Source organism: Coffea eugenioides, chromosome 10, assembly GCF_003713205.1.
Source record: "Coffea eugenioides isolate CCC68of chromosome 10, Ceug_1.0, whole genome shotgun sequence".
In the NCBI taxonomy this organism is placed as follows: domain Eukaryota; kingdom Viridiplantae; phylum Streptophyta; class Magnoliopsida; order Gentianales; family Rubiaceae; genus Coffea; species Coffea eugenioides.
In genome coordinates, this window is record NC_040044.1 from 18,664,604 (window position 1) to 18,736,692 (window position 72,089).

General features: G+C 35.5%; 3 protein-coding genes across 5 annotated transcripts; 2 read left to right on the forward strand and 1 right to left on the reverse strand.

Moving 5' to 3' along the window:
• Nucleotides 1–23,014: 23,014 nt before the first annotated feature.
• On the reverse strand, nucleotides 23,015–33,569 carry LOC113750541. Its single transcript, XM_027294503.1, has 4 exons — nucleotides 33,464–33,569; nucleotides 32,652–33,311; nucleotides 31,957–32,051; nucleotides 23,015–23,140 (listed from the first exon to the last, which is right to left on the reverse strand). Exons 1-4 carry the CDS (start codon nucleotides 33,567–33,569, stop codon nucleotides 23,015–23,017), a joined length of 987 nt encoding a protein of 328 aa, XP_027150304.1.
• Nucleotides 33,570–34,379: 810 nt separating this feature from the next.
• LOC113750081 (uncharacterized membrane protein At4g09580-like) lies at nucleotides 34,380–39,710 on the forward strand. 3 transcript variants are annotated; one of them, XM_027294008.1, is made up of 5 exons: nucleotides 34,381–34,793; nucleotides 34,958–35,318; nucleotides 37,564–37,834; nucleotides 37,925–38,095; nucleotides 39,024–39,710. In XM_027294008.1, exons 2-5 carry the CDS (start codon nucleotides 35,008–35,010, stop codon nucleotides 39,153–39,155), a joined length of 885 nt encoding a protein of 294 aa, XP_027149809.1. In that variant the 5' UTR covers nucleotides 34,381–34,793; nucleotides 34,958–35,007; the 3' UTR covers nucleotides 39,156–39,710. The 3 variants fall into 3 exon arrangements, with proteins under 3 accessions (XP_027149807.1, XP_027149809.1, XP_027149808.1); XM_027294007.1 differs by having other exon boundaries at nucleotides 34,382–34,793; nucleotides 34,944–35,318; XM_027294006.1 differs by having other exon boundaries at nucleotides 34,380–35,318.
• Nucleotides 39,711–40,857: 1,147 nt separating this feature from the next.
• Nucleotides 40,858–42,396, forward strand: LOC113749943 (anthocyanidin 3-O-glucosyltransferase 2-like). The gene has a single exon (XM_027293827.1). The coding sequence runs from the start codon at nucleotides 40,923–40,925 to the stop codon at nucleotides 42,330–42,332; it is 1,410 nt and encodes a 469-aa protein (XP_027149628.1). The 5' UTR covers nucleotides 40,858–40,922; the 3' UTR covers nucleotides 42,333–42,396.
• Nucleotides 42,397–72,089: the final 29,693 nt, after the last annotated feature.

The window sequence follows — 72,089 nt, forward strand, 5'->3', positions numbered from 1 at the left end:
AATTCGTGTTTGGAGATAATAATTGATTCGAGAGTACAATGAGTTTTGAAATTGAAGACTTATTCATGAGTTTTAAAATATGTATTTTTATGTTTAAATACTCAAGTAATGGTTAGTTGTACTATCGTTATAAGAATTCCTTAGAAATTTCGCCGTATCGCACGCGAATCGAACGTTCGCGTATATCGAACCGGAGTGGTTAATTGGATATTTAAGGAATTTATTCTAAACTATTAAGAGTGAATAATTATAATGTTTAAGAAAGTGCATTGGAGGTTTAGTGCACAAGTGAAACAAATCCAAGAAGAAACGAGCCCGAAACGCGCACGAACGCGCACTATTTTTAGTTGACTTTTGAAGTAATTTGGGCCACCAACTTTTAAGCTTCTCAAGGAAGCCTCAACCATCAGCCAACAACCCTCCATTTTCTCTCTAAGCAGCCGTGCAACACCAAGGGAAGAAGACCAAAGAATTTCTTCATCTCATCATCACCCAAACTTGCACCAAATCACTTCAAATTCCTACCACACTTTGCAAATAACTTGGAGATCATCTTGGGCTAGGAGAAGAGCTTCATTCTCACGGTTTTCTTGAGTTCAAAGGGACCAAAAATTTCTGGTCTAAGATCATCTAGGAGGTAATGATGATCTAACCCTTAGATCTTAGCTTTTGTAAGTTGATTTGCACTTGTAAGCTTATAGATTCATGTGAGTATCTCTATATTGTTGGAAATCATGTGAGTGGGTTCTATGAAATCCCACAATGGACTTGATGAACTGATGTGATGATATTGGGTGTTGTTTATGTTGAATTAGTGGTTAAACTAGTGATTATAAGTTGAAAAGTGGAAAGAAAACTCAAAGGAAACAAAAGTAAGAAAAGTGCCGGTTCTGCCCCTGCTTTGCCACACCTGTTGGTGCAAATTTTTGTGGTCCAATTGACTTGATTTTTATGTAGATATGTTGTATAGGTTGTGTGGAAATTTTCCACCAAAAATCACTTGATTTGGTTGGCCAAAAGTTGAGATTTCGAAATACTTTCGTGGCTGGAAAACTGTCCAGAGTTGCTCTGGCAGCAATTTTAAATCGATCATAACTCTTTGCTCCGATGTCAAAATTGAGTTCCATTTACAGCATTAGAAACTAGACACTTCCAGTTTTCTAACGGTATAAAATGTATCCCCTGATTCCACTTGAGTGAACCGTACCAGCCTTTCAAAGTCACCTACCCTGTTTCTCGGCTGTGTTAGAGAGCCTGTTAAGTGCTGCGAATTGTTGCTTGAATTTGAGCTAGTTATAGACAGAATTTCAAAATGATTCCTTCTAAGAAATTGTACCCTTATGAATTTAGTTTCCAACACCACCAACCATGCTCAATTCCAAGTTGAATTGAGTGAATTATGGCCAAATTTCAGACCTGCATCATTGCTTGAAAACCCTCATTTTTGGACTGATCAATGGCCAATCTTGATTGGGACTTGGTATTTTGAAATTCTTCGTGTGAACCACTTACTAAAGCATCTTGGATGTTTATTAGACCTTGTCTTCATAAATGAACCATGTTTGAGATGATTTCATTGACCCAAAAGTTAGAAAAAAGAAAATTGAAGTACAAGGCAGATTTGCCTTGGAAATTCTTGGAACTTTAGTGGCTTTGTTAACTGACCTTCTGTACAAATTTTTGTATGAAATTTGACAGAAGAATAGCTCTTATATGGTATGGTAATACTACCAAATTTGGTACCATTCCAAATCCATTTCGATGCCCAACCAAAGTCTCAAAGTTCATGTTTCAAATATGGAAAACCCTTGTTCAGTGAGAAATTTTCAGCAACTTTGAGCTGCTATATCTTGGCGCTCAAAACTCCGATTCTTGTTCCGTTTGTTGTGTTTTAAACTTTATTGTAACTCTAATTGAGTTCCAAATTTCAGAGACTAGTTCGCATTCTGTGAAGTTTGCCGAATTTCCAAAATTGACCAAAAACCAACCTCAAAACTGTCCTGGTATTCCAAAACAGTAACTTGAAGCCGAAATTTGAATATCTTTCATTTAAAATCATGGAAAAGTGTCTTCTAGAAACTTTTAGTACTCTGGAAGTAGTTTTTAACGGTACCAAGTTTTCCAATTTTGGACCTACAGAGAGTGGGATACGATTTTTCAAAGATTACTTGTCAAATTTAAAATTTTTGAACTTAAAGGAAATTGAGTCCTTAGCACTCTCTATTTTCCTTCGAGATTGCTTGACCGTTTTACACTTGATTTCAAGATGAAAATCAAATTTTTTCTTGTATTATTAAACCCCACTTTTGAGTCTCGACTTACGAATAATTAAGGCTCATTTGCATGATATTTTTCTAGATTGTACAAGTGTGCAATCTTCCGTGATAATTGGGGTTTCTAAGTGGTAATTCATTATTAATTGCTCAGGCACTCAAGAGGATTTTCGAGAGGATCCCACGGTGGACGCCTGAACCCTCAAGTGTGCTTTACTTTTTGAATTATTTGGTGAGTGTCAAGTGTATGTGAACTTGATACGTGCTTAATTGCTAGTAGTGATTGGAGATTTTGAAAATGCTGAGTCGAGCGTGTACTTTATCGCATTCGTTCTCATTTAAGTGAAGTGTACTTGAATTACTTGACATGAAATATTTGAATTGCTTGAAGTGACTTGTTAAGTGAATTAAATAAAGTGTTTACGTGACTATTTATGCTATGGCTGCATAAGTCGATTGGAGTGAATCTCCTCGACTCTTAAGTGTAAGCGTGAAGGACGCCCAATTTTCACTGGTCAACCTTGGACTCGAGCCAGCATGGGCTTGGTCGGTCTCCTTGGTGAATCATGAGAAAATATAAGTTGACCTATTGAGAGGTCTTGCTTGGCATACTCGAGTAGTATCGCCTCAAATAAATGAAAGGCGGGCCTGGTACAGGGGTATGTAACGGTGAACGGGGACAGGCTAAGTGAAGTTCTACGGACTATAACCTACCCAATTGACGGAGTGTCAATTCGTAGAGGTTCTTGATCGTGCAAGTGAAAAATAGCTCCTGAGAGCTCCTATGTCCTTAAATTGTTTCTGTTTACTTTTCTCGCTCGAATTGTAATATTACTTGAATATTATTGTTCTACTTGAAAATTGAGATTGTTATTTGGACAACGTGCTTGCATGTGTGTTCTTGGCCTCACGAGCAATTGCTCACCCCGTAGATTTATTTTCCTTAACAGGAATGGACTGGGAGTGAAACTCGAAGAAACCCTTGGAAAGTACTTTTGTGTTAGGGTTCCAAATGTAATCGACTAGACTTTGGCACTTATATATTTTGGGAATTGATGTATTTTGAACTTGTAGTGTATGATCGGATTTTATTTATAGAAGTTTCCGCACTTCCTTACTTTGTCTTATCTTATTGGTTATTATTGTATTAAGTTTGAACGAAAATTGTACCGAATCCTGGTGAGAGATGGGCAGGCGTCCCGCGGATACCCTTTGGTTCGCCTTAGGGAGAAGTGGGGGCATCACACAATGGCTCAGAATTTCATTTTTGTGGCTTTCCAGAATTTTGTGATAACAATGGAATTACACATGAATTTTCTATTGCTAGAGTTCCTCAACAAAATGGTGTTGTTGAAAAAAAGAACAGAATACTTCAAGAGGCTGCTAGAACCATGTTGAGTGAATGCAACTTGTCAAAATATTTTTGGGCAGAAGTCATAAATACAGCTTGCTATACTATGAATAGAGTTCTTTTAAGATCAATCTTGAACAAAACCTCTTATGAGTTGATGTTTGATAAAAGGCCTATTGTTGGTTAGTTCAAAGTTTTTGGTTGCAAATGCTTCGTTTTAAACATCAAGGAACATCTTGAAAAGTTTGACAAAAAATCTAATGAAGGAATTTTCTTGGGGTACTGTGAAAATAAAAGAGGTTTTAGAGTCTATAATCGAAGGACTCTGGTTATAGAGGAAGCTATACATATTACTTTTGATGAATCTAATGGTGATATTTCCAAAAGTTGTGGTGAAAATAATGATGCATGTGTTCAAGAAGAACTAAAGAAGCTCACAATCAATGACCAAGACATTACTTCACCAGAAAATGATTCAAAGGAAGATGATTCTCAAGTTAGTCCTGTGACAGCCCCACTTTCCCCTAAGGCGAACCAAAGGGGTTAGCGGACTGCCTGCCCAGCTCTCGCCAGGACTACGGATCAGATTAGAGCTATCCGCTTCAATCCGGAACTTACAAACTCGCGTAAACAAATCAAAATAGCATACAAAAGCTTTCAAAAGATATTACATATACACGGTTTGCCAAATCAAAAGAGAAACGCCCCAAAAGTACACTTAGGGTTTTAATACATGAGCTATACAAAAGATATGTTCAACTAGCTCAAGTCGGCAACCGATTATCAAATCCAGTCCAAAAGTATTTATTTTTCCTGTAAGGAAAACAAAAGGAACAGAACGGGGTGAGCTTGCGCTCAATGAGGTACCAAACAGATAGCATTAAAATCATGGCATTTCACGTTTAGCAAATCAAATCAAGTACACATGCCAGATGTAAAGCAAAAGGAACCAATGATTCAAATCAGAAGGATACGGGTGGCTCTCAGGAGCCAAATTTCCAGCGCAATACTTGATCCAAACCGGTTGACTCTCCGTCAACGTATATAGAACCAATGCGTCCGTAGACCCCTCTTATCACCGAATTCCGTCCACCAAACACCCCTTTACCGGGCCCGCTCACCTCAAACGAACAAAATGGTAATACTCGAGTATACCCAGAATCAAGGGTCTCAATACCCAAAATCCCCGAACAGACTACCGTGGTTCGTTATCTAATCGTCCAGGCCCTTGCCGGCCCGACTCGAATAACTTAGCCACAGGATTGAGCTCATAGGTCATAGAAATCCGAACAGATGCAGACACAGATACAGATTCAAATTTTGCATAGTAAATTGGCATATGAACAGACTAGAGAACGAGTGTGATAAAGTACACCCTCGTCTCGAACAAATAAACAGATTGCAGAGCAGAAATCAAGTTAAACAGCAATGGAGGGGAGTGGTACACTCACCGGCTCAACTTCAAAAGTTTTCACTTCAGATTGGCCTTAATCGCCAAGAAACCCTAAAATAACCAAAATAAACCAATTGAAGGTTTCATATCCAAAATCGAGTAAACGGAATGCACAAGTGAGGCTCGACTACACGTCGTACGCCTTGCCCAAAAATACTAATGCAAGGGTGCAAAAACATGATTTTCTTGGAAACAAAAGATAACATGAAAACCTAGGGTCAACAACTCAAAAGCCCTTCATTTCCATCAAAAGGCAAATCCAACTTAAAGAACCAAACGGCCTAGAAAATCGGACAGCATTTCCCCTAAATTTCTTACTTTTCCAGCCATTAAGGCTTCATTATTTCCTCAAATCAGCCCCAACATTTCACACCAAAGGTCATCTCATTTCCCAAAAGCCGTACAGGGCTCAAAGTGGTACAAGTACAAAAGTTAGCTAGGAAACAACCAAAATGAAAGCAAGCCCTAAGAGAGACTCGACGACGAGTCATAAAACAATGCTGAACACAACCCCAATAGGGTCTCATATGCATAAATAAGCATAATAGCAAACCAGAAAATCAGAAAATATAACTCATTTGATCAATCAACAAAAACAGGTTTGGCCTCCGTATGCGGTAATGGCACAAAATGCGCTACGCTTATCGGATGAGGGCGTAAGACCCACCATCTCGAAGCTAAAAGACAGGGCTACAACAATGTAGAAGGCCTCTCAGTCCAAATCCTAGCACAACTAGGTCAAATATGCAAAATACTATACCAGAATTCCCAAAACAGGTTTGCAAATCACACAAAACTGTAATTACTATAACTCAGTCTATACAAGTCCAAATGCCGAAATTTCAAAGGCATATGATACCTAAGACATCCAGTAACATTTCATCAGAAGACACCAACTTCAAAATCCAAACCAAATCCAGTCAAAATAGGCAATTACTATCGCAGTTCCGCACATTCTGTTCACCAAAAACAGCAACAGTAAAAACGGCATAACTCTCTCTATACTACTCCAAATGCCCTGAAATTTTGCAGGCACTTCATACTCACCAATACCTACAACTTTCATGTTTTGAGAAAAGTCCAATTCGGCCGCTAGCTATGACCTAAAATTTCGGACAGAATAGGGGTTCATGAACCCTAACTTTTCACAATTCACTTCAAATCCAAAATTGGTTGCATTTATCAACAATTCACACCCACTAGAGTCAAAGCCCCTTATTACCAACCATCAAAAACAACCATACCATCAAAATCATATGAAACCAGAAAATTCATCATAAAATGGAAAACTTCACTAAATCAAGCCAAACCAAGAAATAAATCATATATTCCAACACTCAAGCCACTTCTAAGCATACTATAACCAGCATTAGGTGTAGTAGAGGTTCAAGCATCACTTACCAAGTATCAAGAGATGTAGAGAGGTGTTGGCCACCTTAGAGCTTCAAACAAACTTCACTAATACCCTTACTATCACTAGAAGGAAAGATTGTATGGAGTAAAAACTAAGTTAAACACTTGATTTGGTGGATTTGGACAAGTTGGAAGCTTGAAATGTTGAAGAATTTTCTTCCTTCTTGCAAGTGAGAGGTTCGGCCACAATGAGAAGAAAAATGGTGAATTTTGTGATTTTTTTGAGATATATAATCCTTTGGTCAAAAAAGTCAAAAATGTGAATAGTATTTCTTAAGTCAACTCCAATGATCTTGTGACACTTGTCACTATCATAAATGCATTCCTATCCTTTCTTTTCTCTCTCTCATCAATCAAATCTCACTCTCTACTTATCTCTTAACACCCGATAAATTTTTCACAGTATCCGAAACTTAACCTTATTGGCCGAATTTTTCCGAACTTTTCGCACTAGTGGGTCCCACATCCAATAGATAATCTTAATTTTCTAAAAATTCACCAATGCTAGAAAAAACATCTAAAAACTATAATTGCTCATAAAATCCACCAAGAAAATAATCCTAGGCCAGAAAATGCAGAAAACATGAAATTTAAGGGGAAAAACCCTAAGAAAATATTAGGGCAAATCTGGGTTCTCACAAGTCCAGCACTGGAAGACAATGACAGGGATGTTAGTACACCCAACGATCTTCCAAGAGTTTGGAAATTTATTCAAAACCATCCTAAGGAACTCATCATTTGTGATCCATCCGAGAAGGTCAGAACTCGTTCCTCCACCAAACAATTGATGGATAACTTGTCCTTAGTCTCACTTTTTGAACCCAAAAATGTCATTAATGCCTTGAAAGATGAAAACTGGATTGTAGCTATGGAAGAGGAATTAAATCAGTTTGAAAGAAATAAGGTCTAGACATTAGTTGATAGACCTCAAGATCATCCTGTCATTGACACAAAATGGGTGTTTAGAAACAAATTGAATGACAAAGGTGAAGTAATAAGAAACAAGGCCAGACTTGTAGCTAAGGGATATACTCAAGAAGAAGGAATAGATTTTGATGAAATATTTGCACCTGTAACTAGGTTAGAATCAATTAGGATGTTTTTTACTTTTGCATGTTTCAAGAATTTTAACTATTTCAAATGGATATTAAAAGTACTTTCTTAAATGGCTTTATTGATCAACCTCCTGACTTTGAAAATGAGACTTATCCAAATCATGCGTTTAAACTCTCAAAAGTTTTGTATGGATTAAAATAAGTTCCAAGAGCGTGGTATAAGCGCTTAAGTGGTTTTTTGGTTGAAAATAGTTTTAAAAGAGGCATTGTTGATACTACTCTTTTCACTAAACATAGTTCAAGTGATCTTTTAATTGTGCAAATATATGTGGATGATATTATATTTGGTGCTAGTAATGAGAACTTGTGCAAGGATTTTTTCACAATTATACAAAAAGAGTTTGAGATGAGTATGATAGGAGAATTAAATTTCTTTTTTGGGCTCCAAGTGGTTCAAACCCGAGAAGAAACGTTCATTAATCAAGTCAAATACACCAAGGAGCTGATCAAAAAGATTTGGAATAAAAGATTCAAAACAAGTTGGAACACCTATTTGCACATCTACCAAACTTGACAAGGATGAAGAAGGTACAAAAGTTGATGAAAAGAAATATAGAGGTATGATTGGTAGTTTGCTTTACTTAACTTCTAGTAGACCTGATATCATGTTTGCTGTGTGTTTGTGTGCTCATTTTCAGTCTTGTCCAAAGGAATCTCACTTGAATGCGGTAAAAAAAATTCTTAGATACTTAAAGGAACTTTGAATTTTGGCCTATGGTATCCTAAGTGTCATGAATTTTCTTTATGTGGATTCTCGAATGCTGATTTTGGTGGTTGTAGAATAGATAGAAAGAGTACAATGGGTATATGAAACTTTCTTGGAAATTGCTTAATATCTTGGTTTAGCAAGAAACAAAATGCTACTTCCTTGTCTACAACCGAAGCGGAATATGTTGCCGCCGGAGCTTGTTGTGCTCAATTATTGTGGATGAAAAACACATTGAATGATTTTGGATTAATGTATGATTATGTGCCTATGTATTGTGATAACACTAGTGCCATAAATTTGATAAAAAATCCCATTCAACATTCTAGGACAAAGCACATAGACATAAAATATCATTTCATTCGCGATCTTGTCCATAAGGATGAAATTTGTGTTCAATATGTATGTTCAAAAGATCAAATTGCTGATATTCTCACAAAAGTCTTACCATTGGATCAATTTGTGTCTTTGAGAACAAAATTGGGTGTTTCAAAAAAAATATTCTAAAAATTCTCTGGTTACTCTTTATCGAACATCCGACAGTGTTCTTCATCATTTTTTCAAAAAGTTCTGGTTCGGACGATTGTGTCGAATGCCCCATTTCGTTCGGCCGTCCGACACTCGAAAGAAAATTATTATAAAGTAGTTTTCTTCCTCATTTATTTCACTCTCAACCGCTATATCGGACACAACTCTTCATATTCTCCTACATTCAAAATTCAAAATTCATCTCATTTGTAATCAAGTTCCAAGAAATCGAGTTGCCAAACACCATTACATTCCTATTGTCCGTTCATTACCCCTCATAACTTCTTTTAACTACCAACTACCCCATAAATCCCAATTCTCACCCGAAACCCTAACCACTTAAAGTTCACTCTCTGTGGACGATTCAAGCAGTCGTTATAGTTCATCTGTACTCATAGTTCATTTCATTACACACTCATCATACTCTGCAACAGCATCATCTTGTATTGCATCATGGTAAGAATTAGAGAAGGGTCTATCAGTGCCGGACGCCCCACAAGATTCAGGTTAAGAGATGAAGACATTGACATTGTTGAGCCATCCACCACTAAATCTCCAAAAAGAGGAACAAAGAAACATGGTGAAAAAGGAAAAGGTTCGGCCCAAAAGAAACATTCAGAGGAGCGGCAAACTACTTCCGCTGAGCAAATCGAGGAACAGCTCACTGCATTGCCCCTAGTCAATGATAGTGAAGAGGAACTGGAGCAGCCCACTAAAGCTGATGCATCAGTCACGAAATCACCCAGAAAAGTGACTGAATCTCATAGTAAAAAGAGCAAACGGTCTGCTAAAAGGAAGGGGACTGCTCAAACTAAGCAAAGACAAACTGCTGATCCTTCTGCTGAGCAAAATGTTGAAAATCAGCAAGCCCCTGAGACTTCCACCAGAATGTCACCAAGAACAAGATCTGGTGGACAGACTGATGAACATGTTGCTCAACGAAGTGCAAAGAAGAAACGAGTTTCCAGGGAGCAACCTGAGACTCAAACTGCAGAGGAACCTACCCCCTTACCCAAGTTCATTGATGATGATGCCAGGGAGAGATTCGAATGGATTTCACAGAAAGGGTTCATCACTCAGAGAACCATTCTTCTGTCTGAATTTCGTAAGATGGATCTTGAACCTGTTCTTGAACCTTTTGCTTTCCAAAAATGGACTTATATTCTGACCATTCCCAATACCTATTACCCAGACATGCTTTACCAATTCTTTGCCAACCTTAGGAAGGGTAGATCACAAACTGATCTAGTCTCACGTGTCAATTCTGTTGATATAGAGTTGAACCCTGACATTGTCAACACTATTCTGAAAATCAAATTGAAGATGGTTTTAAAGGAAAAATTGTAATTTTTTTTCATATGAAGAATTTCATTCTGCTATCATCATTTTCATGTTGCTAAACTGATGGCTTATTTTCAAACTCATTTTAATACTCATGCTGAGGCAAGATTGGAGGATCTCAGTCCACAAAATTTGATCATCTTTTCTATAATTTCGAATTTGTTGGTTCCTACTGATGGTCATAGGACTGATGCCAACAAAATGGAGCTTTACCTATTCTATTGCTTTCTTGAAAAAATTAGAATTGATTTTGGCTTTGTTATGTGCAAATTCTTGCTCAAAATCAGCACTGATAGCCGTAGGAAACTTTCCTATGAAAAATTTCTGACTCCAATCTTTGCTTATCTTGAAATTCCCTTCACTGGAAAATCACCAAAAGATAGTGTATCAACTGTTTTCTCCAAGGCTTATTTTGAAAGAAAAAATCTGAAGTTTTTTTATGGTAAATGGTGCTACAAGAAAACTGTTTCGGAGTCTAGAAGGAAGAATTATCATGAAACTCCTGTCAGTCCTAGAACTCCTTGAGATCAGTCCATGTTTATTTCACCTTTTACTATCCATCCTAGAAGGTCAGCCACTAATCCCTCTTCATCCAACTCTGAGGTCATTTTTTTGCTAGAGGATCTCAAATAACACATCCTACTTCTAGAAGATGGTCTGATGATGCCCATGTCACCCGACCAACAAGCTAGTTTCATTGACAAAAGGAACTTGCTTGTGCCTCCTATTTCTCAAGACAATGAGAATGTTCATCAGAAAGAGCCAAGAACTGAGCCAACTGAGCAAACTCCTCGTACTGAAACTACTCTAGAGGCTCGTGCTTCCAGTTCTCAGCCACAAGACAAAGGAAATGCTCCAATAACTGAAGAGGAAACTGAAGAAGATGGTGAGGAAACTGAAGAGGAAGAAGTGGATCCTGCTCAGTACCGCCTAGCAAGGAGAAGGCCCGGTTCATCCAAGATCACCATTTAGGCACTTCTAGACATATTGCACCTCATTATTTAGTTCATCATTTGCATCTTTTGTTTGCTTTGTATTAATGATTCTATTTCTTTTCTTTTCTTCTGCTGGCTTGTAAAACTATTTGGTTATCTTTTATGTTTTGAATGAATGTTGCTTTTGTGGATTATCCTTTGCTTTACTCTTAATTCAGTTTGGCCTCTGATTTCTGATATTGACTGTCAATATTGATGGTGTGTTGTTTTGATTTCTGGTTTTGTTGGTAATAGTATTGCTGATAATATTGATGATGTGAATTGTTGGATTCTGGTTTCTGATTGATTCAATGATGACAAAAAGAGGAAGAAATGGATATGCAATCTGGGATAAGTGTAATCTATACATGAGGGGAAGTCACTCTAAGGGGGAGTGTCCAGTAATCTCTATGTGAGAGGATATTATTCTGAGAGGGAGTATCCACTCCTTGGATGCATTAAGTAAGTGGGAGTTGTGCCTCAATTATTTTTCTCCATCCATTGTTTTGTCATCATCAAAAAGGGGGAGATTGTTAATCTCAGTTTGAAACTTTTGATGATTACAAAATAAATAGATGTTACTAATATTCTATCAATAGATCTTTTCAGAAATGGAGCAAAATAGGTTCAAAGATTAAGCACAAAGGATGCTGAAACTACTGTCGGACGCACAAAAAGACTGGATCGGACGTCTGACAACCATTGCACAACTTCGGATGCGTGAAGAACTCCACCCTTGGACGTCCGAAGATGTTAAGTCATTTCTTCTAAGTTCACTGACTTCGATTGAACGCGCAACATCAGAGCACCGGACATCCGAAAAGAATTGAAGAAGAATTCTCAGTTTCATTTCCTACCCTCGGCCGCATACATTGAAGGTACTAGATGTCCGAAATAATTCAAGAAAATTTCTTGAACTCACTACCTACGTTCGGACGCAAGAAATTGGTCTACCGGACGTCCGACACTGCCAACGGCTAGTTGACTCTTCAGCTGCCTTCTATCCGTTGGAAGCATTAATTGAGGAACTTTTTGGTCTCATATAAATAGAACAAGGTCAACCACTTCAAAGTACTTTTACACATTGAGACTACATCAGATCAAGAGTGATTTTAGTAGGAAAATACTCTTCAAAGAAGATTTGTAATCTTAGTTGTGTAAATTTCGATAAACTTTTCTAGTGTGATTCAATTACTTCAATAGTATAGATTTGTAAGGGTTATCCGAGTGATAGTAAAACTTTCATATTTGACCAACTGTGGCTTAGGACAAGGAGGAAGTGATCCTTCCTTTGAACACAAAGATTGGTTGTAAGTTGATCAACTTGAAAAAACTTGCTCACTAAAGTGATATTCAAACTCAAGAGGAGTTTGGTATTTGGTTTGATATTCTTTCTCTTTTACTTACTATCTTGCTATATAAATTGTTCATCTCTTCTACTCACAAGTACTTGTGCTTTCTCATTAATTGTTCCATTGTGTGATCTTTTAGAAAAAGAGGGCAAATATTCAAAAAGTGACTCACAACTTGACCAGTTTTTAAAACTACCTAATTCACCCTCTCCTCTTAGGTTGTCTTTGATCCTTACAATAATTAAGAAACTATAAAGATTAGAGACCTAATTACAAAAATTAAAATGTTTTTCGGGTCAAATTATAATTTTTAAAAAAGGGGTCAAATCAAAAGAAAAATAAAGCTTATGGACCGAAATGCAATTAAATTAAGGACCTAATTGAAAGAAATTCAAACTTTTTGAAGCCATGGTGAAATTACCCAAAAGACTAGGGACCTAATTGCAGAATCCGTTTCTGATTACTCAAGAAAAACAACACTTGGGCCATTTATATATATATATATATATATATATATATACTTTAGGCCATGAACTTTTCGGCCCAAGACAAAAACTCGGGTTATTTGGTTGAAAATGAATGGACTAGCCCAACTTATTTTACCAACTAAACTTAAAAAACGTATTGGCTTTGAACAGCAAAACCCATGCACATACCTAAACAAAAAAAAATTCTTTGCCCAACTTCTAGCCCAGAAATACAAAATGACATAGCCCAAATGACTTTAAAAGATCAAAACAAAACAAACAAATCACAGAAAATGGGCAATATAATTAGAGGAAAAGGCTGATGAAGATTCTAGTGGGTTGATCCGCCGAAATCTGGAAAAATTCCGACCAACATGGCCGGAACTTCACCGGAATCCTTTTTTAAAGGCATTTAAGGCTAGATCTTGATATAAATATACTCCCCATAATCTCTTGAGTAAATTTAAACATCAAACAAAACCATTAAATATCAAAATTATAAGAAAGTAGGATCTAAGATGCAAAACCCATATAAACTCATGTAATGACTTAAAATCTCATGAAAAACATCAAATTAACTAAGAAAAAGGGTTATCATTACCTTCGGTTGCTTGGGAGTTCGAATCAATGTGGGAAAACCCAAGAAAAATGTTCCCAATTGCTGAAAACGAAGCAAACAAGCTGCAGTTACTGAGGTTGAAGTGCTGATAAACTTGAAACTTTGGACCCGACTTTTAAAGCTTTGGAGTTGTTTTTTGTAAAAATTTTCAAGATAAAAGTTACTCTACTTCTATCCTGAAACAAAGAACTCGCCACAAAAACCTCAATTGAAGCGGGAAATCAATGATGAATAGGGCTACTGGTCTAGCCTGTTTAGTGTTTTTGCAGAAAATTTTTTCAGGAGGGCAGATTTGGGCTCCAAGTTGAGGGGCTTCTGGATATTTTTCTAGAAAACTTTCTAAATGAAACTTCCTCTACTCAGCTCGTAGATTGTGCAAAAATCGAAAGTTCCTCAAACAAAGCTGAATCAAAGAAGAAAATTTGGTCGCAATAGGACTAATTAGTCAGCCTCTTTTTAAAAAAAAAATTGCATAAATTTTCTTTCTTTCTCTCGGGTTTTTCCCTTTTCTCTTCCTCTTTTCTGCCATTTTCTCTCCCTTTTTCCCCTCCCTTTTTTCTCCCTAAAAGCGGCATGTTTTAACTATTTAAATGGAACAAAAACTAAAACCTAAGAGGAATGGTTGAGATTCAAAGGAGAGGGGTTATGTGGCTACTCTTGGAATTCTTTGATTATTTATGACAGCTGTTCTTGATAAGAATTTGATGATGAGGTGTCTTGTACTGATCAGGCTTGAAAAGCAAGAAATTGGAAGCAAAACTGGATTTCAATTGCATCAAAAAAAACCAGCTGTGTTTTTGTTGCTCGTTTGTTGCTGGAAATAATGAAGAAAGAAACTGCAAAAAAAAAAAATTTTAAGGAAAAACATAGGAATAGGAATAGGCTGATAGGCCTTTTTCTTTCTTTCTTGTTCCAGATTTTTATTGGGTTTGGCTTGGGTTTCTGGGAAGTTTTTGACTTGGGTTTTAGGGGAATTTTTTTTTGGGTTTAGGGGAAATTTTGTTGGGTTAAAGACAAAAGGAAATTTCTACTATTATATTTCTTTCTAATTTTGAAAATCCCATTTTCTTTACTTTTCTTTTTCCCTACAATAATAAAATAAAATAATTATTTAAACAATGATATAAATAAAGACACAATAAAAATTACCAAATTTTTTGAAAAAAATTTGGTGTCTACACTCATTACTCATCAGTCATCAATTAACCTTCCTTTATTTTCCTTTTTTTCAATTTTTGTTGGTTCCTCTTCTTTTTTTTCTTTTTTTTTTTTTTTGGGAAAAGTCACCTGCGGTTCCTCTTCGCCTTCTATGTTTAGAGGAGCTAGTGTAGCCTCTCTTTGGAAAGCAACTAGTAGCAGATCGGTTGCATTCTTCAAGGAAACCAGGCCAAGGCACATTCTCCAAAACACAAAATTTTGCAATTGAAAAAAAAAAAAGCTCATAACCCAGAATTACATGATCCAAATCCCCAGCGTCTTCAGAATTGGAGAAGTGGCTAATCTGCATCTTGATTTTGAGCCTATAACATATTTTTGTCATTGATGCCAATCTAATTATGTTTTAAGTGATTTCTGGATCGTTTGGCTGTAAGTTTTATGAACCTTGGTGGGTGATTTGAATAGGAAAGGATAGAAAACTCATGGTTGTTGCAACTTGTTTCGCTAAACTTTAGTGTAAATTTGAGCATGCAATCATGATGTATGCGAATTGCGGAGTCTTGGGTATACATTTCATGTGATTCTGTCATTGATGGTGGTGGTTTCCGGTGGCATGGAGTAGCAATCATTTGAAAAGATGATCGGAGAAAAAGAAGCTTTTTTTATATTTATAGTTACCATAAAGTCTATATGAAATTATAGTTTGATCCCATATTTCCTATGTGATCTAATTTTAACCTTGTTTACAGGGTAATTTGGTAATCTCATAGTTATTTTATTTAAAACATTTGACTATTCCTATTAGAATATTAAATTGGAAGGAAAAACTAACAGTTCCACTTTCCTATAAACTATGAGGGGATAAAATGTAGGTTTCTAAAGTATGGGGTGTTAATGTGAACATTGGATCGACCACAAGGAGGCTTTTAGTATTTAACTCTGTATTTTAAAAACATGCCTAATTTTATCGACTTAGTCCCCTTCTAAGTATGAACTTATTTTCTACGAAAGACGCCAAGTTTCAAAAATATTTTATGCGAAGACCCAATAATCGATCTAATTAAATAGTACAAGTCCAACCTTTGTAATGATTATGCGGAGACCCAAAATTTCATGACATGCATATTTTAATGAGGGGCATAAATGAGTCTAATAAAATCGAACACCCTAGTATTTAGGTTTGTTTGATTATTTTAATGAATTTGAAATTTTATTCAAATCGAACTTGTTGATTTGCCGAACCAACCTCGGACAAGATTTTATCGAGCCGAATTCAATTCAATCTCGAGCAGCTTGAAATTTTAACACATAAAATTCAATTTTACACTGATCAAATCAAGTATAAGTCGAGTTTGAAAGTTTTTTAATATAAAATGCTATTCAAACTTAGTTTGAATCGTTGGTGGCTTGACTAGTTGGTAAATCATGCTTGAACCAAATTATTCGATACTTGAATTGGGCTGAACTTGGTAAGAGTTGTTTTTGAATCGTAGTATTAATAAATAGACCATCTTCGTGAAGTCAAAATTTCAAAAAAAAAAGGCCTACTTTCAACAAAGCCCAATTTAATTGAGTCCAAATGTGAGTTGGTTCATATCCTATAGGGTGGCCCATTTCATCTTATTTTGGAAACTTGGCTAATTTAGAAACTTTCAAATTGAGAAACCTTCCAAAATAGAATATTTTCCAATGTGAGAGACCTTTACTCACTTTTGACAAAATATTCGGACATGTTTATCCCAGTAGATCTTTTGTTTCACTATTTGTCTCACTTTTTATTATATTTTTATTTCTTTTCATATATATTGAATTTTAATTCTGTTTGTTTCCTTAAAATTCAACAACTATTAACTGAGTGAAAAAGAAATATAACAATTTCAAAAAAGTAATATATAATCGAAATTTTAAAAAAGCAAAAAAATTCATTAAAAAATCTCATTTTTTGTGTATTTTGATTTATTTTTTTTTTGAGTTTGTTAAATTTTGTGTGTTATTTAATTCATAGTTATTGGATTTTAAGGAAACAAAAAAAGAATTAAAATACGATATTATGAAAAGGAAATAGCAATGTAATAAAAAGTGAGATAAAAAGTAATACAAGAAGTGAGACAAAAATCCACTATGCATGTTTTCTACGGTATATGGAGTAGGTTTTTATGTATTGTGAGTCATCGAATGCTATGCATTGATGAATGTTGCTTATTTTAGGTTTAGAGCTATCTTAAAATCCAAGTCTAACTTTGCATTCAGCAGGTCCTTACCTTTTGATAAACCCAAATTATTTTTATAAAATCCCATGACTGCGTAACTGTACACTTTTTAAGTACCCACCTAATGGTCTCCAATTGCCATAGTATTTAATATGCACACTTATCAATTGTTATTCTTTTTAATTATTAATATTTGGGTAACAACTCACACTTTGTATGAGGTGTGCCCACAATGACAATATAATAGTTAAAATGTAAAACAAAAAAAGATTGGTGATTATGCGTGTGAAAAAACATGGTATTGGATATTTATTACTATTAAATTGGGTTATATGATGTCCGATATTGACTCAACTTTTAACAACTTTTTCACAAATATTATGGAGAATAATGGATATGTTCTATGTTTAGAAAGTCACACTATTATACCTATTTGGATTGTTATTTTTCGAAATTTTTGTAGAAAAATGTCTTGTAATGATACGGAGTATGTGAAGCAAAAAAAATGATTAAAAATTATGTTAAAGTAAATGTAAAAAGTTTTTGGAAAAAAAAATGGCAATCCAAACAAGATATTAGTGGCATGATTTCTTGACGATATGACTAGTGCATGCGATTTGAATGATATCGAATTATGAGTTTTTAATAGTCAAACATAGTCCGTAGAGACTATAGTCCCATTATCTTTTAAAATTAGAGATGACAATGAAGGCAGGTGCCTACGAATACCTGCCCTATAGGGGGAGAAATGGGCAGGGGTTGGGGAGAAGGAATTTTCTCCCCCCACCTTAAACGGAGAGAGAGGCAGGGGAAATTACCCCTAACCCATCCCCTACTCGGCTGTGTGTGTAATAATTGTTTCTACTAATTTTAAATTCATTCTAATTAGAATAAATTAGCAATTAGTTATGTATAATGTTAAGTAATTAATTTTGTATATAATTTTATATTTGACTAATTTGAGAATTATTAATATGTGAACAAATGCTTTAAGTGTTGTGCAAAAGATCAATAGCAAAGAGTCAGATTTATCATTATTAGGCGATCTCATTCAGTGCATCAGATGCCTGATGAATGAGTTTGTCTTCGTTATAATTAATGATGTTAAAAGCTATTGTAATGCCAGCCCATATGTCATAAGTGCCAGCCCATCAAAACTATACTTTTCCTTGAGGGATGTAGAGTCCGATTTATCAAATGTTGCAAGTGCAGACTTCTTGTGAATGAAAGGACACTATTGTCATCCCTATTCAGGATTGGTCAACTATAGCTACGTAACCTGGTGTTTAGCCTAATGTGCAAGATCAGTCAACGTTAACCATCTTTTTGATTCTTCAGCTAGATGTTTTATACCAGTGGTTCTATGGGAACTCTTGACTGCCAACTTAGAAGGGATTCATTCTGTAAGTTGAATACTCAGAATTGGCTAAAGTATTTGCTTATTTGAAAAAAAAAAAAAAAGAAAGGAAAGGAAGACAATGTTGGAAAGAAGTACTTTGATTTTTCAAATAAGAGAGTGAAGAAATAGTATATTTGGTAACAAAGAAGAAAGCCGAGACGTAGGATACCCCACTACTCTCAAAAAGTGAGCCGGAACAAGTTCACGATGCAAATGGGTCACTGGGCGGTCACCTTCCAGGATACAACGACTAGCCTCGGTCGTATGCACTCGCAAGTCAAGGCTTTGAGTTCAATGGATTACTCAATACCAAAGATTAAGAAGGAAGAGGAAAAATGAGGTTCACTACTCAATTGAGACTCCAAGTTCACTATTTATAGGAGCATTAGAATATAGGTGCATGTACCATCATTAACACATTCATGAACTTAGAAGTTCCATGAATGAACTAATAAATTCCAAGAGGTATAGGAATTTAGAAGTAAATGAATGTATATTAAATCGATATGAATCTTTAAGTACATGTATATGTAAATACATGAATGAACCTCTAGGAAATATGAAAAGACATCTCTCTAAACTTGAGGTAAAATTCCAACAATCTCCTACATGACTCAAATTTAGAACATGGTACTAAGTATAGAAATCTAATACATAATGATCAATGTCTTTCAACTTAAATTGTCACTTACTGTACTCAGCTTAGAAGAACGCGGAAAACAGATGACCACTAGTCTTGAATCTATTTTCCATGATGTGGACTTCACTGCTGGACACATATTATATTTCAAATCCACATAAGCTCAAAATTTGGTGCTATTCCAGCCATGCACCTACCTAGATTTTCATGAGTGCTCTAGAGAGGTACCCAAACTCTTAACAGAATCGGCTTCCACTTCACACTCATGTAGGTGAGGTTATCAACTGTGTACTGCCTCACACCACCTATAAAGGCTATAAGCTCATTAAGAGTTATAAACTGACCGTTAACACACATTAAACAGTAAGCACTATTTCACAGCAACACCATGGGGATGGTTTATACTAGTGGAATCTCTTTGTGACTTGTTATTACCCATTGAACCTACTTCATGGGATCTCAACCAATGTAGGTTGGGTTGCCATCACATTTGACTCCCATCAAATGGGTTTAAAACCCATCCCCCTCGATGTTTCTTAAACTGCATTTTTATTTAATCCTTTCATCAAAGGATCTACCAAATTTTTCTTGGACCTCACAAAATCCATGGTTATCACCCTACTGCTCATGAGCTGTCTCACAATATTGTGTCTTAATTTGATGTGCCGGCTTTTCCCATTGTAGATTTTATTTTTGGCTTTCGCAATTGCTGACTGTGAATCATAATGCATAGAAACAGAAGGCACATGCTTTTCCCAAAGTGGGATGTCAGATAAGAGACTGTGAAGCCATTCAGCTTTGGAACATGCAAGTTCTAAAGCAGTGAATTCATACTCCATAGTTGATTTAGCATTACAAGATTGTTTAGAAGACTTCCAAGACGCTGCTCCACCAACAAGAGTAAACACATAGCCACTAGTGGAATTGACTTCATCATTATCAAATACCCAATTAGCATCACAATAAGCTTCTAACACAGAAGGATGACGAATAAAATGAAGTCCAAAGTACAGGTGCCTTTTAAATATCTAAGCAATCTAGATAATGAATTCCAATTACTCCTATTAGGATTGTGTGTGTATCTACTCAATTTACTCACAGCATAAGCAATTTCAGGATGAGTACAATTCATTATATACATCGCACTTCCAATTATTTGTGCATATTGAGATTGTAATATACATTCTCCTTTGTTCTTTTTTAAAGCCACATTGGAGTCATATGGAGTTTTAATAGGCTCCACATCAAAATGATTGAATTTTTTCAAAATTGTCTCCACATAATAAGACTATGAAAGTATGAAACCATTATCAGCTTTATTCAATTTAAGACCCAATATCACATTAGTTTCACCCATGTCTTTCATATCGAATTATGAAGCCAAGAACGATTTAATTTGCATGACAATAGTTTCATTAGTCCAAAAGATAAGCATGCCATCAACATATAAATAGATTAAGACTCCAATGGTTCCATTAAATATGCTATAGTCACATCTATGAGATTCATTCACTTTGAAACCATTTGACACTAGAGTCTTTTCAAACTTTTCATGTCATTGTTTAGGCTTCTATTTTAACCCATACAAAGATTTAATTAACTTGCACACCTTATGCTCTTGTCCACTGTCTACAAATCCTTCAGGTTGTTCATATATATTTTTTCATCCAAATCACCATTCAGAAATGCAGTTTTAACATCCATTTGGTGTACAGTTAATTTAAAAATAGAAATAATAGCAATCAAGACTTTTATGGTGGTAATTCTGGCAACAGGAGAATAAGTTATCTTGCTTTGAATTTATCAACTGAGCCATCAGCTTTTAATTTTTTCTAATAAACCCACTTGCATCCAATAGGTTTACAACCTCTAGGCAGGTCTACCAACTCCCAAGTATGATTAGACATTATTGATTCTAATTCATAATTGATTGCATCTTCCCAAAAGGTTGCATCTATTGATTTCATTACCTCTGCATAGGTTTTAAGATCATCCTCAGTTATAAAAGCTACTATAAAATCTGGCCCAAAATTAGTTTCAGTTCGACCTCTTTTGCTTCTTCTCAATTCTTGAGGATGTTGGTCCTCTTGTTTTTGTGGTTCATGCAATTCTTGAACAGAAGAAGACATCAAATGTTTGCCTCATTGGAAAAATATTCTCAAAGAATTCTGCCTCCTTGGTTTCAATTAAATGATTTCACTCCAAAACCAAGAATCTATATGCTGCACTATTCTAAGCATAACCAATGAAGACACTATCAACCGTTTTCAGTCCAATTTTGCTCCTTTTAAAGTCAGGATTACCCACCTTAGCCAAACACCCCCACACTTTTAGGCAACTTAAGTTTGAAACATATCCTTTCCACAACTCATAAGGAGCTCTTAGTGTCTATTTATGTGGAATTCTATTAAGATATGACAAGCAAATAGCTTCCCCCCTCATATTATTAGGCAAACCAAAACTTATCAACATTGCATTCATCATATTCCATTACACTGAGGTGAATATGGTGGAGTTGTCTCATGTATTATTCCATTTTGTTCACAAACTCTTTTGAGCAGATTAGAGTCATATTCCCCACCCTATCCAACCTAAGTCTTTTAACCTTGGCAAGCTTTTTGCCAAGTTGAGTTTCAACCTCATTTTTATATTTGACAAACATTTCTATAGTTTCATCTATGTGACTTAAAATATACAAATTTGTCTATTTTGAGTAGTCATCAATGAATGTCACATAGTATCTTTTACCACCCTTAGTCATATTATTCTTAAAATCACCAAGATCTGTGTGGATTAACTCTAAAAGACAAGTTGTTCTTTCATCAGATTTGAAGGGTTTTTTGTGATATCTTACTTCTACACAAATTTCATATTTGGAGGTCTCAATGTTGGATAGATTAGGAATTAAATTCAAATGTTTTATTCATTTAATTGAATCAACATTCCTGTGTCCTAATCTAGCATGCCAAACATCCAAAGAGTCAACAAGATAAGCAAAAGAAGAAGCTTTATTCATGGCATCACAAATAGCATCCCATACAAATAAACCCCACAAGAGAAGCCCTTTCCCACAAAAATCCCATTCTTAGACAGAATCAACTTATCACTATCAAACACAGATTTGATGCCAGCCTTATTAAGCATTCCACTAGAAACTAAATTTCTTTTCATAGAGTGAATATGCAGCACATTAGTTAAAGCAATCGACTTTCCCAATGTAAGTTTTAATAGGACATTCCCTTTGCTAATAACAGGAGCCATACTAGCATCTCCAAGAAACACTTGTTCCCCATCATCCACTCTTTCATACTCAATGAAGTGGTTTTTACTAGTAGCAATATGCTTGGTTGCCCAGTGCCAACAATCCACTCAGTCATATTATGTGCCAAATTCACCTCAGAAACAACAACAGCTATCACCTTATCAGATTCAGTTAAGTTAGCTTGAGGCTTTAGTGCATGTTGTTCTTGTTCCTTGCAAAACTTACATTGGGCATCCATATGATCTAGTTTACCACACACAAAACAAAGCCCCTTAGACTTCTTTTGAATCTAATTGAAATTTTGAAAATTACCTTTTTGGTTGCTTCCACTCTGATTTTTGTTTTCTTGTTGTTCCTTGACTTTTGGAAGCCACGTGCAGGTTGTGCATCTATTAAGTTTGCCGTAGTAGTAAGTGCTTGCGACAAGGTCATAGATATCTGATATTTCAAGTGATTGCTTTCCTCAATTTGAATATGAGAGATGACTTCATCGAGTGATGAATCAGCATGCCTCAAGGTATTGCGAAATTCCTTCCAAGAGGGAGGAAGTTTTTTTATCAATGCAACTGTTTGGAATGGCTCATCTATATTAATATCTTCTCGTGTTACTCCAAGAGCAAGATTCTGGTAGATATGAATTTGGTCAGAAATAGGTATATTGTCTACCATTTTGAAGTCAAGGAATTGCCCAACAACATATCTCTTTTTCCCAACATCAGCTTTATCATATTTCTTTTGTAGTGCAACCCAAAGTTATCTAGCAGACTCATAGGTTCGACAAAGATCGAACAAAGTATCATTCATGTGATGCAGGATGTGACCCCTACACGTATGATTATCATCGGCATAGTTTCCAGTAGGATCAACATTTTCTGGAACCTGATCATTAATCAAAACATAATCAACTTTGATTGATCGCAAATAAAATAGAAGTCTCTCGGACCATGGTTTAAAGTTTTTACCACCAAAAGGTTGCAATTTTGACATATCAAGAACTCCAACATTAGCAACGACAATAATAAATCAAAGTACGGAATCACTTTCAAGATTGTTGGAAAGAAGTACTTTGATTATCGAAATAAGAGTGCGAAGAAATGGGATATTTGGTAACTAGGATGAAAGGCGAGACGTAGGATACCTACGACCCTCGAAAGTGATTTCGCCCCTCACAGAATATGTCCACCGTGTAAATGGGTCACTAGGCAGTCACCCTCCAGGATACAACGGCTAACTTCGGTCACGTGCACTAGCAAGTTAAAGTTTTGAGGTCAATGAATTACTCAGTACCAAAGATTAAGAAGGAAAAAGAAAAATGAGGTTCACTACTAAGGATGGCATAGGGGCGGAGTTGGTCCCCCGTCCCCCCGCCTCTCCCCACTTCTCCTGCTAGGGCATTCGCGGGGTTAATAAAAATTTGTTATATAGTTTTATTATAGTTAAATTTTAACAAATAATCAAATACTAAAATATCAACATATCACCAAGTTATTATTCATTGTAATTTCACCATTGAAACTCATAAAAATAATCAAACAAAAGTTATTTGAATACAATCCAACATGATGGAATAAATACAACTAAAGTAGTCAAGTTTACACTTTTGGCACAAATACAATCACTAATTCATTATTGTGCTTGTGCTTTTTTTTTTGAGAAAAAAGTGTTATTGTATTAAGTGTAATTAGGAATTTAGTATAAATATATTAGTAAATTTAATATAACTAATTAATAATTTCTATTAGTAGACATATATAATTATTAGTATAATTAATAATATCAATTATATTACATATACCAATATACATTATATAATACATATAACTAATCATATCATTATCATAAGTTTGTAACTAATTAAATTAAATATTATATATAATTATATACATATATATTTATATATATATATTTTAGCGGGTAGTGGGGTAGGGGTATATCCCCCGCCCCCGGGGGAAAAATTTCCCCCTCCTGCCCCGCCCCTATTGCCATCCCTATTCGCTACTCAATTGAGACTCCAAGTTCACTATTTATAGGAGCTTTAGAATATGGATATATGTACCATCATTAACACATACATGAACTTAGAAGTTCCATGAATGAACCAATAAATTCCAAGAGGTACATGAATCTAGAAATAAATGAATAGATATGAATCTTTAAATATATGTATATGCAAATACATGAAAACCTCTAGGAAATATGAAAAGACATCTCTCTAAAGTTGCGGCAAAATTCCAATAGACAAGTCCCCTCATTATTTCATTAGAATAAAGAAACAAAAAAATTGAAGTACAACCTCCCAAGCTAGCACGACTCAGCCTATCTAATCTAATCTGATCAAGCCTTTAGCTTCTTTCGGAAAGGAAATCATAAGTACTAGTATTCATTCTCCAACAAGTATTTTAACCTGTGCATTAGCATAGATTCTTTTTGTATTAGTATTAGTTATGATTTATACAAGGGTGAACAATTTTTAAAAATAAAATAATATTCTTACATATTCATGAATATTTATTTTAGCAAATTAATGTATCTAAGTATTCAGGTACATACCATATAAATCTTTGAATCTATTATTAAAATTTTATATGCTTAAAAACCTAAAACTATATGTTTATATTCAACTAAGCACCAAAGATGCAAAAACATATTTTCTCCATGGATGAATATTAAGTTCCTAGCAACTTTAATGAAGTGACAATTAAAATAACACCAAATAAAGTTAATACATATAGATAAAATAAAATAAATTAATATATAATAAAAATAAAGTTTGTTAGAAGAGAGAGGAAAACTGTAACAAAATATAATTCAAATTTATTAAAAAAGATTAAATTGCTGAAAGAGAGAGAGAACTTAAAAAGGAATTAGTTAGAAAAGAGTTCGATATGAATGTGGATAAAACCCAAGTATCCAAATAACTAATCAATTGTCTTCAATTAAACATATCACCTAGCAAAGAGAAAATAGGTAATTAAATTAAGATCTTTCATACATATATAAATTAAACATATATATGTATGTATGTGTGTGTATACCAAAACCTCATGATTTCTAAGAAATTCCTGATAAATTCTCTACTCAACCAATGAGCTTCCAAAATCTTCAAAAAGGAACCAACCTTGCAAACCTGAATGACAATTCTCAATTATTTCAGGATTATTCGGTCCAAGTACGATTACTAATTAATGACAATTATATAATCAAACTAATTCCCTATTTGATACAGGACCAGACCAAAGCTATATTCTTGAAAATCTCATTCCAACCCAATTTCCTGAAAACCCTACTAAAAAGGGACTTAGAGGAGCCAACAATTCCCAACTTGTTATCAAAATCAAACTTCCAAATATACAAAACCAATTCTCAGATACCTTCTTTATAACCAAGTATCTGATCAAGCATATCATACTAGGAACATCATTTCTCAATCAATCAGCCCCTTTCCAAATCATCTGTAAAGAATAATATCCTTTAAACTAACTAATTCTTTTTTGCAGAGACATGGCAGCAGAAGAAAGTAGTTCATCAGAAACACAAAATTGTTTCTTTGATGGATACTCTAATTGGGTACAAACCTCTCTCGAAGAAATATCCAACCATCAAACTAATGGAGGACAAACATCATCAAATTGGATCCCTGATGAATCAACTTCAAATTGGATACCTGATGATCGAAGCCACTTCAAACCAATTTCAAGCAATTGATGGAAACTCGACAATAAACTGGATTTAGGAAACTGAAGAGGATGAAAATCCATTTTTCATTCCTGAAGATCCTACTACTCAACCCTTTCAGATCAAACTCTGGAAGTGATATTTTCAAGATAGTGTTTACGCTCATTTTTGAGGATAAATAATCACTATCTTGAGTACACACACACACATACCTATACATACATATACATATATATATGTACACACACACATACATACATATATACATATACATATACATAAATATATGTATATGTATGTAAGTGTGTGTACATACACACACACATGAGAGAGAGAGAGAGAGAGAGACCATCCCTCATTAGCTAAACAATCTACCTCTTGGTTGCATTCTAGATAAATATGGCCAAACTTGTAGCTTCTCTGCATGGTTAAGTGGTTGATTTCTTGAATTAGCCAATTAATGGCCCAATGGATTTGAAAAATGCCTTGAAAGCGCTCATATTTTTTATAGAAAAGATCATTTCATTCAAACAAATTTGCACTAATGGCAGAAAATACATCAAGATCTGAAATTAATAAATATAACAGATCTAATAAAACAATATAAATAAAGATAAAATTGATGCTCTTAAATATCTTCCATCTGAATGAATCGCTATAACCCAATATATCAGTGCATGTTTGCTAATAATCAGATCTATTTAAAATTGGTTCAAGTTCAAAGAGAAATTTAGATCTGACAATACTGAAAAATTTGTAAATCTGAGAAACTAGATTTTAGATTTATAAAATCTTAAATTTCACAAAAATAAAAACCTAAAAAACTCTCATAAGGAAAAATCCAGTAGAGAATAAAATTCTCACTCAGAACAATTTAGGAGAGAAGAAACTTTCATAAGGAGATTTTAGGAGATAAGAATCTCTTATTAGGAAATTCTAGGAGATAATTTATTCAAATAAGAGAAACTAAAAACTATGATGTGTACTTCCTCCCATGGGGAAAGACAAGATTTGGTCTCTCTCCCATGGGAGAGATGAAGAAAATCTTGATGGAAGTCCAGTTCAACGAGAATATCAATCAAACTGTGACGAATAGAAAGATGAATCCTATCTAATAAAATTGACGCCTCGCTTGCAAGTTAGTCCGAAAGCCATAAAAACTATAAAAGGCTGCAATTAAGCAACCTCTTATTGAAGGTTTTGAGGAATTCAGTTACCAGGACGCCAAGAAAAATTTCAAGGAGATGAAAAGAATAGGTGGTTAATAAATTACGCTTGCTGGCAAAGCTACATTTTGATGGAAATGTTAAACCAATAATGAGTTTAAGAACATCAATTGTGGATAAAATCTGATTTTACTAAACCCCACGTAAAAATTGGGAAATCATTCTTCTAGATAGCGTAGTCCTATTAGATTCTCGCAACCCTTCGAAATCTGAAGATAAAGTAAAATCACCATGAAAATTAAGCATTTATACAGCATTACCACAACCTTCAAACAAAAAGATTTCCTTCTCCTTGATAAAATATGTAAATTGAGAGAATTTTGTTTGATCAAAGTATGGACTCCATAGTTATCCAAATCAGTCCAAACATCAATAACTTTGTAAAAAAATCGGCTAAAGATGGGGAAAAGAATTCCTCAGAGATGGATTAACTAATGAGTTTTTTTTTTTCCTTTTAACCTTCCACCACTCCCCAAATCCTTCTCACCCCCAACTATTAAGTCCAGAATTTGAACTTTAAATCTAACATTGGGGAGAACATGGATTAACTAATGAGTCCACCATACATGTTGACCGGGAATTTTGGACTATATATGCTTGATATAATTACTAAGTTGTTTGAGAAGTTGAGATACCAAACAAGAGAGAAGTGAAAATTACAATTAACAGTGCCATACGATTCTCAAACACACAAGCTTGATTAATGGAGTGCTCTACGATTCCATTATGGTACATTGCTAAGGTCTGCATGTTCTATATTGATATATGTCTACTAAGATTAGTGGAGTGCTAAGCAAAAATGCTAAAGATATTAAGCGCAAAGCTTTGTCTTCCATAAAACAACTGATACTATCTAGTTTGAGCTATTGGTTAGCATAGCTGACATTCTCTTCAAATATGTAGGGTCCATAGTGTAGGTGATGCGCATGGTGGCTCAGGTATGCCTGAGCCGATGCGAAACTGGGTTTCTCACCCAAACTCTTTGCCATCTCCCTACTCAGGGCCTCGGATGGAGTAAGGCTAACTTGGACATGACTAAAGCTACATGCTATATCAGGAATCTTAGTGTTAAGTGGCCTATCAATTATTGTTCATTATCTTTTCTTTATGAATACTCTCACCCATCTTCATTTAAGAGGTATCCAGGTGACGACCCCATCTTCTCCTAGGCATACTCTAGAAGTTAGCGGACCGCTTGCATGGCTCTCGCCAGGACTCATTAACTAACATTAATTTCAGAGATAACATTTCTCATTAATCATCCAAACATCCATTCTTAATACTTCTTAGTAAGACAAAAGTTTTGTCCACTACAAATTACAAAAGTAAATCATCCAAACGCTTATTCTTAAGTACATCACCCAAGTACATCACCAACTAGTGTAAAATATAAATCTATCCATTAAGAGATACAAAATGCAAGTCTTAACATCAATATATAACATTAGACCTCCCAAAACACTCTAACTCTACTTGATCGTCCTTCAAACTTCAGGGTAATACTCGAATATACCAAAATACTTATCCAAAGCTTCCGTCCTATCCGACCGAGCCCTTTCTTGAATAGTCCGTTGAACAGAGGGTTTTGGGGCTCAGTTCAACTGGTGTGGTAAAGTACACATACGGCTTACATTCATGCACACTTATAGTAACATTTAGTCAATTATCAACCTTCAACTCAACTAAGTCGAGTGCGATAAAGTACACCCCCGACTTAGAAGGCGAGGGACAATTGAGATACACTTTGCAATGAATCACTAGCAATATTCCATAATAAGCACATTTATCACATAATTTCACTTAAGTAAACATAAACAGTTAAACACACAAATTCGAAAACACTCACCAAATACCCAAATAAATTACTCTTGAACCTCGGATTTGTTTCCTGGCTCACAACTACTTCCTGAGACAAGTTCATAATTCCAAAATAAATATATAATTTGTAAATGTTCACCTATTATTTATTATCCTATTTTTTAAATTATTAGAATCAAGTTTGACTTTAAAATATAAAATATAATATATTCTATATTTATTCTATATTTCATTTTGAGACTTATTGACTTTATCATTTTAAACCAAGAAATATACATATTTTTCAAGTTTATAATTTATAAAATATTTAAATCAAAATTAAACCGTTTTCCACTCAAGATTCTAAGATTAAAGTGTGTGGACACTCTATTGGTTCCTATATTAACTAGTTAACTCTAAACCATTTGTAATTTATACTTTATTTCTCTACACTAGTCTTTCAAATTCTAAAATCTTTAAAAGGCTTGTGAGGATAAGATTAAGTCATTAGAAGCCATTTTATGTATATAGCTATAACGAGTTACCTTAGAGTTTCCAAAAATATCATAGAAAGCTTAACTAACCCCCATTTCAACCAACAAACGGAAATTCCAGCTGTATACTTCAAGTTTTCAATAAAACTTCACTCTTTTACTTGCTTACAGTTTTAAGTATTTCAATGTACTTTCGATCTAGCATAGATCAAGGCAAACAACATCTATTTCCAGCAATCCATTCCATCAAACATTAGTTTCTCCAACAATGTAATAGTTTGGATCTCAGCTTTTCTTTAGTAGTTTTAGCTAGAATTCACTAAGGTTTTACCAGCCTTTCAAATGTTAAAAGTCAATAGAGTGCACATAAGAACAGGGACAGGATATTGTACAACGTCTCACTCAAGATGGCAGCCAATTATCATAAATGTTTGTAACTAAAATTGAAAAACTGTTACACTAATATTTTTACGAAAGGGAAACTGGTAGATTTTGTATTTAACAAATTTTAAATATGTGAAAGTAAAAAAGATTGCGCCCATAACATACCAGCTCTTTATGGGTTTTTTGCATTACATCAACAAAATACTAGTTATTTATGAGTATTTTATTCTAAATCATTACATTTATGTAAAACACATAAATGTATGTAACTAAAATTAAAAAAGTGTTACGCTTATATTTTTACGAAAGGGACACTGGTAGAATTTGTATTTAACATAAATTAAATATGCTAAAGTAACATTACAGGTGATTTTATTAGTTACTTAATTTGTTGGCAAGAAGCAAGGTTTCTTTTGCAAAATTTGTTCATTAGATTTTTCCAAATAATTAGGGTATAAAGGTAAATTTTCACAATCTTTTGCTAGCAAGAGGCCCTAATTTCCTCCTAGGCAGTGACGAATCTAAGATTTTTTTCCTTGGGGAGGAGGGGCCAAAATGATTGACAAACAAAATTATTTTAATATGTTATGTTCAAAATAATTTTCATCTACTTAAATATATGGCATCCTAAAATATCAAATATTAACTTTAATTATAAAGATATGTCTATTTAATAAATATGGAGCATAGTCATAACTAAAATTAAGACAAGAAATAATATTTGATTAAATATCTTATAGGAAAAAATGGACTTTTCATCCTCAAAGTTTGGGTGGTTGGCCAATTTCATCCTCAAAGTTTCACCCCAAACACATTGCATCCTCAAAATTCCGTAATTTTGGCAAATTAAGGACAATTGACCGGAAATGAAGAATTGATCGTTAGAACCAACGATTTTACCCATAAATGGTACTCTGTTCTTATAACGGAGGAAAGTCATAAAGAACTGATGTTTTATTGGAGAACGGGGTTTATTTTTATTTTATCTGATAAATAAATTTGTTTATGAAAAAATGAGTACTCTGTTCTTATAATGGAGGAAAGTCATAAAGAACTGGTGTTTTATTGAAAAATGGGTTTATTTTTATTTTATCCGATAAATAAATTTGTTTATGAGAAAATGGGTACTCTATTCTTATAATGGAGGAAAACCATAAAGAGTTGGTCTTTTATTGAAAAATGAATTTATTTTTATTTTATCCGATAAATAAATTTATTAATGGAAAAATGGGTACAATGTTCTTATAATGGAGGAAAGTCATAAAGAGCTGGTGTTTTATTGAAAAACGGGTTTATTTTTATTTTATCCGATAAATAAATTTATTTATGGGAAAATGGGTACTCTGTTCTTATAATGAAGGAAAGCCATAAAGAGCTGGTCTTTTATTAAAAAATAGATTTATTTTTATTTTATCCTATAAATAAATTTATTTATGAAAAAATGGGTATTTTGTTCTTATAATGGAGGAAAGTCATAAAGAGCTGGTCTTTTATGGGAAAGTGATACTTTATAGAAAGTGGCCGCAATTTGGTTATGAAATTATCCCAAATAAAAATTTAGAATAAATTTGTTTGTTTTGGAAGTTGTATAACGGTCGTTAAAACTCTAGAGATTAGCAAAAAAATTTTGGGGTTGCAGAAAGGCAGAGGGAAGAAGGAGAAGAATGGAGCTTTTCGTCCGTTGCAATTGTTCCGTTAAAAATGACTCTATTTGATTTTACCCATTTTTTGTTAGGTAAAACCGTTGGTTCTAACGATCAATTCTTCATTTCCTGTCAATTGTCCCTAATTGGCCAAAATTACGGAACATTGAGGATGCCTTTCTGCAACCCTAAAATTTTTTTGCCAATAATTCAAGGGAGGAAAAAGTGTATTACTATAGTTTGAGCGGTAAACTGCAATTAAGTATATAGTTAGTCATGATTTTATTGCATTTAACCCCAACAATTAACGTTAGACATAGTGTATTCTGGTGCAAAAACTTCAATTATTATGAGCACTGGTTATGACACACCGAATGAGTGTGGTAATAATAAAAAATTATGATAAAAAATTAATTTAAATGTCAAGCAGACAAAGGTACTTGAAAATATTTTCACATTAGTGCTTAATCGTCTACAAAAAACAAATGAGGCAACCTAGGAGCCCCACGAGCTATCCTCATCCCAGTTAGTTTCCCAGAGTCATTCGACTGCTTAATCAAAGAAGTAAACCCTTCAGCGCAGATTAAAAACAAATATGGGGAAAGGGGATCCCCCTATCTCAACCCCCTAGTGGGCCTAATAAAACCAGTTTTCTCACCATTAAAATTGACAGCATATGTAACAGTAGTCACACACTCCATGATCCACTGGATCCATGTAGCGCAGAAACCCATTTTTCCCATTACTTTAGCTAGAAAAATCCATTCAACTCTATCATATGCCTTTGATATATCTAGTTTGATAGCCATATAGCCATTTCAACCATCCCTCTTGTTTTTGAGGAAGTGGACACTTTCATGGGCAATCAAGACATTATCTAAAATCTGTCTCCCAGGAACAAAAGCAGATTGGGAGTGACAGATACAATGGCTCAGAACACTCTTAAATCTGTTTACAATTACTTTAGAGATGACCTTATAAATGACATTACAAAGACTAATATGTCTAAAATCAGTGATTGTGGAAGGGGAATCAGTTTTGGGTACAAGGCTAATTAGAATCTCATTTATTGATTTAAGAAGATGGCCAAAGTGAAAGAAACCTTGAACAGCATGAACTACATCAGTCTTAACAATGGGCTAGAATTTTTGAAAAAAGAGTGAGGACATACCATCTGGTCCAGGAGACTTATTCGGATGCATTGAGAAGACTGCCTGACTAATTTCCTGTTCTGTTACTATCCTGATCATCTTGCTATTCATCTCTTCTGTTATGGCCAGAGGGATGCCTTGCAGGATTTCCGTGAACTCCAGTGGACTCTCTGTTGTAAAAATCTGCTGAAAGTAATCTAAGATCTCCTGCTTGGTTTCCTCCTCATTCCTACACCACTCCCCACCTCTATACCTCAGAACATTAATCTTGTTCACTTTCCTTCTCCGCATCACTTTTGCATGAAAAAACCTAGTATTCTTATCCCCTTCCTTCAACCAGCTCACCCTTGCTTTCTGGCTCCAGTACAGCTCCTCCCTCCTGTAGGCATCAGCCAACTCCCTTTTTAGACTAGCCAGCTTAATCCTATAGCCATTCGGTTTATCTTCCTTCATCCTCCTAATCTCCTCCCTCACCTGTTCTATGTGTTTCCTAGCATTGCAACAACTCGCCTTACTCCATCTAAACAGATTCATTCTGACATTTTTAATTTTGCACTTCACTCTAAACATCTTAGACCCTGCTTGCTCCTCTTGCCATGCCTCCCCAATCACCTTACCTATATCCTCCTTTAACATCCACCTCCTATCAAACACAAACCTTCTTTTCCACCTCCTCCCCCCTGGTTGTGTATCCAACACCAGCATACAGTGATTAGAGGCTTCGGTTTCCACATGCAAACAAGTTGCCTTAGCAAACTTCTCTCTCCAGTCTTGAGTTCCCAAAATCCTATCTATCCTCTCTTTTACCTCCCCCCATTTCCCCAATTATTACACCGTGTCCATGGGACTCCATCATATCCAATATCAATCAGAGCATTACTGTTGATGAAAGAGTTAAACGCCTGGAAACTGACCTCAGCTTTTGGTTTACCCCCCATTTCTCCATATTTGAAGTAATGTCATTCAGGTCCCCCATAATAGCCCAATATTTGCCCCATAATGAGCTTCGCCTCCTTACAACCTCCCACTATGCCTTCCTCACCCCTGCATTTGAGCTCGCATAAGCACAGATGCACCACCAGTCTATCCTAGATTCACTATCCTCTATCAAAAGTTCAATGGTAAAGCTGGTAAACAACACCTTCTTTACTTTCAACTCCTTCTTCCATATTGCTGCCAGGCCCCCAGCTCTACCAACCGGATCAACTACAAAAACACTATCAAACCTCAGCCATTGCTTCACATATCAAAAATATCAATAAACTCGATATTAGTTTCTTTTCGAGAAATGGTTCATTTCGAGAGATGGTTCATTCAATGTTATTTTTTGGATCTCTAAGATTCGAAACCGTGCCTTATTTAAGGAGTATCAAACTCTTATCACTTGACTCAATAATCGTGGTTGGTACTTATATGAAGTGGTTTTTACTTTAATTTTTTTTTGTAGAAGAGGACTAAGACTTAAAAATGTAGAGAGGAGGTGAGCTGCACATTCTCCTTAGTATATATATATAGAGAGAAAAACACACTTTACTTCTCCTAGTTTAGATTAACACAATTTTCTTATTAAGTAGCTGGTACGGTGTTGGAATCAATAGCAATCATGAATTGTTGATACCACGTCTTCCTCTCCGGCTCTGCCACTAAAGGTGTCTTCGAAATCCCACTCAAGAATATTACGCTTTAATCTCTCTTCTTCCCCTCCAATTAATAGTAATGCACAATTACAAGTTGGTCGTCCACCACAGCTGACGGCGCAAATCCTCCAATCCCATTCCAGCATTCAATTCTTACACACAAAACTCATTCAGATCACTCGTTTCTCTCCCTTGGAAAACGCGTCCGATTTTCAAACATCAATCCAACGACTCCTTACCCTTTACTCTCTCTTCCTTCTTGTGATTCCCTTCACGCCCCACCATTGACTTCTCTCCTCACTTCTTCTGTCTTCCTTTAAACTCACTCATTTTGTTTAATAAGAAGAAAAAGTAGAAAGGAAAAGACTTAACAAAGAAAAGTAGGGTTCAACCGATAGCCCTCCTAGCCGGAATCCATTTTTCTTCTTTGATTCTTCGATTTCTTGATCAAATTTTTTGTTGGTTTGGTCTGATTTCAGTTTTTCGACCATAAATTCCATCAGAATTATACTGAAAAAAATACTGGTATTTTTTTCTTCTTCTTCTTCTTTTTGTTTCGGTTTCTGGATCAACAACCTGTTGATCCATCAATGGAATCGTTATCTGATGAAATCAAGTCAATATCCCCAAGTTTTTCAATCAATAAATGAAACCCAAATCGTCATTAATCCGCAGCTCGTCCATTTCAGATAGCGCCGGGGGATTGTTGTTCAGGTCGTTATCTGCAGCATCATCATCAATGGCGGCGCCGAGGAGTGTGGTGGTTGATGCCGGCAGTGTCGGCGTTGGTGTCGGAGGAGGGAGGGCGAGGGATGAGGAGAAGAGTTTCGGGGATTATAATGCAGCGGTTGCGGGGGATTCGCCCACCGGGAAGAAGGGTAAAGTAGGGGAAGGGGTGATTTTTCCGTTGTCCCGATGGGAAGTCATGGCAGGGTTGGGTGTATTTCTGTTATTTTCCGTTGGATTGGGCTGTATTTACCTGACAATGCCAGCTGCTGATTATAGTAAGCTCAAGTTGCCTCGGACCCTCTCTGATCTTCGCATGCTGAAGTAGGCTGCTTCTTTTTTTTTCTATTAAATTTCTTTTATAAATGCAATTCATTTTTGTTGGATTTTGTTTATAATTATCGATTTCTTTATGGTGTGGTAGGACCCTTGCATATTGAAGTTTTTGTTTAACTGGCTGTTGTTAAGTAGTAGTATGATATGGTGATTGGAATTGAAAATGTGTGTGGTATTGTGAGGTTTAAGTGTGGAGTTAATTGGTCAGGTTTATAGGGGTGTTTAAGCAGTGGAATGTGGATAGCTTAATACAATGTGCACATAGACATAGGGGGAAGGGGTGAGATTGTTTCATTGTGACTCGAATGGTAGAACACTTGATAGATGCAAATGGTAATTCTTTGAGCTTGCATAGAAGTTCGAAGATCCCAAAGTGTACTATTGGTTTGACCCTCCAAGATCCTACATTTTTAAGAGCATAATGTACATTTTTAAAAGCACTATGTACTGGTGTATTGCTTTTTATGTATTAAAAGGATATAATTGGAGAGAGCTATGCTAGACTTGAAGGAGGCATTGGGCTGAATGTGGAGCAGTGTAATATATGGCGTCATATCTTCAATTGAAGATAAATAAATGTGAAATGGATAGGAATGTACCAGTACTATGGTTTAATTATTTGTCATGTTTGAATTTGAGAAGTAGGTTCTTTCCTTATCTTTGAGAATTGGAAATATGGTATTGCAACTAGTTAAATAGTGGTTTAGAATTCAAGACATATGGTTGAAACAAACATTTTTATGCTTACAGTGGTCTGTAGTTCGAACTTCCTAATGAAAGAAATGCACTATGAGAAGGAGAGCTTTTCAGATAAGGCTTCAATTGATGCGCGCAGTGAGAATAAAATGTGCCTTATGGTTGATCCAAGGTCCTGTCCACCTGGACCCAAATATAGCTGACCTTTAATTTGCTTTTTCCAATGAGCTCATTAGATAATGTTAGACCAATTTCATGGCTGAGGCAACTGAATTGGTTGAGCAGAGAAAGAAACAACAAATTGTCAAGGATATGTGGATCCACTTGAGTTTACCAGCATTATGGGAATATTGATATAAATTATCTGTGAAAATTTATTGATGGGGTAGGGGAAATACATGCAGTTAGTAGATTCTTTGCTGTTTTTGATCATTTAGGGATGATAGACATTGTCAGGAATTCATAGTTCTCTCCTTTGGTTCTCAACACAGTGAAATAAGGAATTGCAGAACATAGTAATAGAGGGCTTGTGTAAGTATATAGTGTTCATAGCTTTTCCATGAATTAGTTTGAGTCTTCTACAATTAACTTCTAGGAGCTCATTTGTGTTTCAATTTATGCTACTACACTTTCTCCAAAATGGAAAAAAGTTCCTTAATATTGGCAAAAAAATTCCTGGAATTGTGTTATTTATCTTGCCAATGCGCAAAGCCTATTCAAAGAGTTGAAACGGGCATGCTGTGTGTATGAAACTTCCAAGTTTTGGAACTTTGCACTATTTCTTGGTTTTTCTATTGCATTTTGTTGAGGGAATTCATACTGGAGGTTGGTCTGCTGGACATGCAGAAATGAAGTCTTGTACCACAGACAACATTTTTATTTATTTATTGGCCCCATAGCATGCAGTTAATTTCACCAGGATAAATTTGCTAATGTATGTGCTGGTACTTTGAGAGTAATTTCCTTTCCCCAGCCAATCAAAGCTTTTAAATTTTCTGGAGGTGCTTGAGTATTTGTTGCTTGTTGCCTGTTTAGTTGGTTGCATTTTCTTGGGCCACTAATGGTACAAAGTTCTGCAGCTTACACTAGCAAATAAGATGACAGACTTTTAAAATGGGATAGTTTTAATCATGTCAACCAGTTGTTTTTATCGCCAATATCTGGTCTTAGATGTTTGTTTTCCAGATGAAGGTGTCAAAGCTGTGATTACATCACACGTGAAGCTACATGGTTAAAGATGATTTTTTTTATTTTTGGGTGAAGAAGAAGAATTTTCTTTTACCAATCCAAAGCTCAGAACTTTTGCCTTTGGTTGCAAATTTTGCAGATGGGGCTTGAGTAATCTGGTGTCCTAGCTTTCTTCAGCAGTGTCATGCAAATCTGGTTATTTCAAGTTGTATATGTTTTCTACTTTCTCTAATATGTCTTGACTTGAGTTTATTGATATCATTACTTTGCCATCAATTCCAGACTGATTGTTTGTATAGCCAAAATTTGTTTTATTTTGCTTGAAGTTGTGTTTACTATTCTATTTCAGAGATCATCTTGGAACATATGCTAGTGATTACCCAGCACAGTTCATCCTTGGTTACTGCTCAACATACATCTTCATGCAGACATTCATGATTCCTGGGACTATCTTCATGTCGTTGCTTGCTGGAGCACTTTTTGGTGTTATCAGGGGCCTTTTCTTGGTTGTCTTTAATGCTACGGCTGGAGCATCATCCTGCTATTTTCTGTCTAAGCTAGTTGGAAGGCCTATTGTTAGTTGGTTTTGGCCTGAGAAATTGAGATTTTTCCAGGCAGAGGTACCTTTACCAAGACTTACTGTTTTGTATTTATTTGATTGGTAATATATGCACCTCATTCATGACAGTCATTTCCATTGCTCTTTTCAGATAGCAAAACGCAGAGACAAGCTGCTCAATTATATGCTGTTTTTAAGAGTAACTCCAACCCTGCCAAACCTTTTTATCAACCTGGCATCTCCCATTGTTGATATACCATTTCATATCTTTTTCCTGGCCACTATGCTTGGGCTGATTCCCGCTTCTTACATTACTGTCAGAGTAAGTTAATTTCTAATGGGTTGTGCCTTCAATTTGTGCCGTTTTCTATGGTAGTGGTCCCCCCCCCCCCCCCTGCGTCCTCCCTCTCTCCTCTCTTTCGCTATTATGCTTAAGATAACCCTTACAGGTGTATTATTGTGACAGAGCAGTATATGCCATTTCTTAACATTGTAAAAGATGGAACTTACTAAAAAACAAAATTTTAGATAAATAAGATAGAGCATCTGTAGGCCATTGCTCGAAAGAGTCTTTGGACCAAGTAGAAGTGGGATAACTTGGTTCATTTTTGAAAGGGATTTTATAACCGGAATGCCTTCATTGTCTCGTTGGGCTGACGTTTTGTGGTTGTTCCTGGTAATGTAAGAACTTTTGCCATTGGAAATCTTTAACCTGTCATTGCCTTGCAAGTGGATTCTGTTAAGTTACACTTACTGATTGATGTTTTTTGATTTTATCTTAATACACTTGATCATATATGAAAATCCATGTGATGCTGATTGTTCTCTAGGACACTGAATATATAATTAGTTTTCTTTTCTTTCTTTCCGCTGTCAATGACCCATAACATGGGTAATTCTGCTTTATTTTGAATTCTGCAGTTGTTTTATGTGATTGGTTATGCTTTGTGTCAGTAATTATGTGATGCTGATTATTCTATAGGACCCTGAATATAGAATTCGTTTTTTTCTCTTTCTTTCTGCTGTGAATGACCCATAGCATAGGTAATTCTGCTTTATTTTGAATTCTGCAGTTGTTTTATGTGATTAGTTATGCTTTGTATCGAAATTACTGAATACAAGTGGAATTACTGATATGCTCCACTAGTAATACTCGGTGACAGTTATGTCTGCATGAAGCCTTTCTGTTATTTGTTGGTTCACGCCTTGAACACATTTTGATTTACAACTTCTGCTTTTGTTATCATCAGGCTGGCCTTGCACTTGGAGACCTAAAGTCAGTTAAAGATTTATATGATTTCAAAACTTTATCGATTCTTTTCCTCATTGGATTGGTGGCAATAATCCCAACCCTTTTGAAGAGGAAGCGAGTGTATGAATAGAGATACTTATTTTCACCTATCCTCTTTTTGAGGAAATGAAACTGGGGATAGGGTATGACCTGCCTGGTATACCATTGTAAAATCTTGGGGAACAGAGGTGTGAGCCCTTTTTAACTCCAATGCACCTGAAGGTTAGGAAGTGGATTTACCTTCACTTGCAACTTGCAGTCAATCACTGCTTGAAGCATCAAAAGTAGTGCTAATTTATTTGATTTCTGTATACTTATGACTCACCTGTCTGCCTGGGGAACTGTGAGGGCACCAAGCAGCTGGAAGTGTTCCATGCTATTCATGGTTTAAGGGAGATGAAATATAACCAAATGGGAAATCGTTTTTTATTCCAATATCAGCAGTCATCTTTAGTCATTTGTTAGGTAGAAGTAATGTTGTAATTTCCATAGGTACAAGTAATGTTGTAATTTCCTTTCTGGGTAATCCGTTCCCTACGGCTTGTTCCCTATTTTGTTACATGTGTATACTATGTTAGGATCCTATCCGATTTGACATCATACAGATTAGAAATAATAATTCCTTAAGTTTTTTTTGTTGAGTATATGTTTTTCTTGGTCCACCGGGTGTATTATTCTGCTCATGGTGTAACTTTTTCAATGTCTTGCCACTCTGGGGATCAAGAAAGACATGGGCGAGTCTAGACAAAGTTAGTTCCCTTTTACTGTTGATGCCTGCTCTCCGACTTGAATTATTCAGGCTATTTATTACCTCTATATAATGGGTGCCCTAATGTCAGATTACCTTACTTTTTCCGGGGCCACTGAGATATTGTCTGGAAGCCTACTGGTTGAATTTAGTGCTTTTATTTTAGATTGCGAGACATTTGAAATGAAATCTGATTTAAAGTGAGCTTTTGAGATTTGAGAAATTTTTTATTAGATGTATTGTGTTTTCTCACAAGGTTTAAGGGAGGGAGGGAGGGAGGGAGGAGGGGGGGGGGGGGAAGCAACTTTCGAGATGGCTGATCAACATATTAACCCTTGTCTGAAAAGCCTTATTAATCACGGGACATGTCATTAGAAAGTGGAAACTGCTAACTAAAAGCAATCCGACAACCATCGTAATTCTAAGCGAGACAAATGGCTGATCAACCGAGAGGGGAGTTGGGAGTTGGAGTGGTTTTTTTTTTTCTTCTTTTCTTGCCTTTTGAGGGAGAGAGCCGAGAGTGAGAGTGAGAGTGAGAGTGAGAGTTTGTGTGCTGGAAGTGTGCTGAAATTTTTTTTTTGTTTTTTTGAAAAGAGGAGGGCCGAAAGAGGGAGTTGAGAGGGGAAAAATTGGAGTCCTTCTTTTGTGTGGCTTTTTTTTCTTCCCTTCTTGTGTCTGATGGTGTGTTTTTCTACTGGAGCAAAAGAAAAGGCCGAGAGAGAGTATTAAGAGAGTGGAGTTTGTGTGTTAGGTTGGTAAAAAAAAAAATGACGGACTTCCAAATGACAAGAAAGGTGCATGGAAAAATATGATGAAATTTTTACCAAAATGAATAGAAATGTCCTATGGGAATTGAGTGTAAAAATGGGTTGGCACATTTACTTCTTGAAATTGTCTTGCCTTCTGGCCGTGTCAAACCTGATTTCTTCTGGTCATGGATGTAAGCTGTCGTTCGCAATCAGTGGGCATTGGCTAATTAAAATGAAAGCGGCTGCCAGCAAAGCAATGACCTCACCTCCACATAGTTTAAGTATTTCATCCTGATAGCATAACAAACATGATATTCCTTTTCTCAACATACTTTGGTATTACTGTCCAGAGCTTCAAATCATGAAAGCAGAATTGATTTTCATTCCTTTGCCTGCAATAGGTCACTTGGTGTCAATGGTACAGTTTGCAAAGCTGCTTGTAAGTTGCAGTGAGGAGTTCTCAATCAATTTGCTCCTTTTCAAATTGCCATTTGATGCCAAATTTAATTCGTACATCCAATCACTTTATACACAAACAACTAGAGACATACAATTCATACAACTCCCAGATCCCCAGTTGTCCTCACAACCGGATGACCCTCTTGCCATACAATCTGCATTGATCGATAGCAATAAGCCCCATGTCAGAGATTTTGTTGCTCACCTAAAACATTCTGGATCTTCCAAACTTGTAGGGCTTGTCGTGGATTTGATGTGCACAAGCATGATCGATATAGCTAAGGAGTTTGAGATCCATGCCTATGTTTTCTACCCTTGTGCAGCTGCAATTCTTGGCCTCAGTATCCTTGTCCAGGGTCTCGTGGATGACAACCAAGATACATCTAAGTACAAAGATTCTGACCATCAGCTATCAGTATCAACTTATATCAATCCTGTCCCTGCTAAACTAATCCCTGAATCAATATTTGACGAGGAAGGCATAAATCTGAAAATTGCCAAAAGAGTGATTGCAGAGACAAAAGGAATCATGGTTAATACTTTTCTTGAACTAGAGTTGTATGCAATAAAGGCCCTCACCAGCAATCCAAAAATACCGCCGATTTATCAGGTAGGACCTTTGATAAATGATGCTGGTATTAGTAGCAACCAAGAAGAGATTGAACCCATAATCAGATGGCTTGATGATCAGCCTACTTCCTCTGTAATTTTCTTTTGCTTTGGTAGCTTTGGATCTTTTGACAGTGACCAAGTTAAGGAGATTGCTTGTGCAATCGAGCTTAATGGATGCCGGTTCTTGTGGTCTTTGCGACGTCCACCACCTAAAGGCCGTCTTGAGTATCCAAGCGAGTATGAAAATCTTAATGAAGTCCTGCCAGAAGGGTTCTTAAAACGAATAGCAGACACTGGAAAGGTGATTGGATGGGCGCCACAAGCACAAGTTTTAGCCCACACTGCAGTAGGAGGCTTTGTGACACACTGTGGATGGAATTCAGTGTTGGAAAGTGTTTGGTTTGGGGTGCCAATGGCCGTATGGCCGATGTATGCCGAGCAGCATATGAATGCATTTTTTGCAGTGAAAGATTTAGGCATAGCGGTGGAGATTAAAATGGATTACATGAAAAACAGCAGTCAAGTTATGGTGAAAGCAGCTGAAATTGAGAAAGGAATTAGACAACTAATGGAACCAGAGGGCAAAATCAGAAAAAGAGTGAGAGAATTGAAGGAGAAAGCAAGAACTAGCTTAATCAAGGGTGGCTCGTCTTATATTTCCTTGGAATGTTTGCTTCAGCATTTGTCTTGTTTCAGCTGATTAAACAGAAACAATATGAGGATTTTGGGAGAAGGTTATTGTGTAAGGATTATTTACAGTTCAATTGAGCAGTTTAGTGTGATTACTGATGGAATTACTTATTTGGAAGTGTTTCTAGTGTGATCTATATTTTGTTATCCATCCATATCTATATCCTCACAGAAAAAAATGATGAATAGTAGTTAGTAACAGTGAATCATGGTCCCCCATTGACACCTTGAGTGGTTTTGCCCTTTTATTACTAACTGATAGGAATTGCAAAGACTGGATTTTAAATCTCACTAGCTTATTTTCCTTTATGTATTTGTTTTGGGTTTTAACAATTTTTGGCATTATATATATATATTTGGATTTTTATGAGTAATTGATTATGTTCATTAATATTGGGCTTATGGTCCAACCCATTTAGTTAGCCAAACCACAACTCAAGCCCTTTAGATTTCCAAGTGAATTTATGACTTGGGATTGTGTCATGTATTAGTCAACTTGACTAGTATTAGTGGCGATAGGCTTTTCTTCAAAAAGGAGAAAAACAAGGTTCATCCGCTTTTGGCGAGAAATGAAGAGAGAGAAAATTGAGTAGAGAAACTAGAGAGAAAAACATCTTCAAGATTTTGATTGAAAAGTGATTCGAAATCCAGAGACGAAATTTTATTCACGCGATCCTTTCATCAAAATCTACCCTTCTACTTGTTTGGATTTTGGATTTTCCCTTCATTTGGTAACAATGAGAGTCCGAAAATTTTCATGTTTTATTCAAAATTTAGCGCATGTTACATTTACCCTGTTATCGATTAAGTTATGTGATTATTGATGGTTGATTTATATGTTTAAGTGCTTTTCTCCTTTTCCCTAATACTAGATAGAATAAGAAATTACTGGGGGTAATGGTAAGATAAAATGGAAGTGCAAGGCTTGAATCTTTATTTGTACATACAATTGACACATGGCAAAAGCTTGGACATTTGTCCAACTAATAAGTAAAGCTTGCACCGGTTCTTTTGATTGTCTTTCTCTTGCCATATACCCGAGAGTGAGAGAGGGAAAGTGAGCATCATTTCCAGGTTTGTATTGCGAAGTAAGAGAGGGTTGAGCGTGAGGGAGGGATTTCAAGGTTCCTGTATCCAAACCAGCTTCACTAAAAATAGGAAAATCTGGGGCAATTCAACTGTAAGAATCGAGAGGGAAGAAGGTGAAGCTGTGAGAATATTTCCAGCCTTTGTTTGCAAGGGAAAAGAGGTAAAATCCGCTAGTTACACCCTCCATCCTCTCAATAGACTTAAATACTTGTTGTATGTAGACTTTGAAGGAAAAAAAAAGGAGCTTTGCTAGGGAAAAACCTGGTTTGAAGACTGGTTCTTGCTGGAATTCCCAGCTTTAGCAGAAAGGAAGAGGGAATTTGGTTTCCCAACTTTTCATCCGAAATTTTGAAGAGTTTAGCTAGGAAATTCCTGTTATATGTTATATCTTTTGTTTTATATGATATGTCATACATTCGATTCTCGTGAAAAGTTGGAGATTTTGGATGAAAAATTTAAGGAATCTTGCTGGAAATTTCTGTTGAGACCCGAGGGGGGAGGAGCTGGGAATTTTTCCAGTTTTATCTCCACAATTTTGGTTGTGAATGAATATATCTTTGCTCCATATGCCTCTTAATATTTAAACCTTAGCATGCATGTGGTAAATTACTTGGATTAGACAAGGAAAGATCAACTTTTGGAAGAAAAATCAAAGCTGGAATTTTCTGGACGAAGTGTTGCACGAACCCAAGAGGATAAAGCTGCATTTTTTGGTTCTTTTCTTCAAAAATTTTGCTGGATTTCGAAGCTACATGGTCTTATTCCAATGTTTAAATGAGTGCATGTTGGATTTGGTTGATAATTTGGTAGATTGAAAGAAAATCTTGGAAGATACATGGCTAGAATTTCAGTTTTGAAACCGAATGACTGGTTGTGTTTCTCTCGAGCTTAACTTCCATCTTGTGAACTGAAGTTTATGCAAATATTGGTTAAAATTATCGTATGGTACTCTGTTTTGCTCCGTGTATTATGACTACTTTGATTTGAGAAGAAATATTGAGTCTTTGAAGAAGAAATCTAGAGCCAGTTGAGCTTACAAGACTGTTTTGGACAGATTGGGATAGTTGAGGAGTTCAAGCTTTTTGCTGGAGTTTTTAGGAGATTTTAATCAAATTTTGAACTAAGAACAACCTATTAAATATTACGGTAAAATAAAGATTGGATTTAAGGAGATTTGAACAAAGAAATTGGGAACTTTGGATCGAAAACATGAAGCATGTTCTGCTAAAAATCTGTTTTGAACAATCCTAACTTAGTACTTAGATTTTAGGTTTTAATTTTGAATTTTTAAGGTGGAAATAAACCAAAACTGATCAAAACCTCTTTAAGTTACCTTATAAAAGTGTTACTTATAAAATTCAACCAAAATCTAGGATAAAATCAAGCAAATTTATAAGATCTCTAAACTGCCAAATTCTAGAAAACTAACTTTGAATCTTGATTTTAAAATGATCCTTAGAACCTAAATCACAACTTTTATTGCCATATAACCACCTCACCTTACTTTACTTTGATAAAACATGGAATTTTAGGGTTTAAAAGATTAAAGTTACCTTGACTTTGAACCTTTGATGCACTAGAATCAGATAAGTACTAAGATCACCTTAAACCTCTATATATATATATTTATATATATACACACACACATTTAAACATCTTGGATTATGTATATACACACATATATACACTTTAGTTAAAATAATCATGTGAACCTTAACTTCATCATTGGAAAAAAATAATAAGTAGACTAATAAGTTTATAAATATCTCAAGAGTCGAGAGAGAATCGGCGGAAGGGCCAAGCACTGAGGAGTGAATTCAAAATACTTTGGGTGAATGTTTTTACATTTGTGTGTTTAAATTGCCTATGTGTTACTTAAACAATGTTTCTATGATTATGTCAGTACTTTATTGTGAAGTGTTTTCAATTGTCCTTCGCTTTTTGAGTCGAGAGTGTATTTTATCGTACTCGATTTAGTTTGAGATTGAAGGTTGATAATTGACCAAGTATTATTGTAAGTGTGCATGACTATAAGCTGTATATGTATTTCATCGTACCGGCTGAACTGGATCCCAAAACTCTCTGTTCAACGGACTATTCAAACCAGCAAAAGAATTTGGTAGGATAGGACGGTAGTTTTGAATAAGTGTATTAGTATGTTCGAGTATTACCACGGAATAGCAAATTACTAATATGGCCATCTAAGTGAGGGAAGTGTTTACTGTTTTGGAGGTTATAAGGAGGAGTTTGACAGAGTGTGTAGTGCATTGAAGTGACTCTAATGCGAGCACTATATCCTTTTGAAAGTGATTGTTTAGTGAAGTATTATTTACTTTATTCAGTGAAGTGTTCTTTTCTTACTTAATTTTGATTACATGTTAAGTGTTTATTGATTATTGTTTATTTGGAAAACATCATTGGGTTTTGTTCAACCCAATAATGTGTTTTCCTTACAGGAGAGAAAAATGGGAGTGGAGAGTAGTCAGGAGTTAAACCGAGACCCGAAATTGTACTTGGAAGATTCCTTTTGTATTTAAATGTTATAGTTATTCTTACTTTTATCTTTAAGGGATATATATATATATATATTAAATGGATTAGACTAAGACAACTCTTACTTTTGCTAGAGTATGTACTTAAGTGTGAATGGATTATTAATAATTTAGTCTAAGTAAATGTTATCTCTCAAATTAATTTGAGTGAGTTCTAGCGAGAGTCAGTCAAGCGGTCCGCTAAACTCTATGATTTGTCCTAGGGTCTGACCGGATCGTTGCAGTAATACCCTTCCAAACCCACTTTTTTGCAGTTGTAGTTTGTGAGATGAATTTGTAACTATTTTACTTGATTGATATTAGTGATATTGTTGTCATCTGCAAACTCCCGGTAGATTTGTGTACTCCCGGTAGATTTGTGTACTCCCATTATTATGATAGTGGAGCTTTTAACTGGATTAGATCCTGTGATTTTTTTCAATTTAGATTTTTCATATTAAAAATCTTGGTATCTTGTGCCTTTTAGTTTTCTTATATTTTATTATTACTGTTGGCATCATTGCTTGGTGATTTATTTATTCCTATTTTAACTAGTTTTTGGAGAAAGAGTAATTTGTCCTGAGTTAACTCTGATATTGTATGCATGTACTGGTACCCCTTTCCCAACAAAGTGGTACCAGAGTAATTAGGTTGGGCTGCTTATTTATACCAATTAAAATGGATGATTCGGATAGTGGTTGTATGATAAAATTGAATGTAACTAATTACTCAATTTGAAAGTTTAGAATGAAAGATTACTTATATTGTAGAGATTTGTTTGAACATATTCTAGGAGATAACGGTAGACCAAATGATATGAGTGATGAAAAGTGGGTTATTATATTCAGAAAAACTGTTGGTAATATTAGAAAGTGGATTGGTCAGAATATTTTCTAATACTTTGCTAATGAAACTGGAGCTGATGTACTGTGATAAAAGTTAGAAAGTATGTATGAAAAAAAGACCAGCTTAAATAAAGCTTTCGTCTGAAGCAGATTATTCAAATGAAATATGTGACGCCCCGAAAGAATAAGTGTGAGAACCCGGAAATTTTCTAATTTTCTAGGGTTTATTTTGTTTAATCGCCCGCCTTTTCTACATTTTCTTTATTAGAAAAATTCCCCAGATAAAGTTTATGAGCAAAGATAGTTTTAAAATGATTTTTCTAGTATCAGGTTAGTTCTTGAGAAATTAAGAGCGTATTTTGGACGTGGGACTCGCTAAGTGCGGTAAATGCATTAATTTTTGACAACTTGTCTTGAATTTGTCATTAGAGTATTATTTTACAAAGTGTTAAGATATTTGTATTGGAGAGACAAAAAGATAAGTTTTAAATCTAAAGGGTGACAAGTGTCACCTTCCTATTCAACCTTGACTTTGACCATTATTTCTTACCTTTACTAATACTCAATTTTGACCCAAAAAGCACCTAAATTTCTGCAAGCTTGGCCGAATCTCTTGGAGCAAAAATACAAGAAGAAAGCCTTCAACTCCAACTCCATTTCTTGCTCAATCTTGTGAATCAACCGTTAAACTTTCAAATTCCTCCACAAAAGTCACTTGTTTAGGAAGATTGAAGGTAGTGGTGGAGTGATTAGAGAAGGCAAAGGAATAAGCCATCAACTTTCTTGATATTTCAAGGTTCATGTCTAGCAATCCTTTCTTTGTTTGATATGCTAATAGTGATTGTGATGGCTAAAGGATGGTTCTGAATGGATATATCTTGATTTGGTTGACATGGTGAAAAGTTTTATAATTTTTGGGGGATATTTCTGTTTCATATGGATATGAATTTATGGGTTCATGTATGAATGATTGAATTGATGTTAATGAACTGCTAGGAGTGGAAAATAGTGATTAATTTGCAATCAATTTCTGTTTGAAGAAATTCAGAAAATTAGGTTTGTGAAGGAACATACTGCCGAACTTCTAGCTCGATATAGAGGCCGAATGGGCCTTAGCTCAAAACATGGAAAGTTGTAAAGGAAGGACATTTTAAAGGTCCTACAAAATTTCAGTCAAATCGAGTAGTGTGGGAAGAGAAAAGTCGAAATTACTATTGCTGTTCTGGTTTTACCCGAATGTAAGAATTGCGCCTGTAATTGGTTGTTTTGGCTGGAATTGCTTCCGAATTGGTTGTTGAGGTCTTCTGATGAAATTTATACCTGTTTCTTAGCTTTCAGGTGGTTTTGGAATTTCTGGATTTGGACTTGGAGAGCCTGAGTTATGATGTTTCCGCTAGAATACGTTTTGGTGAATCTGTTTTACATTTTTGGTGTAGTATCTTGCATTTTTGACCTGGTTACACTCGAAACTGGGTTGAGTGACCTTCTGCAATGTTGTATCCCTGTCTTTTATCTTCGAAACGGTGGGTCTTACACCTTCATCCGACAATCGTAGCGCCTTTGGTACTATTACCGCAAAATGACGTCAAAACCTGTTTTTCTGGTTTTGAGCTTAACTTTCATTTCCGGACTTTTCCCTAGCTTTACTTGGAGCTTGCTGAATGGCTATTGGATGAACTTGTTGTTGTGTGTGTACCTTTGGGTTGGAATGAGGAAATAATGAAGCCATGATGGCTGGAAAAGTTAGCAAATTCAGGGGAAGTGCTGTCCGAACTTTGAAGGGATTTGTTTGCATTGAGTTTGTGATCTAAGACTTGGATTTGAGCAAGGCAATGATATTTGATGGATGATTTCTGAGCCATGGAGGTGAGTGACCCTAAACTATTTCCAAAGTACTTGTGAAATGTTTCTTGCATTATGTGCTCGATTGCATATCATGCGTGCTTGCATGTGAGGTCATGACATGATTTGGCTTCAATGAGTTCTGGGAAAGTCTTGTGCTGGACACCAACGTCTCCACCATTTTCGTGAGTTCGTGACATGATGGAGCAAATGGCTCCGGAGCTCAAAAAGGGGCTCCCTCTTAATGTTAATGTTAATGTTAAATGATCTATTTGAGCGTTGGGTGTTCAAGTGCTATGATTTCACTGGCTCACGAGAGCAATAAACGAACATTTGATCTCTGAATCATGACATCATCGAAAGGATCGAAATGCAACATTGTGAAATATATTTGATTACTGATTTTACTGGTTACTCGCTGAGCTTCTAGCTCACCCCAAAACATATTTTATTCCCCTCCACAGGGCTCGAGGCGAAGGAAGGACTTGTAGTACTTGTGCACGTGACTGGATGGCATATATCTTGTATAATTTGGATTTGGAGATTTATATTGTAATTCATTTGAGGATTGTAGTGAACGACTGAGTCCTGGCGAGAGCTGGGCAGGCGACCCGCCGAACCCTCTGGTTCGCCTTAGGGGGAGGTGGGGCCGTCACAAAATACAAAGATGGTGCAGATATGACTAAGCATCAAAAGGCCAGTTTAAATAAAATTCTTGTCTAAAGTAGATTATTCGGATGAAATACAAAGATGGTGCAGATATGACTAAGCATTTGAATAATTTTTAGGGCTTGATAAACCAATCAATTACATTGAACTTGAACTTGGATGATGAGGTGCAGCCTTTGCTATTATTCAGTTTATTGTCAGATAGATGGGAGACAATGGTGGCTTTTGTCAATAATTCAGTTCTGAATGGTGTGTTGACCATAGATATAGCAAAAGAGACTGTAATGAATGAAAAGCTCAGGAGGAAGAAATAAGAAATTTTGAAAGAATCATAGACCCTGGTGACAGAAAAGAAAGAATGAAGAGGGGGGGTGGGGGGAAACAAAAACAGAAGATCCCATAACAGGAATGACAAATCTAGAGATAGGTCTGAGTTGCGATAAAATGATGCATGCTTTTATTGCAAAAAGAAGGCGCATTATATGAAAGAGTGCAAAATCTTAAAACAGGAACAAGCTGAGAAAAAGGAAAAAGGTAAGGTGAAGGAAAAAGATGATTAAGAGACTATAGCAGTTGTGATAGTTCATGATGATATGTTTGTGTTCTATGATGATGGTCATATGAATATTACCTGTCATGACAGTAATTGGATAGTTGATTCGGGTGCATCCTACCACATTACCATTTACAGGTATTTCTTCTTAACCAACACCAAAGGAGATTTTGGTTATGATAGAATAGAAAATGACATCTCATGCAAAGTTATTGACATGGGAGACATATATTTAGATACAAATACTGGGTGCTAGTTAGTCTTAATAAATGCTCGACATGTTCTTAATATTCGCCTTAATCTTGTTTCTACAGAAAAACTTGATGATGAGTGCTACCACAGTTCGCAAGGTAAAAAGCAAATGGAAACTCAACAAAGAAAAATCCATTGTCATCAGAGGAAAGAAGCAGACTACCTTCTATTTGATGCAAGCCAAGTTGGGAAAGGAAAAAATGAATGCATTTGTGATTCCTTCATTGACCTTTGGCATAGGCGATCAGGGCACATGAGTGAAAAAGGGATTTAGACACTTGTTTGCAAGTAATTTCTACCTGAAGTTAGAGGTAATGCATTTAAACGTTGTGTTAACTGCATTTATGGGAAACAACATAGAGTTACATCTCAAAATTTTTCTCCATCTAGAAAATTAAATTCATTAGAGTTTGTGCATATTGATGTTTGTTACATGAAATATAGGTCTCTTAGTGGTGTTGTTTATTTTGTAACTTTTATTGATGACTTTGCTAGAAAAGTTTGATGTTTTGCTTTGAAATCCAAAGATCAGGTTTTGGATCTGTTCAAAGATTTTCATAACAAAGTTAAGAGGGAGACTGGCAAGCAGTTAAAGTGTGTTCGTACTGATAATGGTGGTGAGTATAGAGAACTATTTGAAAGCTATTGCAGTTCCATGGGATCAGACTAGAAAGACAGTACCAAAAATTCTTAAGAAAATAGAGTAGTAGAGAGGATGAACAGAACCATTACTGAGCGGGCCAGATGCATGCTTCCCAATGCTAAACTATCAAAATCATTTTGGGATAAGGCAATTAGGACTGCAATTGATTTGATTAATCTTTCTCTGTCAGTTTCTTTGGATAGTGATATCCAAGAGAGAGTAAGGATGGGAAAAGATGTGTCCTTTAAATATTTAAGAGTTTTTGGTTGTCGGACATTTGTTCATATTTTCAAAGTTGAGAGGACAAAATTTGATGTGAAATCAAATTAGTGTATTTTTTTGGGTTATAGACATAAAGATTTTGATTATAGACTGTATGATCCTATCGAAAAGCAGATAATACGAAGCAAAGACGTTATCTTCTTTGAAAATCAAACCATTGATGACATTGATAAAGATGACAAGTCAAAATTCTTAAATGACATTCCTACTAGTTTAGATTCAGATCCAGTTCTGGTACCAGTTGATTTTGATCGTGAGGGAGTTGAAACAGAACAGAGAGAGGATATTGATGGTAATGATACTGCTACTGATAAATTTGAGCAAGAGACATTGCTAACTCCATCACCACCACCACAAGATGAGTCTAGAAGATCTACTAGAGAAATAAGACTTTCTAGTAGATATAATTTTCATGAGTATGTGTTGCTGACAGATGGAGGAGAACCGGAGTTGTACGGTGAGACTCTAGAGCATGAGAGGAAAAAAGACTGGTTACAAGTTATGCAAGAGGAGATGATAACTTTGCATGAGAATCATACCTATGATTTGGTGAAATTGTCTAAAGGCAGGAGAGCACTAAAAAATAAATGAATCTATAGGTTGAAAACTCAAGAGCATAGTTCATAACCAAAGTACAAAATAAGATTGGTTGTGAAGGAATTCAATAAAAAAAAAAGTGTAGATTTTGAGGAAATTTTCTCTCCTGTGATAAAAATGTCATCAATCCGAGTCGTTCTTAATAGTGCAGCCAGCTTGAATTTGGAGATTGAACAACTTGATATAAAGACAGCTTTTCTATATGGTGATTTGAAAGAAGAAATTTATATGGAGCAACCAGAGGGGTTCAAAAAAAGTGACAAAAAGAATCTTGTATACCATTTAAGAAAGTGTGTTTGGATCGAAACAAGTGCCAAGACAGTGATACAAGAAATTTGACTCTTTCATGACGAACCATGAGTACCATAGGATTACATCTAATCATTTTGTCCATGTGAAAATTTTTTTGATGCTAATTTTATTATTCTCTTGCTGTATGTTGATGACATGTTGATTGTTGGCCGCAATGCTATGAAAATAGACAAGTCAAAAAAGAAGTTAAGTAAATCCTTTGCAATAAAAGATTTGGATCCGACTAGACAGATTCTTAGGATGAAAATCTCTCGGAACAGGCAAAATGAAAAACTTTGGTTGTTTCTTGAAATGTTCATTGAGAAGGTGCTTGATAGGTTTAACATAAGTAAAGTTATGGAAGTTTCTACTCCACTTGTGGGTCACTTCAAACTAAGCATTAAGCAGTGTCCTATAAGTGAGACAGATAAAAAAGACATGAGAAAGATTCCTTATGCATCGGCTGTTGGTAGTTTGATGTATGCTATGGTTTGCATTAGATCAGATATAACTCATGTAGTTGGGATAGTTAGTCGACATCTCTCTAATCATGATAAGAAGCATTGAAATACTGTCAAATGGATCCTCCGGTAGCTAAAGGAAACTTTCAAATTGTGTTTGTGTTTCGACAATGGCATGACCATACTAGATGGGTACATCGATGCAGATATGGCATGTGATTTCGAAAATAAGAAATTCACATCTGGGTACTTGATGATTTTTGTAGGAGCAATATCATGACAAAGTAAGTTACAGAAGTGTATCGCCCTTTTTAATACGGAAGCAGAGTATATCACGGCCACTGAAGTATGTAAGGAAACTCTTTGGATGCAGAAATTCCTTCAGGAGTTGGATATGAAGTAAGAGAAGTACAGTTTTATCTCTGACAATCAGAGTATCATTTATATGTGTAAAAATTTTACGTTTCACTCTTGGTCCAAACACATTGATGTGAGATATCATTAGATTCGAGATGTGTTGAATTCCAAATTATTAATACTTGAGAAGGTTTACATTAATGATAATGATGCTAACATTGTGATGCCCCCACTTCTCCCAAGAGCGAACCCAAGGGTATCGGCGGGACACCTGCCCAACTCTCATCGGGACTCACTACAATTCATAATTCAAAACTAGGAATACTTCAAATAACTCCAATATATATATTTAAAGTACTCCAAACACTTCATACTTATAATTAGTTAGCCTTCAAGTTTAAATACAATCCAACGGAATATGTACTATAGTCATCTACTATAATACAACTTAAAGTCTCCAAAAGGAAACCACGAGGCCAATAATAGACAATAACTCCCCCCCGAACACAGCTTACAACATAAAGATAGAGGCTTAATTTAATATATATTAATCTCTCCAATATTAGTCTTCATATATTTGTATGCGGATATCCATTCCATATATGGAATGGGGTTGGCATAGCATCCAATTCTATTTATTTGTTCCATCTATTTGTATTGTATTGGTTTCGATCAATCTAAAATAATTGTTTTGTTCTTACGTCTTATCGTTCTAATTACTAGACTTTTTTTTTAAGAATTTCAATCTGAACTCGGTATCAAATGATCTTGAATCCTGTTAAGAAAAACAAAAAGGTGGAATGAGCTAAACAGTCCAGTGAGGTTCCAAGACACTTTAACAGTTCTAATAAATCAAGTAATTTGAGCATAACACATGTATGGTTCAAGATTGCATATTGGCACATTAGCATGAAACAGTTATCATTATACAAAAATAAACACATATTGAAGGATACTGTGACGACCCCATCTCTCCCTAGGGCATACCCCAAGGTTCGGCGAGTCGCTTGTCCAACTCTCGCCAGGACTCACTCACTCGCATCAAACAAAATAGGGTACAACCTCAATAATAAACGAAATAACTGTTCCAAGTTGGAACATACAAATACATTCATTTCTATCTCAACCATCCATACAATCCCAAATACATCAAAAGATTGGAATTCTAAATATACATTCAACCCTAATCGAGCGACTCGTGCGAGTACAATTACAAAATTTAAAAACTAGACTACGTTAGTCTGTATCGGTCTCACGCCTCGCTCGTACTCCCTGTAAGGAAAACAAATGGTGTGGAATGAGTTAAAAGTCCAGTGAGGTTTCAAATAGCAAATCGACCATTGTTTACAAGTACAAGTTTCAATGTAGCAAAGTAATAAGAATGAAGAGTTCATAAAAGTGAGCAATAACACTTCAAGTAGCAAATCTCAAAATGAGCGACTATAAAGTTTTTCTTTTAAAACGAAACAATAACACGGTAAGTACTAATCATTCCAAAGTATAAGGATACGGATAGCTCTCAGGAGCCAAATTTCCATTTCATCACCAGAGCTTGATCAAGTATTAATTGACACTCCGTCAACTTTCAAGTAAGTAACCAATTTAGTAGAGCACCACTTAAACTACTCTCTGTCCACCATCCAAACCCCCTATTGGGTCCAAAATCCTCAATAAACACTGGTGGTAATATTCGAGTATACCTATTAGTCGAGAAGATATCACTCCACTCGACAAAACAAAAGACCCAGGGTTCGTTACCCAATCGACCAAGCCCTTGCTGGCTCAACTCGAGTAACTCGCCATAGGATTTTTGGAATTCCAAGAAGTGCGTACCTTATACACAAATATATCAAATCCATTGCAACAATAAACAAGTATATATCATATTAGGGCAAGTGTGATAAAGTACACTCTTGCCCGATCAAACAAATTACATATCATTAAATCACATTAGTCAAGTATTGAAAATAAATGTCCAGTTCAATCAGATATTTGGAAGCACTCACCAAAGGTCTAGTGCTTCTCAAAAATCACGTTCAAGTCCAACTCCTTGGTTGGAGTCCAAATCTGCGATAAAATATCATTTGCGAATGTAAAACTCTCTAGAGTTCGAAACATAGGAGTTTCACTTCAAGAAAATCAAGTAAATGCAACTCGTTTAAGTAGTATTCAAGATACTTATCAAATTTCAAAAAATTCATGCTCGCTCTTAAACCTTTGAAACTTTGAAGCAATTATACTTTGAAATACCATTTGAATCGAAGAAATAGAGAAAACGTATTTCTATTAGTTGTAAATTTCATTTTTCCAAGGGGACAAGTTTCGGCCAAATTCTAACTTATATACCTTGATAAACGAAGACGCAAATCCTAGATGGTTCAAGTGGTATTCGTTCTCAAATCCTTACCTAGTTCTCGAGTGCAAATTTGGGCAGCACGCCCTTTGTATTTACCTATTTTCCAGTCATTTATGGCTTCATTCTTTTCCTCACTCAGCCCCCAAAATTACACACAAATAATCTCATTACAATAGTCGTTCAATAGGCTAAAATTCATTCAATTACAAAACCAAGCTAGAAAAGTGACCAGAAATAAGGTTTAAGGCAAAGAACAAAAAGACAGGTTCGACGTCTCTTAGCGTATTGGTCACAACCGAAGCTACGCTTATCGGATTGGTATAAAATTTATACCGTTTCGAATTTAAGACAAATGGCTACAACTTTCATGAAAACTTCTTAATCCAGTTCACAATTGATCTAGGTCAAAAGTACAGATTACAGAACCAGAAGGTCCTTGTCAGTACTGAATTCAAATGACAATAACTCAGGCTACACAGTTCCGTTTGAGGTATTTTCAGATGCGTTGGAAATCTGAAACATAGGTCTAAAAGTTTCATGTTTTGGCCAAAGGCAAATTTGATACGGATCAAGGTGAAAAAATGCAGCCAAAATGAGGAAATGTCAAAACTGTCCACAAAACTATACGTATGGCAGCAAGAGTAATTTTGTCTTTTCATGTGTTACAGTACTCGGATTGAGCTAAAATTTTTCAAGCAGTTATAAAACATCATTTTCTACAACTTTTATGTTTTGAGCTAAGTCTTATTCGGCCTCCATCATGGCCAAACAAAACCGGTCAGAACAGAGTAAGATGAAAACTCAAATATGGAATTTAGTGATTTTAAAGTGTAAACTTCACCTTTCTAGCTTAAACCACTACTACAACTTCCTATACAAGATTATATACACCATATACCATCCAAACAACAAGAAATATAAGTGAACCATTCAAAACGCTAACTCAAAATTTCATCACCACAAGCATCAAAACCCCTTAACTAGGTATCACAAGGCAAGAATACAAGTTACTACATAACTTCAACAAGACTAAGAGAAAGGAGGAAGATGAACAGCCATAATACCTCGATAAAAGGCTTGCAAGAGATATCCTTCACCTCTCCTTGAAAAATTTAGCTCCCCAAGCTTCCTAAACTCCTAATTGAGAAGTTAATCGGTTTAGTTTCCTTGATTTCTCACTCAAATGGATTAAACTCAAGATGAAATGGAGTTTTCTTCCTCTTGCTCTCTCCCTCAAAGCTCACGGCTGGAATGCTGAAATGAGGAGGAATTTGAGTGATTTTTGGTTATAAATATGGAAGAAATTGGTTGGTCAACAACCTTTGGATGACCGCCACTTGTCGCCATGAGATTAACTCTCAAATTTTTTCTTTTCCTTGTGTTTTTCTAGTCAATAATTTCGGCCATTATGAGCTAAGAAAGGGACTGATATTTTGCACTAATTTCAATGATGTTTCATGGTAAGAAAGTGGTGGTCAAGTGGTGTGTTCAATTGCTAGTGAACGATACTCGTCGATTCGAGCTGATTTTCCTTAAATCGCGTATACTAGGGTTTTATCTTATAATTCACTAACTTATTATTATCACTTCTAATCACGCACTTAATATCATCTAAAATCACTCTTATTCATCAAATTTGATACACACTCTGTACCGAATAGTCACACTACGAAAAGGCGTAAAAATCCTAATTTGCGATAACTTGAAAACGAAAACGAAAACCCTTATTTCTATGTTCATTTGCACTTATTGTGGGGTGATTGGGTAGTAAGGCTATTATAAAGTAATAATTTTCAAATAAAAGGAAATTTTAAGAAAAATATAAGGGATTTTACAAGTCCTCACAGATACGGTGTTCTAGTGGAACCATTTCGGTCAAATTCACCTTATAACTTCAGATCCCCTCGGTTTGTCTAGTCATCATCTTATCTCTCCAGTGGTAATACTCGAGTATACCAAAACGGTGTTCCAGGGTTTCAACTTACCCGACCGATCCCAGTCCTGACTCGAGCAGGTTAGTAACCAAAGGCAGGACCCAGTTCAGTTTAGAACTTACAACATGCATAAGTAATCAAGTAAATCGGTAAACGGTAAACGGTAAACGGTAATAGTTCTCGGTTAACGGTAAAATCTGTCATTTTAGTAGGTCGAGTGAGATAAAGTACACACTCGCCTTAAAACGGTGGCAATTTGTCGCGCCCCACTTTTTGAATGTGTGTGGTGTGAAAATGTGTAGTGGAATGTGAACGTGTGTAAATGAAAAGTAAAAGGCCATGGGACTTGAGAATGCGACGATTTGGCCAAACAAAGTTCAAAAGGGAGTTTTTAATGAAAAATGGAGTCGCCACTTGGTATAGAGTTAGGGTGTACCAAGTCACCCAAAAAGAAATTTTCTAAAGGAAAGATAGAAAGAAACCCTTTTTGAACGACTCCTAGTCCACGTAAACCAACGAAAAAGGTTCGGGAGTCACATTTGACGAAGGGGAAGACAAGGATAAAAATCCAAGGCACCCATTCGACCTAGCCAAGGCTAGTTGCGTGATTTAGCCCTACTCTTCCTAACTTTTCTACCAAAAATATGTATTGCATGTTTTGGATTTGACTAGATGAATGCAAAAAGAAAGGAAAAATGCAAACCTAAATTCTAAAATGTCTCTTGTAAGGTTTTTGGTCCCAACCACATGAGTTGTGGCGGCCAATAAAGGAAAACCTTATAGAGGTCGATTAATGCAAATGATGGCTAAAGTGCAAGTGTGCAAGTGTATGAAAAGGTGCATGTGTGAAATTGTATGAAAAATCCAAGTGTTTGTGTGCAAGTGTATGAAATATAGTGATAAGTGCATATAGGTGCAATTAAGTGCAATTTTGTGAAGTAGAAATCAAAATGAACAATAAGGAAAGGAAAAGTGATGAGGAAATGTGAATTAAAAAAATGAGTAAGTGATAAATGAAAATGAATGAACCTAAAGGAATGCATCAGGTCGGGTATGGGAATGACTCCTAACTTTTCGGCTTCGATTTTCCCTTTGATTAGAAAGCAAAACTAGCGTGCTAAGGCTATCGAGTAGCCACACTCGCTCGTTTCCCTTATCAGAAGGGGACTCTTCAGGCAAATGTACCCTATAACTAGTATGAGGTGCAAGAATCCTAAAATGAGGGGAAAAGGGGTTCGAGGAGCATGCCAAATGATAAAACTAAGAAAAATGCATGATATGTAGTGAACACGCAAATATGCACGAATGAAAGGGGAACGGCCTATGGGGCCTAGCGTTGGACTAGCCCTTTCTATGAATTCCTACTAGCATTGGACTAGTGGAAACGGGACAATGAACCACAACTAGCGTTGGACTAGTGTGGTGACGTCCATTCATCCATCACATTCATTCATGACTACAAAAAGCGAGTAGACATGCGAATCACTTATAAACACGTAGCACATAACACTTAGCATGCTCGACTAGATGCAAGAGCCTAATAAAGCATTTAACACATAACACATAGGCATGCAACCAAGTTAAGAATCTATTACATTTGCTAACTAAAACAAAAGGGGAAGGGGAAAATGGATCAAATTGCTCGCCAAGCCCTATCTATTACAAGCCAAGAGGTGTACACATACCCCATAATGAATAACTTAAATAAAAGTAAAAATAAATGAAATAAATGCAAGGAATTAAGGAAAGGCAAGGAAAGCGAAATAGACATGCAATTCTCACTTAGCACGTTGGGTCACATGAAGTGCAAATAAAAGGGTAGAGTGTACCTCCCTTGAAATTGGGCCCCAATGAAGTGAAATCACGTATTTATCCTCCAAAATAAAAGAAATGGTCAAGGTACCAATTTATTTGGGAAAATTAAAGGAAATAGGCAATCACAAGCTCACTTGATCGTAAAGTCCCTAAAGTCATGACTTGAGTGAAATTGAAACAAAGTATAGTAATTAATTAAAACAAACAAGCAATGAAATTGCAAAAATTAAATCTACCAAGGACCAAATTGAGAAAATCATTCAATTGATTGGGTCTTAGTAGGACAAGGGGAGACTTGGGGGGCCAAAATGTACTTTTCAGAAAATTATTTCATGCAACTCATGCAATCCACGAAACAAACTTCTGCAAATTTTCCAACCATGTTTCCTGCAATTCTTATGTTCATTTTAATGCCATTTTCATCCAGACCAAGTTAGCATTTTTATCCTAACATCAAATGCCTTGATTCCAAAACAGCAAAACACAACAATCAACGTCCAAAACAAGCCGAAGGAGAAAAAGAAAAGCGGATGAATGGAAGCATGCAATTTTCTGAAAAATTTTCTGGTATTGCTTCTATCCATTCTATCATGCAAATAAGTTCATCAAACAGCAAGTTTCTACTCATTCATCCTCAATTAAACGCGCAACTTCACTGAAGGGTTGGAACAAAGAAATAGAGTTGACCATTAGGGGGAAAAAAAAACTAACAGCCATAGAAGGAACGAAAATGCAGCAAAACCTTTTGTAATTCAGCACTTTGCAAGAATCAGTCTCCATGCACAACCAAAACTAAATACAACTATGCAAACCTCTTACTTTTCATCATGAAAACTTTCAGATTTAGACACCAAAAGCCGGACAACAAGCATGCAAAATCTAAATGATTCAAGCAACTTCAAGCAAAGTTTACAAATTTTCTGCAACATTGAAATCTTATGTAACGCGATCGTCCTTTCAAAAGGCAACAATTAGCATTTCAAGCAAAACAAAAGACAGACTGGAATCAAAATATCAAACACCAGACTTGCCATTCATTTTCAATACAAAGACTCAAAATAAACATGCAAATCTGGAAGTAAAAAACGCAACTTCCAACTATATTATCCAAGACATACATAGCTAACAAAATTTGCAGCCAGCGGCAACCTCTTCGAACCCAAAACAAATAAGATCTTATGCGTCCTATCATCAAAAATCCAGCCATAAATCATGCATCTCCCAGAAATTTCCAACCCAGATTGTGCATAAAAATCACCAAAAGAAACAGCCATGAATATTAGAAACGAACACAGCTAAACGCAAATCCCTTCTCCTCCAAAATCAAACCAGATTCACGGATAGAAACTCACATGAAGAACGCAATCCAGTGCAAAGACTAAGACTTTCAGCATACAAACATAACTCAGCAACTTACAAACAAATCCAAAGTAAAAAAATGTTACCTTTAAACCTTGACCGAATCTTGATGTACTTCAAAAGATGAAATCTTTGTTCCTTCGTCTCTCCCGCAGATGCGCTTCCTGATTCTTTGCCTTGCTTCAATGAATCCAAAACCTTCTTGCTGCCCAAAGTTTCCTGAACCAACACCTCTAAAACTCACTGCTTTTCTCTTAATCCACCGTAAATCTTCCTCACTCTTTTATCACTCTTTCTCAGTCGCTGTTTTTCTGCTTTCTTCAGCCGCCCACTCTCTGTCTTTTCCCTTCTAGCTTTCTCTCTTTGTTTTTCCAAGTTTCGGCTGTCACCTCTCTCTCGTATGTCCTCTACCTAGTATTTTCTCTAGCCGTCAACCTCCTTAAACCCCAGCCGTTAGTCTTTTCCAAAACCCTATCTTTGTCGCTGCTTTTTTCTTTTTAGATTTCGGCCGTCACTCTTCTTTCCTTTCTCCCCCCCTCGTTGCGGCTGCTATTCCTGTCCTATTTATACCAAGCTAACAACCCTAAAACCCTCAGCTATCCTCTGCTATATTTGCAACCAAGGACTGCCCAAGTTCTCTCTTTGCAAGCTGCGTAGCATTGCCGCGGCTTTGCTCTTTTTTCTTCTAAATGAACCAAACAAAAATAAAAGATAAATTAAGTGGAAATGACTAAAATAGATAAATAAAACCAAATAAAACAAAATTGCTATTTTTCCTTTTCCTTTTTTCTCTTTTTTCATGATTTTCCTTTTTTCTCTTTTTTCATGATTTTTCTTTTTTCTCTCTTTTTTTTTTCAAGAAATTCTATGCTAAAAACTTAAAAATAAAAATAAAACTAAAAACTAAAAACTAAAAAAAATCGAATAAAACGAACACGACAAATAAAAAACTAAAAAAAAACAGTAAATGAAATTACCCCAAAATTTGGTGTCTACACAATTTCATAAGAGCAATTATCAGTAACACTTAACACTTGAACACGTAAGTAATATGCGGTAATTTCATATGAACATGTAATTTACGATAATCAAATAATCAAGTAGTCAAGTAATCAAGTAAGCAGATAATCAAGTAAATCGGTAAACGGTAAACAGTAAACAGTAAACGGTAATAGTTCACGATTAATCAGTAGCAATACTATTCAAGTCATCTATGGTGGAAAAGTTCATAGGAGCAATTATCGGTAGCACTTAACAGTTAAACACATAATGACCATGGAGTAAACATATCGTAAAACTATTCAAGTCACGCACTCTTATATGGAACACTCACTAATCAAAATAAGTGAGTAAAAAAAGTCGTTAATGATCCACTTCGGGATTCTCTTCGAGACCTTCTTGATCGCCTGAAGAAAAGTGACCAATAATCACCCTCTCAATTTCACAAATTCCTTATCAAACAAGAAAGAATACACACTTGCTTTAGAATTCAAGTCAATATCTTTATAAGGGTTTCATTTTATCTAAAATTAAGGTTCAAAAGTGTGGATTTTTAAGTTACTGAGGAAACTCGTATCCTCCACGAAATCGGGTTCAAAATGATAGATTAATATAAAGATAAGAAGTCAAGTTTTCCAAAATTTCATTTTCTAAGAAATCTACAAATTTCAGCTTTGTGCGTCAAAATTAGAAAAATCATATCTTGCATTAAGTAGGTCCAAAATTGGAAAATCTTATACCGTTGGAATCTCGTTTCAAAGTACTAAAAGTTCTTAGAAGATACTTTCCTAAGATTCCAAATGGAAGACACTCAAATTTCAGCTTAAAGGGGCTGACTTGGACTCCTAAAACAATTTCAGCCTTAGTTTTCGGTAAATTTTGGAAATTCGGCAAAATTCACAAAAAGTGAACTAGCCTCTAAAATTTGTATCTCAAATAGAATTTCAATCAATGTTTAAAACACAACAAGCAGAACTAAAATCGGAGTTTCGAGCATCAAGATATAGCAGTCCAAAGTTAGCTAAAAATAAGGACAGATTGCACATTTTCCAGATTTGGAAAAACGACTTTGGACCATCATTTGGATATCGAAATGGTCTTGGATTGACACCAAAATTGGTACAACTCAACTTTCATATGAGAACTACTCCTATACGAAATTTCATTTAAAAATTCACATGGGGAGGTAGTGTACCAAACTATCAAAGTTCAAGAAAATCCCAAGACCAATCTGTCTTTTGTTTTCTTCTTCCTTTTTCAAACATTTTGTCCAATGAAACGACTCAAATCTGGCTCATTTATGAAACGAAAGTCTAATAAACATCCAATATACATTTGATGGGTGATTGATATCAAAATTTGCAAAACATCAAGTCCCAAGTCAAGCTAAGCCATTCGGCTAGCCAAAATTGGGGTTTTCTATCACTGGTGCAGTTCTGTAATTTGGCCACAACTCACTCAATTCAACTTGGAATTAAGTATGGTTGGTGGTTTTGGAAACTACATTCATAAGGCTACAATTCCTCAGAATAAAGCGTTCTGAAATTCAGTTCATAGCTAGCTCAAATTCAAGCAACAAGCCTCAGCTCATCACTGACTCTCGAGCACAGCCGTAAAACAGGACAGGTAATTTTGGTGAACCACTACGACTCAGTCAAGTCGAATCAGGAAATGCATTTTATACCATTAGAAAAATGGAAGTGTCTAGTTTCAAATGCCACAAACAGCACTTGATTCGACATCTGAGCAGAGAGTTATGACCATTCAAAGATTACTGCCAGGAGATCCCTGTTACGCGATTTCCAGTTTTGTTCTTGTCCAAAACTCAGTTTTTCCTCAACCAAATCAAGTGATTTTTGGTGAAACTTTCCACACATCCTATATAACATATCTACATTAAATTCAAGGTCATTTGATCACTGAAAATTCAAATTAAAGGTTCGGCAAAAACAGGGCAGATTCGGTCAGATTTCCTACGCCATTTTCCTTCATCTATCCTTCACTTTTCTAACAAATCTCATCTTGTTTAACACAAGACTAACACAAAAAACACTTATAATCACCATATCAGTTCAATATATCTATTGTGGGATTTCATAGAACCCACTCTAACATTTAAACTCAAACCACAACAATAACCATGAAGTTACAAGCTTCCTAGCAAAGATCAACCCACTAAAATCAAGATTAGAAGATTAGATGATTACCTCCTAGTTTATAAAGATAAAATCAGAAATTTTGCACCACCAAGACCCAAGAAAACCGGCAAGATGATGCCTTTCCCTTAGCTGAAGTTGCTCTCCAAGTGAAGTGGAAGTTGTGTGATGATTTGTGAAGGTTTTGCGAGTGAAATGGAAGCTAGAAGATGAAGTTTTTCCTTCCCTTTGTTCCTTCTTGGTGGCTGGCCGAAAATGAGAGGTAAGAGATGAGAGAGATGAGGGTTTTTAGTGATGAAACTTGGGGAGAAAAAATGGCAAAAAGCTACTTTAAGATGGTGCATAAAAGTCAACTCTCACTAGTGTCGCGCGCGGGTTTCGTGTCCGATTTCTCGCGAGTTTGTTTCACTTGTGCACTAAACTTCCAATGCATTTCCTTTAACACTATAATTATTCACTCTTAGTAGTCTAGTATAAGTTTCTTAAATCTCCACTTAGCCGCTCCGACGCGAAACACTCGTACTTACGCGAAATGCGCGAACTTACGACGCGCACGCGATAAAGCGAAAATTTGAACTCACTCATCTCTAATCCCTCAATTAACTTTTCTTAATCTACTATTACTCATCCTTAGTTCTCCAAGACTAATGTACTCTCGGATCGAATTTACCTCGAAAAATGTGTATTCGCTATTTCTCGCTAAATGAGCCGTAGAAAAATTAATTTTGCTAACGGGACGTTTTAAAAATATAATTGAGACATTATTTCATATAAATGGATTTAAAATAGTTGAAATAAATTATTCGGAGAAAACGGGTGAATAAATATTTAAATAAGCCATAAAAATAGAATTATAAGTGAGAAAATTCGGGTCCTCACAAACATGTTGACTAAGACATTATCTAAGGAAAAACTCATATTTTGCATATAAGAAGCGGGTTTGCTGGAGCCTCCCAAATGAGTTGGAGAGGAAGATTGTTGGGCTTGTGGTCCAACCCATTTGATGATGGGTCAAACCACAACTTAAACCCTTTAGATTTTCAAGTCAATTTATGACTTGAGATTATGTCATGTACTAGTCAACTTGACTAGTACAAGTGGTGGTAGGTTTTCCTGGAAAACAAGAAAAACAAGATTCAGCTGCTTTTGGAGAGAAACAAAGAGAGAGAAAATTGGGGAGAGAAACTGGAGAGGAAAACAATTTCAAAGTTTTGATTGGAGGATAATTCGAATCTCGATTGAGAAGAAATTTTAACCACGCAATCCTCTCGTCAAACTCTACCCATCAAACGTTTCGAATTTCGGATTTTCTCTTTGTTTGGTAACACTTTTCCAAATCCATTTCTTTGACAATTGTAGACTTCGTTTCGACTAGATGTTTTTTGAGGTGTTTTTAAAATATTTTACTGTAACAATATAGGTGAAAAACTTTTACTGTAGATGTTTTTAATGGTATTTTTGTGGTTTGTGAAAATATATTTTGGGATATTTTTAAAATTTTATAAAATCTTACAACCACCCACCACTAGAGGTGTTAACAAGTCGAATTGAGTTCGAATACTAGTCTAATTGAGTTCGACAAAGTGCTTAAGGCTTAAGGATCAAGATTGAGCTCGAGATCGACGAATATTAGTTTTGCATGTTCGAATTCGATTCGTAAGAAAATTGTGAGACTCGAGCTCGTGCTTGAAATCGCTCGAATATGCGATCGAGTTCGAACTCAAGTTCGAGCCATTAAATACTGTGCTCATTTTGTAAAAGTCTAATGAGCTAAACCAAACAATATGCTATTCTACTGAGCAGAATTTGCTCTTTTAGTTTTTTATCTGCCATTTGCATTCAAAAATTCAAGAATTCCCACATAAATCTACAAAATCAAAAATTTCAAAGTCCAAAGTCATTCATATGATTGAGGGTTTGAGATAAGCCAGCTTTAAGTACCAATTTAAAGTCCAAAGTGTTAAACTGTCAACACTTTTCAGCCGTTATGCCAATGGATATCCAAATTCATCCATACATATTTTAACATCAAAATTAACATCCAAATTCAGAGATAAATTAGATAACCAACATCTACCAAGTTACACAAACAGAAAAAATAAGGACAAAGTATCAACATTCAGGTTAATGTTTTCAATAGGCAATGTCAATTGTCAAGAAATGACCATACTTAAAAAAGTGAAAGAAATTTTGTAATTAAAGCAATAAAAGAGTAACATGTTGTCCATTCCACTACAATCTTTTCCAGCTTTTGCTTATGGATTCCAAATTTCAACTCCAAGCCCTACATAAACTAAATAGTTTAAGTAATTAAATAATAGTGATAAAATCTAAAACAAGATATTTGAAAAGGAATCGAAGTATTAAACACAAACTATATACCTTTCCAATTATCTCATTCATTTTATGGAAAGTAGAATCTCTTTTGCTCCTTTCACTTTCTGCAATAATAATAATAATAATAAGCAATAAACTAATTTTGTATCAATAACATGAATTTGAAATAAACTTACTTTCATCTTCTTTGTCACTCCATGAAGGTTTCGACACTAATCTCCGATACACATCAACATTTGTACAGTTTCAGAAGCTAGTGAGGCTCTATAAGAGTCGATCACTTTTATTTCGGTGCTAAATGTAGTCTCAAAAGCAACTGTAGTAATAGGAATAGCAAGGATATGAGCTGCCATCTTGGATGAAATTGGGTATGTCAACCTGCTATTCTTCCACCAATTCAAACAATCAAATTCATGTCGCGGCACATTTGAATCAATCTTGATTGGACCTTTTTCCAAATAGACAAGTAATTCAGATTCTTGAGGCGCTCCAGTCTGATATTCTCTCACATACTCACCAAAATCATCCCAACCTGAACTAGAAGCATTGCTTTCAGAAACATTACTTGAAAAACCTGAGAATCCTTTCTATTTCCACCCTCATGAAATTCATTTGCACGCAAATATTCATTGTATAGTTCAAAGACTGCATTTGTAATTTTTTTCAATATTTTGCTGAGTTTCATTAGGTGGAAATAGTTTAAGAGAGTAGTATTCTATAGCAGTTATTTTCTATTGAGGATCTAAGACAGCAGCCACAGCCATTAGTAGATTACATTCTCCGCAATACATTCTCCCAAAATTTGAATTTCATCTTTCTCACCATTGCTCTTACGAAATCATCATCATCATCATTAGCCTTACTATTCAAAACTAGTTTTATTCTCTTAACTTCTTGAAGAAACAAGTTTGAAATTGGATAGTCGCTACCTAAAATGATGTTCATGGTTGCCCAAAATGTCTCTAAAATGTTGCATACTTTTTCAACTTTCTACCAATCTTCTTTGGATGGATAGCAATAATATTTTACGTCTCATTCTCGGTACATTGGGAAAACCTCTTTGAATTTGATTACACAGTTCAACATCTCGAATGTAGAGTTCCACCATGTCCTACAATCATGAATATGCTTTCTTCCGGGGAGTTGAAGCTAAAATTTTTCGACTTTCTCTTCGGCCCACAAAGTCAACACTTTTACGAACATTTTCTACTATGTCTAGAATCTCCCCCAAGACCATCTTGCACCATCAAATTCAGCACATGAGCATAGCACCAAACATGGAAAATTTTGCCACCACAAGCTAAGGGGTTACACCTCGAAAATGTGTCCTTTAGTAACCGGATAGCCACATCATTAGTTGAGACATTGTGGACCGAAATTGTACAAATTTTCCTCTCGATGTCCCACTCATTGACACATTTGAATAGAGCATCCGAAATGTCAATACCTCTTCGAGATGGAGGAAGATAGATAAAATTCAAGTCCCTTTTTTGTAACTTCCAATAGGAATCATTCCAATGCCTTGTGACCACCATATACTCGATCTTCTGGTTCTTGGACTTCCACAAATCAGTGGCTAAACTTATTTTCTCAACATTCTTCAACTACTTTTTCAATATCTTTTTTTCAGCTTCATAAATCTTCACACAATCAGCTTTACAAGTATTATGAGTAAATTTTTTTCACTCCAGCATCCCAAGTTTCTGCATGTAGTTGAACTCTTCTTCCTCTAAAATGCTAAATGGACGTTCATGCATCAGCACCCATTTAGTAGCTACCTCCCTCATCAAACTTCCCAGAATGTAGTGGAGGAATAGGATGTATAAGTGCATCAACTGGTGGAAAATTGGGCATCGATTGTTGAAAGTTTGTGATAATTGTCTTAAATGAATCTTCCTCTTGACACAACTGTTTCTGTGTCTTATCATGCTAGAAGTGGTTCCTGTTTTAGTTCAGGCTAATTTAGTTAGGCAGTGAATACATTTTGCCTTGCCTTTTCCTTTTACTATAACTTCTCGAAGTCATCCCAAGCTTTAGACTTTCTTACTCTTTTGTCTTTTTCAGTTTCTTCCGTACCTTGCTGCCCACTTTCTCTGTCTTTATCTTCTCTATTTTCAGCTTGTTGGTTATCGTCACCTTGTTGATTTATTGTTTTATTACCTTCCTCACTAATATTATGTGAATTCTGAGGATCGGCTTCCATTCTTACTAAATCTTCTTCTGCACAATCTGCATTAGAAGAATCTCTCCCTGACATAATTCGATTGGAATAAGGTTTAAGTGGGGCTATGGGCTAACCTGAATATTACAACGAAAAAAAATTTAGATGACATTGTTTCGAATCAAAAGCTGCAATTGGATGAGAAAAAAAGTAAAGATTTTACATCTAGATACCAAACATTCAAAAAGGAGCCTTGAATATGACATACAAAACCTTCAATCAAACCAAAAAATAAGAAAAAATGTAGCAACAAAACTCGGGGTGATGCTGCTATAGAGACATTAAGAACTTGTGTTTCTATTGTCATTTCCCTTATTCAGTTATGAAACCAAATTCGAGCTCTTAACTATCTAATGTGAAATTTATCGTTGGTCTTATGAGCTATTATTCTGGTGGTGTAATCATTCCTTTTATTCATAGTTTCTCACCAGAGCAACTCTATAAGCTGTTTCTCACTGCCACTATCTCCGATTTGTGAAAAGTTAGGAACCAGAGGATATTTCAACATGAGGGCATGCTAGTAGTATCCAGCAGAAGATTTTATAGATGTGAAAGTAACTGTGTCTAGTTGGAGAAGAGTGAAGAAGCACAGGAAAAATTGAGAAGTGAGCTAAGTTTGAGTCATTTATCAGAAAATCTTTTATTTTAGTAGTCCTGCTATTATGTTTCTTGGATAATTTAAAATTTTGCAGATTTTCCTAACTTTGATTTGTCTTTTTTAAGGTTTTTTCCTTAAGTTGTATTTGTTGGTTCTTTGAAGCTTGTAAGCTTATTTCTTTGCTTATCAATAGAATGATAAATTGAAAAATATAAACAAAAAAGGAAAACAAACAATACTAGTATTATTTTCTGTGAACAATCGAGACATTTTTTCGACTTTAGCTGGCAAACAAAATTTACAAAACCAAAGAATAAGTTTCTGTATTTTTTATCTATCAAGTTTAGATGCCTAATCATTATATATATATATAACTCTCTCATAAAATACGACTAACGAAATCTATCTAGTTGTACTAGTACTTGATATAAATATATGATGGAGTGGAAGCCAAGATAAGCAAAAGACTGAAAAGCATTCGAAGCCCTGAAGTATAAAAAAGATCATATCTTACTTGCGGCACCTGTTTCCAAGTTCCACGCTTCCGCTAGCTGCACCTGCTGCACAATCCACTTCCAATCGGCAGATGATGGAAACAGAGAAAGGAAAAGGCTGGAGGCATGAAGTTAGCAATCCAAATGGGTTTGATTTGGAATTGGGATTAGGGACTGAGGTGAGGAAGCTCTTCATTGAGAAGGAGAGAAAACGGCGGACAAAAATGAGGGAAGTGACCTAATTTTGGTCTAATATCTGAATTTATTTTGTTTTTAAATTCTCTAGAAAGACAAGAATACCCCTATTACATTTTGAATTTTAACAGATAGAACATGTAATTAAGCTTACAACTATATATATATCTAAGCAATTTCATAAATATAAAATTTTATATATGTAAATATACCTTAAACTCGATAAGCACACAAGCTTATCGAGCATAATATTTTTCGACTCGAATTCGATTCGTTTGAATATTCGAATAGTTCGAGGTCGACTCGAACTTGATTTGACCGAGTTTAAGCTAATCATTTGAATGAACTACTCGCGAATTCGTTGACACCCCTACCCACCACTACCCCACCCCTCATCTCCTCTCCTCTCTCCTCCCTATCTCCTTCCTTTCCCCATCTCTCTGGTTGCGAAAATGGTCACTGTCCACAACCAAATTTGGTCGCAATTCACGACTAGAGGGGGAGAGAGGGGGAAGGGGGCAGCGGGAGAGACGTGGGGAGAAGGAGGAGAAGAGAAAGAGGGAGGAGAAGGGAGGAGGAAGAAAGAGAGGACAAATGGCGAGAGGAAAAGCGAGGAGGAGGAAGAAGGAAGGGGAGGAGAGTGGGGAAAGGGACGTGGGGTGGTGGTGTGTTTTTGATAGTTGGTGGTGGTGGTGTATTTTTTATTGTATATTTGAAGTAGTTTTTTATATATTGTATGGATGTGGTATTTTAGAATTATTTTTATTTGTGTATTATTGTAACATTATATATGAAAAACTCATTTTTCAAAAATTGAGGAATTCAAACGGAATCGTAGTTTGGGAGATGAATTTGTAGCCTATTTTACTTAGGGATGGCAATGGGGCAGGGCTGGGGGTCCCGCCCATTAATTCCCCCGCCCCCCTCTCCTCGTCCCACTTCTCCCGCGGGACTAATAAAAATTTATTATAGTCAAAATTTAACAAATAATTAAGTACTAAAATATTAACATATCACAAAATTATTATCCATTATAATTTCACAATTGAAACTCATAAAAATAATCAAACAAAAACTAGTTGAATACAATTCAATGTGACGAAACAAATATAACTAAAGTAGTTAAGTTTTCATTTTTGATACAAATATAACACTAAATCATTATTGTGTGTTTTTTTTTAAAAGTATTCTTGTGTCAAGTGTAATTAGGAATTTAGTAGAAATATATTAGTAAATTTATTATAACTAATTAATAATTTTTATTAATAGACATGTATAATTATTAATATAATTGATAATATCAATTATATTACATATACTAATATACAATATATAATACATACAACGGATAATATCATTATTATAAGTTTGTAACTAATTAAGTTAAATATTACATACATATATATATTGTAAGGATCGAAAACAACCTAAGAGGGGGGTGAATTGGGTTGATTATAAAGCTAATCAAGTTATGAGCACTTTTTCTCAATATGAAATTTACCCTCTTTTCTAAGTGATCACACAATGAATCAATCAATAAATGAATAAAACCACTTGAGAGAAGTAGAAGAGATAAGCAATGTAAAGATCACAAACGTAACAATACGTAAATAAAAAGGAAAGAATTGCAAACCAATTAACTACCCAACTCCTCTTGAGCTTGTAGATTAGTTCAAGTAAGCTTTTTCAAATTGATGAATTACAATCACTCTTGTGTACAAAGGAAGGTTCACCTCCTCCTTGCCCCGAACTCCACTCGGTCAAGTTAGGAAGTTTTACTATCCCTCAGGACAACCCTCACAGAGCTACACTCATGAAGTATTCACTCACAAATGAAAAGCTTACAATGAACCTCACACCACTAAGACTACAAATCTTCTTTGGAGAGTGTTTTCTCACTAAAACTACTCTAGATCTTTTGTATCTTCAATGTGTAAAAGTTTTTTGGAGTTTCTGACCATGCTCTATTTATAGGAAACCAAGAAAGTGTTTCATTAAAACTTCCAATGGATAGAAAGTAGCTGAAGAGTCAACTAGCCGTTGGGAGTGTCGGACATCCGGTACTCTTGCTTTTTGCGTCCGACAGTAGACAGTGAGTTTGAGAAATTTTTTTCAATTCTATCGGACATCCGGTATTGTCCTTGTGAGCGTCCGACAGCTTTCGTCGAATTTGAAGGATCCTATCGGACGTCCGATGCTTGCGTCCGAAAAAGGTCAGTGAGATAGGTGGAATGTCTTAATTCTTTCGGACGTCCGGTGATGGAGTTCTTCATGCGTCCGAAGTTGCACAATGTGTATCGGACGTCCGATCCTGACTTCACAAGCGTCCAACAGCTTTCACCAGCCTTTGTCCCTTTTAATTGCACTTGATCTTTGAATCTAATTTGCTTCATAACTGAAAGCATTTTTTGAAGAAATATTAGTATTATCCATTGTTTTGTAAACATCAAAAGCTAGTGACCAAGGTCAACATTCTCCCCTTTTTTGACGATGACAAAACAATAGATGGAAGAAAGAAAAAGATTGAGCATATGAGTATAAACTCCCCCTCACTCATTGCATCCAAACTTATAATCTCAGAATAACTCCCCCTTACACATAGCATCCATTTCTCCCCCTTTTTGTCATCATAAGATGAGAGTAAAAATCTCATACCGTAATCCAGCAACAATAACAGAGAATCCAATATTTCAAACAAAAACAGAGAAATGATACCAGAATTCAACAATCACCAACATACCAATATATCGCAGAAACATGATACCAAAAGACGTACCAACATATCACAGAGAGTTTAACAAAGCAAATCATCATTAGATCAGAATTGTTCTTTTCTCTCCTTTTTTGACAACATACAAATTCAGTAATATTCAAAAACATCAAGGAAAACT

Coding starts and splice junctions, on each gene's coding strand:
- LOC113750541 (XM_027294503.1), bottom strand. CDS start 33,569: ATGGGGGGTAAACCAAAAGCTGAGGTCAGTTTCCAGGCGTTTAACTCT. Junction 33,312..33,463: donor TGGAGTCCCATGGACACGGT/GTAATAATTGGG, acceptor ATACACAACCAG/GGGGGAGGAGGTGGAAAAGA. Junction 32,052..32,651: donor TAAGTCTCCTGGACCAGATG/GTATGTCCTCAC, acceptor TCTGCGCTGAAG/GGTTTACTTCTTTGATTAAG.
- LOC113750081 (XM_027294006.1), top strand. CDS start 34,915: ATGAAACCCAAATCGTCATTAATCCGCAGCTCGTCCATTTCAGATAGC. Junction 35,319..37,563: donor TCTGATCTTCGCATGCTGAA/GTAGGCTGCTTC, acceptor ATTCTATTTCAG/AGATCATCTTGGAACATATG. Junction 38,096..39,023: donor CTTCTTACATTACTGTCAGA/GTAAGTTAATTT, acceptor TGTTATCATCAG/GCTGGCCTTGCACTTGGAGA.
- LOC113749943 (XM_027293827.1), top strand. CDS start 40,923: ATGAAAGCAGAATTGATTTTCATTCCTTTGCCTGCAATAGGTCACTTG.